At 35.7% G+C, this 60,948-nt stretch overlaps 3 protein-coding genes across 4 annotated transcripts in view; 2 read left to right on the top strand and 1 right to left on the bottom strand.

Annotated features, from left to right (window-relative positions):
* Positions 1-8,109: 8,109 nt before the first annotated feature.
* GCNT1_5 (Beta-1,3-galactosyl-O-glycosyl-glycoprotein beta-1,6-N-acetylglucosaminyltransferase) lies at positions 8,110-17,457 on the bottom strand. The gene is made up of 3 exons (XM_012941187.3): positions 17,353-17,457; positions 12,944-13,784; positions 8,110-9,129 (listed from the first exon to the last, which is right to left on the bottom strand). Exons 2-3 carry the CDS (start codon positions 13,739-13,741, stop codon positions 8,620-8,622), a joined length of 1,308 nt encoding a protein of 435 aa, XP_012796641.2. The 5' UTR covers positions 13,742-13,784; positions 17,353-17,457; the 3' UTR covers positions 8,110-8,619.
* A 9,020-nt stretch (positions 17,458-26,477) lies between these two features.
* Positions 26,478-29,021, top strand: GCNT1_4 (Beta-1,3-galactosyl-O-glycosyl-glycoprotein beta-1,6-N-acetylglucosaminyltransferase; the record flags this gene model as incomplete). The annotated part of the gene is made up of 2 exons (XM_012941188.3): positions 26,478-27,482; positions 28,509-29,021. The coding sequence occupies exons 1-2, from the start codon at positions 26,667-26,669 to the stop codon at positions 29,019-29,021; spliced, it is 1,329 nt and encodes a 442-aa protein (XP_012796642.1). The 5' UTR covers positions 26,478-26,666.
* Positions 29,022-51,547: 22,526 nt separating this feature from the next.
* MS3_00001754 (uncharacterized protein) overlaps positions 51,548-60,948 on the top strand; it is a 16,082-nt gene continuing 6,681 nt past the window's right edge. Inside the window, exons 1-4 of one of the 2 annotated variants that reach the window (XM_051209243.1) lie at positions 51,548-51,918; positions 51,947-52,371; positions 52,403-52,562; positions 54,351-54,536. In XM_051209243.1, the coding sequence (XP_051074679.1) occupies positions 51,735-51,918; positions 51,947-52,371; positions 52,403-52,562; positions 54,351-54,536 (955 nt within the window). In that variant the 5' untranslated portion in view covers positions 51,548-51,734. Of the gene's footprint in view, positions 51,919-51,946; positions 52,372-52,402; positions 52,563-54,350; positions 54,807-60,948 lie in introns of both variants that reach the window. The other variant, XM_051209244.1, reaches the window with a different exon arrangement.

The raw sequence follows: 60,948 nt of genomic DNA, 5'->3' as shown, positions 1-60,948 counted from the left end.
GAGCCCGGCGATGTATATAATCGCTTTTGAATATGAGCATTACCTTTGGAAATGGTAGACAAAGATAACTGATCATTAGGAACAGCCGAATTATTGGAATCTAAATTACAAGATTTAGTACTACTTCAGACAAAATGAACAGTAGCTTTGCATACTGACTTAATATGTCCTATCTTACCACATTTAAAACATTTAGCATTGCGAAACGAACATGTAGCGTAGTGTCGATTCCCAGTTGACTATGAACACCACCACAAAGAAACATGTGCCAGATAAATCAGAAGGCAAAGATTGACTGTAACCAGATTTATTCGTTGGCGATCTCGTGGTATCGAACGAATACCAAGACCGTGCCAAGAAAAGGTACAGGCGGAATCGGCGGGAGAAAGTACGTGCGAACGGGGTCAAGAACCGCGAAACAACAATGGAGTATAATGGCAGCACAAAATGTCTGTCATTAGCACGGTTAAACAAAAGCACATTAAAACAAGCACAGGTACAGTTGGTTATAATAATAATAATTGCTTCCATTAAACCAGTCGTGTTCTCGTGATAAAACGGAGTCACTACAGGAGCCACCCGCTAGAAAGAGTTTACACTTTCGATAAATAGCGGTTTAAATCGTGGGACTGATCGGCTGACGAGCGATTGTAGGACGGAATTGGCGGAACAGGAAAGCGATCGTTGATCGTCGAGTTGCCAACGGAGTTCGTTTTCGGAGAACGGTACCAGGGGCGGTGTGCTTTACTTGTTGCTTGAGTTGGCGTGCCATACCAGAGTGGTTTGTATCCAGAATCTGAAGATTGCGTTCATAAGGGATGCGGACCAGAAACGCTGCAGACGTAGGCCGAAACCGTGTTGAGCCGATGAACCAGAAGCGACCATAACGACCGAGTTCGAGACCAAACATATACCAAACATTCGAAACCGAAATATCGACTGAGCGCTTTGACAAGTGCGTGAGTGATCGGGCCAGTTTTCGCCAAAGTTGACTGAAGTCGACGGTACCAGACGGGGATGGTCGGAGGCGTGGGCTCAGGATAGGAAAAAATAAAAAAAAGAAGGGTGTAGCATGCATGTAGTATAGGAATAGTCCTACACCGTATCGGTTGTTAACTGTGCGGCTGGTGGCGGAGGCGTACCGGCAACCGTAATTGGCGACCGGAATGTGAGACAGTAGTCTTGTTCGTATCGCGTGAGCCTGCAATCTCATCCGCAGTCAAGGGCGGCGTGGTTTGCTGATCCGGACGTGGGGCTGTCGTCCCGTCCGTAGACGGTGCGGATGACGCATGCTGTTGACGGGGACGTGAGAATGAGGTCTCAGGTGTATCTAGCGTGGGACCTGAAGATGATTTGAGGATCCCGCTAGGTTTTGCACTAAGTATCGTTTTCGTGTGCTCGTAGAGCACTTTTAAGTTGGTAGTGAAACCGTTCAACCTAACCATTTGAAGCTGGGTGGTAGACGGTAATGCGTATTCGTTCCGCACCAAGCAGCCGGGTCAGCGAGGAGAATAGTTAATAGGGGAAATTTCTCGATTAAAGCGTGGAATTTATCGTCACGCGAATAAAAAGTGCCAAGGATTCGGTGCACGTACATGTTAGTCTATTATATTAATACTACTCTAGTCGCTGTCCGTCATGTCGAGTATATTATATATTAAAAAATAATATGAAAATATACGAAGGACGTGAATAGACAAACCATAGACTCACCAAATTGGCTTCTTTGGAAGATTCGACCAGAGGTTGTGACGTGTTCCAAAATTTGGGTTCACCCGTTGTAACATGGTGTCGAGTCGAAATTGACTATGAACACCACTACAAAGGAACGCGTGCCAGGATATCCATAAAATCCCCCGGAAGCCCAATATCAGAAGGCAGTTAATGGACCAAGTCGAGATATATTTGCTGGCGATCTCGTGGTATCGAAAGAATACCGAGATCGTGCCACGATACAAGCTTGGTTACTGAGCGTAACCGGATTCGCGCGAGGTCACAATCGGAGTAAGTATAATGAATGTTTTTAGCACAGTTAAACAAAGAGCACATTAAAACAAGCACAGGCACAATTGGTTATAGTAATATTAATTGTTTTCATTAAATCAATCGTGTTCTCGTGATAAAAGTAGGTCACTACAAACATGCATTACGAGAATGAAATTTTCCAGAGGATGAACGTTTACCAAACTTGATCTAACACTTGTGATTTGCTTTGTAATTCCCTGTTGAAACACCTTTCACGGGAATAGGAATCACTGTTAAACGAACGTAAGTTTGATTGACCCTGAGATTGTATTTCATCAAGACGATTAAGCAAAGTATTAGAAATCTTCATCGACTGGATATCAGGTTCATTCACTGCCTCGTAGTTAATACACACAGTTCTAGCATCTTGAAATGAACAGTTAGGCATTATTAACACCTCTCTTTCCGAACCCGGTATGTTAATTCCTGCACATGAAGTTGATCACCGAAATTACATTTGGCAGCTTGTTTCTGTAATTCAAGGATGAATTCCCTAGCCTTTCGATCATTTCGACGAACCATCTTATGAAATGTCGCCCTTTCACGGCATTCAAAACTAGTGCACTTTACATGATTTAATAATAGCTCCTTAAGAGTTGCATAAAGAAGTGAGATAGGTTCTTCTGGATATGCCAAAGTTTTTAATAATCTGTGGGCTTCTTTTCCGAGGAATGTCAGGGAATGTGCCACAATTTTATCACTTTTAACATCTTTCTTTGTCATGCTCCAGATTTCAAGCCTTTCAAATAATCCTCAAAAGCTTCGGAAGTTAAATGAATATCTAACTGTTCCATCGCAGGCTCCATCGCGAAGCCAATATGATAATTAGAAGTATTTGAATTATAGTATGAACTAAGAATCCCAGAAATAACGCTATTGGATCAAATCAGTATTAATAATGTAAATAATGAGCTAACTAGTAAATGTGTTCAGAAATTTTACTTTAAAACATATTTGTAGATCTTATGTATATGGTATGACCTGATAACTTCCAATAAATTGAACATTGAATTGATTATTTTTAATAAAAATAACATATTTGTAATATTGAAAAAAATTGCTTATGATAAACAAATTTTAGTTTATACGTTTCTGACGTTTTCGAAGTGGTATAAAGTGTACAATAGAGGTAGTTTGTGTCCGAATTGTGATAACCAGCATTTATAGCATACTAGGAGATGAAATAATTTATTGAAGTAATAATGTTTGATAAAGGCACATGACTAGTGTACTGGTGAACTTACGTTTGCATGTGGTATTCGTAAGCGTGTATTTCCAATTTAATTGGTGTAACGTCAGTGTTTGAGATGAAACATGTTTTTAAAAACTTGTCTTCATGTACCTAGAGAACTCATTGTGACCTGCTCAACAATCATAACATCCCCTAACTGTATAATATCAGTTTGACCAACACAAACATTTCAGATCACCCTTCAAGACCTATTCAAAATTCAGGGAGTTGGCGGAGTAATTTGATGTAGCTCAGTTTCCTGTGTTCTTTTTGTAGCTACTTAATTTAATTGTTTGTGAATAGAACAGCTATTATGTCATAGCTATTTGAATTAATTGACTCTAAGCTTATCATTAGTATGAACTATATTGAGTTTCATTTATGTATGAGTAAGCAATTCTGAAACCATTTAAAATGTATTCCAATATACAGTATATATAATTGAGGAATTCTTTCTGATTATATGTATTCACTTACATTTGTTATTTTAGTTTGGTCAATTAAATATTATCATTATCTCTAACTTATTCAGTATAACTCAGAACATGTGTTGGTTGCTAACTAATCAACTATTAAGCTTAGTGATTCTCACTGTATTTTGTAAGATACCTATACAAGTAATATTGTGCTTGCGCTATTGTTTTATTTGATTTATTTATTTGATTTCACTGTCCTGTATACTTTGTGACATCAGGTAAAGCATAAGATTAGGCTTTGAAGTAAGAAACTCCGTAGTCTAATTGTAATCAATATAATCTGTACTGATATACATTCAATTTATTAGCAATGTTCGGGTTAGTCATTGAATAACGATCGGATTCAGTCAAATGTCATTGGATTGTTCGGTTCAAGAACAAATTAATTGAAGGTAAGGAACCTAATTCATAACGTTTATCTTTGTAGGTGTACAAATCATTGTTTTGCTTAATTTCAACGATAAATGAATATATTTTGCTTGATATCATAGTAAAGCACAATTATATGAACGAAGAATATTCATTTCAATAATTTCTTATCAGGCCCTACAATTATATATCCAAATTAATAACCCATAAAATTGGTCAGATTTAGTGCAGAGTACACCATTTAAAATCATACCATGTGAATTAAGGATTGTTTGGAATAGAAAATAAAGTCAAATCGATAATGTTTAGGTAGCTAATATGAAGTGTTAGCTTGAATCAGTTTATAAGTGAAATGAAATTGTGAGTTAAGTGATCGGAATAAATATGGTGAACATGGGATGAGAGAGATAATCATGTAATTACAAAACAGAAATTGTGTAATATGTAGAATAATATGAAATAGGCACAAATTAGTGGATAGTGATGGATGCTGAATAAATTTCTCAAAATGAGTAGCAAGTATTTCGGGTAGAACTAACTAGATATAACTATGTCAAGACAACAATGCAGTGTTCCACCAATCGAATCACTCTTGACGGAGAAGATTTGGAGGATGTAAAAACCGTTACATATCTGTGCAGCATGATTGACGAAAACGGTGGATCTGATACAGATGTGAAGGTGCGGATCGGTAAAGCAAGAGCAGCATCTCTACATTTGAGGAACATGTGAAACTCGAAATAATAGTCAACTAACAACAAGGTCAGAATTTTCAATACAAGTGTCAAGACAGTTCTACTGTATGGGATGGAAACGTGGAGAACCATGGAAGCCGTCACCCACAAGATACAGGTGTTTATTAACAATTGTCTACGAAAAGTACTTCGGATCCGTTGGCCAAACACTATCAGCAACAACCTACTGTGGGAGAGCACAAACCGGATCTCAACGGAGTAGGAAATCAGAAAGAAGCGCTGGAAGTGGATAGGACACGCATTGAGGAAAGCACCCAATTGTGTTACAAGACAAGCCCCCACATGGAATCCTCAATGCCAAAGGAGGAGAGGAAGACCAAAGAACACATTACGCCGAGAAATGGAGATAGACATGAGAAGAATGAATAAAATTTGTATAGAACTTGGAATGTTGGCCCAGGACATAGTGGGTTGTAGAATGCTGGTCAGCGACCTATGCTCCATTGGGCGTAAGAGGCATGAGTAAGTAATGCGATGTTCACTCTCGTTTATTATAGTTGTAATACTTTAATCAGTGTTAGAATTTAGCTGATATGTAGAATACTATTTTGAAGTGTTCTTTATGAATATGTCACGTTTCTCTTTGAAATCAATCATTGACTGCTTAATTACTTTAAAATTTAAATGTCAACTACTATCCCTAACATTCATTGAAATTATATGTAAGCGTAAAACGGAAGAAGCTCAGTTCATTTTTTAGATTTTCTATCGTGACAACTTTAATATTGTGTGTTTCATAAAGTTCTAATGACTTGCCTGATGTGTGCAGTTGAAATCGTAGGCATCACATTTTATTCGATAAAATAAGATGCTTATCACTTCATTCTTGTAGTTCACCATCATTCAACTTTCTCTAGCTATTCCAAGAAGTTTGATTATATGAAGTATTCATAAAATGATCAGAGAAAACCACTGATTTATCAGTTACAAGTTCAAGGTACTGGAGTTCGAATCACAACTTTTTATGATGTTCAATGATATTATCCAGTTGCCTAAAGTGAAATGAACATATTCCAAGCTGTGACTTACTGATACCCAGTGACATTCTATAACTATAAAGGCATTACATTTGGTATGAAATAATTACTCTTCATAATTCTTTTGCTTTTAACCAAAACATTAAAATGATCAATAACATTTTCATATTTCTTAAAGATATTCGAATTATTTTATTGAAAAATACATGAATGTGTTAGTCCTTTAAAATGTCATCTATTTAGAATTAGTAATATTATTAGTTCAATTGTATACAGATCATACATATGGTTCACAGTTACTCTACACACATTGATTGACTTACCTAATAATAATCACATAACTAGGATGATTTAGAAATAAATTCTGTTTTGAAATATTCTCATGAATGTTTTAAACAAAAACAAAAAGAAGAAAAAAAGCGAACGACCAATAGTTGGCTTAAATTTAGTTTTATTGAAACGAACTAAATATTGTTTCTTTATTTATTTCATATTTAATTTCTTATTTATACAATCGATTAAATTACTCATTATAAAGTGAAAATGACAATATCAAGAGATAAATAACTGAAAAGAATATCGAATTTAGTTGGTGACTGTAGTCTTTCTACATAACTATCATGAGGAGTCTCAATATTCATTTAAATCAATGATTCAATTTTGTTTTAATTACTTTATTCATTGATTCTGTATAAAAGTAAGAGAAATTTTGTGATTTTAGTAGTACAGTTATAATCAGTAATTTTGATGAATAAATTAAAGCGATTAATGTATTGAATGATAGAATTGATCAACTGGAGAAATATCATCGTCAGAGTGGTTGCTAACAATCTTATTTTATGCATGTTTGGATTTTTGTTTCTCCTAAAGATAGATGAGAATGTATCACGTTTGAATTTAATATTAATGTAGTATTTTGTTTTTGTATGAATAGTCTAGACTCTATTGGAAATTTTCACCTTATATTTTTGTGAATAATCTCGGTACAAGTACATTTTAATTATCAGTTTAGGGGTTGTGGAGATTGTTAAGTTTTTAATTGAGATCAGGAACCGATTGATGTTAGAGCACCATTGAAAACCTGGAAGCACTGGACGGCCGTTTCGTCCTATTGTGAGACTTCTCAGCAGTGCGCATCCACGATCCCGCTTGCGGGATTCGAACTCAGGGCCTTCAGTCATTTCTTGAGTAAAATTATTTCCAGAGTGCAGATTCTTCAAGTTTACAGGGGGAGAAATACAATCAAATTCTGTTTTCGACTGATGAGAGCTTACATACAGAAGCCTATCAAATGACTGTTCCATTTAGGTTTTCTCTGTGAGGACAAAATTGTTAGAAAACGATTTCTTGGCTAAACGACACTCGTTCCTATGATTCGAAGAACACTTTTCATTCACTTTAAATGCGTATTGAAGTAGTGATTTGATCCATATCATACTTTCAGTGATTTCACTACGACAGTCAATAACTTATGGAGTTATACAATACAGTTATTTATATCTGCCAACTGAACACTTGTATTAATATCTTACGAATTATATCTACAATATGAATGAAAGATTTTGACATATATTCTCAATGTATTGGCTATTTGTGATACGGATTTTGTGTTGCAAGTATAGCATAAGGACGAGCAAGACATAATACAGACACAATTCTTTGGTTTTTGTGTAAAATTCAAAAATTACGTAAAACGAGTGGTAAAAGTACTTCTGTATGGTATTCAGAATGAAAAATTGCTTTCTATCATCAACGAGTAAAAATGATAGTGTTTAACATATCGAATACTTGATTGTCTTCGTGTAGATTTTACATAACAAGAAAATCAAAACCAATACTAAATCTTAATCTTAAATCCGGAAACAAACCTTAACATGATAACGCTAAAATTTATAGACGAACTATTCACATTTACGACGACTCCTATTAGATACTTTCTGGAGGTTCAACCATCTATATGTCTATAAAACATCTCTAAATTATAGCTCACTCAAACGAATTGTTCGTTAATCGAAATCTAATCCCAATCCTAAAGACCTAACCTTGATCAAGAATAGTGTGTGTCTCGTAAAATTCTATTTATGTGGTTACAAAGGTTTCGGAATACAAGTAGTTTATTTTCACATCGACGTATTTATACACCGTCACTTCTTCCATTTACAGACAGTGCAACATGTTGGAAGCCTTAGTAAATTTGTAATATTATTGTTTATTTTCATAACCTATCCAGCTACAGGAACTGTTTTGCTATTGGTCAAGAACTGGCTGGTAACCCTTCTTGATTGTTCTAAGTCCATCTCTATGCTATACTCTCAGCTGTTACCTAACTTGTAATATCTGCGGTGTGAGGTATTGGTGAGGTAACTTTATTGGAACTAATCGAAAGCAGAAGTTTTATCGGGTCTTCCTAGAAAAAACTTGCTAGTTATTTTGAATTCAATTTGTTAGTTTTAAAGATGAGCAAACAATTCGTCGATGACAACCTTAGGGTTAAGAAAATGTTATTCAGTCTGCTGGAAAAAGTATTCTAGTCACAGATTTGTTTTAGTAGATAACGGTGAAAAGTCTAAAACGGGAAAAGAAAACTGTAATATTTTTGCAACAGTTTTCAAGTAAAATTATCACTTACAATAATCATTTTATAAGATTGTAATTCTCTGTGGTGGTTTATACAATTAATAGCGTTTTCAAAAATAAGTAAAATTTGAACTATTAAAATGAATCAACATGAACAAATGAAAGTGAACATAAGTTGACTGTGATGATCAACTAAGCGTTTTGTGAAATTAGATATGATTTTGTGAACAATGCAATATAGAGTAATGTGTGAGATTAAAACTTGGATCTAATTGTTTACTTGTCATTTCGTTTAAAACTTTCTTCATGATATAATACTCTGTGCAGTCATATGCAATCGGTTCAAAATCATCATGAAACTTATTGGCGAAGAATTCAACTCGTGACGTTATGTACGGAAGGTTGTTTATGCCTATAATGCAAACAATACGGCGCACTCTTGGACTTTTGCAACCTTCATGATACCATGTTACATAACGAGCTATGAAAATTTTCCGTGGATCCGAATGATTAGTAACATGGATTTCATTACAAGCACCAGGGGCACCAAGTAGTGGATTATGAGTTAGTGTAGGAAAAAATAGTTCATCTGGATGTTTTCTTAAGTGTCTTTCTTCTTTCATCGCATTGAGAATTTCGTTTGCTTTTTGATCAGTTTGATAGAAGTGAACAAACTCGCGCTTTAATGCCATGTAAAAACTTCCCTTGGTCCAAATAATCTAGAAAAGACAAATGGTTCTAGAGATAATGTTATTGTGACAAAATACATGATTCCACTCACACACACACACACATGTATACTTATATACGAACAAAGCCGCACAACGATCTATTCATTACAAAAACTTTTCATGTGTTCAATAAGGAACGCCTTATCATCTTAAATGAATAAAATGTTTGTTTGAAGTGTAGCAATAACAAATTATATTTGTTATGAGTATTATATTAGCTTTTTCAATCGATAGTCATTAAATCTAATCGGCTTTTCATAACACTGATTCATTTTATTTGATTTCTTTTAAATACATCTCTTTAATAGATGTAATTGTTATTTGAAGTGTGCAAAATGTATGACCTAATCAAGCGAAACTTAGTTACATGTTAATCTCTATCTCTAGCGATTTACATCACTTCATTCAGGAATATAACCTCAAATAGATTATAGTGACTATATTAACTGGAGATCAAGGGACAAATTACACATCGAGTTCAATATTATAAAGATTAGTGGTATTCGTATGATACTGATGGTTTTCGCCAAATGCTCAGTAGATTACTGACTGCAACATTATGGATTGCATAATTAAAATGTTCACTCTTAAATAATGGGTTTGAAGTCATCATTAACTTGTAAGTTTTATATTTAGGAATTTCAGATTGATCCCCATAGTTTTAACCCGTGCTATAGACTGAAGTGAACATCCGTGAGACGAACGCTGTTTATCCCTTCAGATATGTACTTTCCAACTTCACGGAAGGAAGTTAAAAAGAAAATTATTAATTTTACGTCATAGCCTAGTTGCATTGTTCATACGTGGTTATTAATTAAGTTTCTTGGTTATATTCTTCGTGCTTTAATATAGATTGGTATCCAACTAAAAATCAACTAGTACTCACTATCTTTTTTTTCTATTTCGGAACCTTCCAAGTATTGTATGTGTATAGTGATAACGGGCAGTAGTGATCTATATTCGGCTGTTTTCGGAGCAAGATAGTTATATTTGATGGCATTGTGTAATTTTAACGCTATATTGCCAATTGATTGTAGTTGAGTATATAGACTATTGAGTTGTAATTTGGTGGCTTCAAGATTATGAGATAGCCATTAGACAAAACAGTCGCGACGTCTTTCCAAAGCAGAGTTATAAGTGTAGACTCTTAAGGATTTCCATACTTGTGATAAACAGCTATCTAGCTCTCCTTAGTTTCCAATGCTACCTTAATTAATGCTCGTTCTTAAGGAATACTATTTACACAGTTTAAATTGAATACTTAAGTTTGAAAGAATGAAACCGTTGTTTACAAATTAACGACCATAAACTGACTATTGATGAAACCTACACGATTTCATTCTCAAGTTTAAGGTAACTTTAATGTAAAATCAAAAACTTTTGAGAGTTGACTTCTACATAGGACGAGTGCATTAGTTGGATCTGAAGCGTTACCAAAATTTAAAAACCTAATCAAAAATTAGGTTGGACTTCTAAAGCACTGCTTAACTGAAATTAAATATTTCATACACATAGTTCCCTTTATTATCTTAGAGAGAGCAAGAACAAAGATTGGTGCAGAATAATATGAATTCATTTTATTTCGTTAGGTTCTCATCAGCTGCTTACAATCTAAAATATTTGAAAATCAAAGTTATTACAGACATTGACATATTTATACATAAGAATGTGATTAAGGATGAATACATGTGTATTATGATGTAGCGAAGATTCAGATAGAGTTAATGAGGTCATAAAATGTTTGATTCGAATAAATAAATAAAGTTTGAGAGCGAAAGTTCCAGAACATTGAAATAGTGATTAGAACTCATGAAAATAGATTAATGGTAATAAAGAAAATATGAATTGAAATCAGTCAGTTATGTATGATGTAAATTAAAAGAGTGGGAGTAATGACGCAATAAATAAATAGAGAAATAAATGAATAAAAGGGGTTGTTGTTACCAGGGTAAAGAAAGATTTATTACTGTCTCTTTTTGTGTACATAGATCTGGTTTTAAACGTTTGATTGCTATAGCTTCGGCAAACTTCAAAAGGTTGGAGCTTGATTGTTTGTTAATCATCTTGAAGAACTTCAGTATGCCAAGAAGAAAGGATGTTACAGTTCAACTTTCAGTTTATAAGAAAGACACATGGAATGGTAGTTATCTCAATTTCAATAGCTTTTGTCCAATCAGTTACAAAAAGGCACTGGTCAAAACACTGTTTCACAGAACAGAAAGAATATGTACTGCCGACACAATAGAACAGGAAGTTATGAATGTTAAAAAATGTTTAAAGAATAACAGATACCCACTGAAATTTATTGAGAAATATGGCAAAAGTGAAAATAAAAAACCCAAAGAAATTACAGCAACTAAAAAGACTATTTTTATTCAACTTCAATTCAAAGGTGACAATGTCACAGGATCAATCAATATGAGACTAAAAACTGCACTGACAAGAACTTATCCTGCAGCGAAATTGATTGTCCTGTCCAAAACAACACGTTCTTTGACACAATCAAAGATCGACAGGTATCCCTTTCATGTTACCACCAACTGTGTATACAAATTTACATGTATCTGCCAAAGCAGTTACATTGGTAGAACAGAAAGGAGAGCCTACGTCCGATTCAAAGAACATATTCCGAAAAGTTTAAGACTAAATGGATTAAAAGAAACCAGCAGTGCCATTACAAGACATCTCCTTGACACAGGACATGAAGTTGATATACGTAAGTCCTTCAAGATGGTTAACAAACAATCAAGCTCCAACCTTTTGAAGTTTGCCGAAGCTATAGCAATCAAACGTTTAAAACCAGATCTATGTACACAAAAAGAGACAGTAATAAATCTTTCTTTACCCTGGTAACAACAACCCCTTTTATTCATTTATTTCTCTATTTATTTATTGCGTCATTACTCCCACTCTTTTAATTTACATCATACATAACTGACTGATTTCAATTCATATTTTCTTTATTACCATTAATCTATTTTCATGAGTTCTAATCACTATTTCAATGTTCTGGAACTTTCGCTCTCAAACTTTATTTATTTATTCGAATCAAACATTTTATGACCTCATTAACTCTATCTGAATCTTCGCTACATCATAATACACATGTATTCATCCTTAATCACATTCTTATGTATAAATATGTCAATGTCTGTAATAACTTTGATTTTCAAATATTTTAGATTGTAAGCAGCTGATGAGAACCTAACGAAATAAAATGAATTCATATTATTCTGCACCAATCTTTGTTCTTGCTCTCTTTAAAATGAAATTTAATAAATTAACATTTAACTGTATAATCTATTCAGTTAATAAAATGATTTGAATGTGATGAATATTTTTTAATTCGTGTCTGTAGACTAATATATTATTTTTGTAAATGAAGTGTTGGAAAACCGGATGTTTCACTGATATGTATATGAATAGTGTATTCAATAATGGTTTTCAGTATGATGTGATGATGAGCACTCGAGTGAAAAAATTTCTAGTAATAATGGTATCTCAAAAAAAGATTTTAAATCTCCTATGGATACAATCATCACCTGAACAAAATTCAACAAGTGGATATAAATACAATAAATTAGACTAGAAACCTAGTCTGTAAATTTGGTTAACTACTCAGAAATACAAAACAATCAAATGCATTTATAAAAAATAACTTTGATTTAACATGATAAAGGCTTCTTCATGGTTGCCCCAACTAGACATGCAACGCATGGTTCATAACTGTATTTACTTTATTATTATATTAAGTTCCAATAGAGAAAATCATTATCAAGATCATAATAACTATAAAACTTACAGGAAATGAGAAATTCTTTTTAGGCCAACGTGAAGGGTTGAAATTTGGACCTAAGCCTTCAACGACATTTGATCCGTTTATTGCTTTCAATGCTGCAACCAACTCCCAGTTTGTCCTCAAAGGTAATTCTTGTCCATTCAAATTCAATAGATATTTCCACATATAGTCTGTGTTTTTTATTAATTTGTCCGCACATACAAGAAACGCTTCAAGTAAGGAATAATATCCCCACTGAATATTTATACTTTCTGTCCGGTTCAACACCATAACATTTAAACCAAAACATCGGGCCAACTCTAACACTTGATCATAAAATTCAATTGGGGATTTAGAATCTACATGAATACAATACAAATTATGTGGTCTGTATATCAGTCGAAGTAGACGTGATACTTGTTTAATGTTTTGATGAACAGATAAACTGAATGCTAAAGGAAATAGTTTTTCTTCAATTGAGGATTGAATGACATGACCATGGAACAATTTAAACTCTTCACATTTATGAGGATTTGATAAATACATAGAGCTTTGGTCCCGATTTGACTGAATACTTTCAAAAACTCCATTATTGGGATTCACACCTTTGGTTGTGAGCAAATATTCACAAATTTTTTTAACTTCACTGTATTTTTCTGTCTGAAACTGATTTAAATCATTGCTGACTCCAATGAACGAATACAGTAGACAAAACAGCATGAGGACTGACAAAATTAGCAAACAATTCAATATTAACCTTTTCATTTGAATATAATGATGAGATCGTATTGTGAACGTTTTTATTTCATGTGTAAACATCATTTATCCAGTTATTGAATATACACATTCAACTATCTGACTTTATCTGAAAGAGAAACCAGAATATGAGAATGACTCAAATTGAATGTTATTTAAATACGAGAAGAAAATATCCATAAATACTTCTGAAACCAACTATTAGACAATTGACAGGTATACCATAAACAAGTGGTATGATTACACACAAATTTTGAGTTTAAAAGAGAACACTCACAGACAGATTCATCTAAATGTTTGACCTCAATAAATCGTAGTATAATTGTGCTTATTTGACATTTACGGATTCACAATAATCTGTGCATGACTTAAAAATGTTACTCACTACACCTACTGACATATGTATATATAATTTAATTGGATGAATAAAGTACTGTTTAAAAGTGCTATCGTAGTGGACGGAAACTCAAATACGGCAAACCAGTTTATTATTTTATACAAAAGCACACAATGCCTTTGTAGAATATGAAGTACATACATTAAATACATCATTTGTACTCCATCATCCTCTCAATTCTGTTGTTATTCCGATAGCACTCTTCTTTCCATCCTCTTCTCTCTATTTCAGTCTTCTTCTGGTTAACATTTTAACTCCAATTCCTACCAAACACTACTTATATCTGTCCGCATAAGTAGCGTACAACACACTATATATATTCTCTAATTCATAGATTATTTATTAGTACACAATGTTAATACAATCCAAACGGAAACTGTTGGATTAGGCTTGTTAGTTATGCTTTTGGAAAGTGTGTATATTCATATATTTTAGTTTCCAGCAAATTTTAGAATAACATATCAGTTTGAATCCTAGACTTATTAAATTACGAACTTTCTTAGTGTATATGGTACATTTTCCCATTTATAAATAACAATTAACTAATTAACGACATATCTCTTACTATTTTGATAAACATGTTTCAGATGTTATGATTTGTAATGTTTTTCACACTGTTTTTCCATTATTTTCTTATAAGAATTGTGGAGGTCAGTATTCGTCCTGATAACCGCCCGACGGTGTATAAATCAGAGGACGAATATGAAGCATTCATTACGTTTATTGTTACACCACACACAGATCACCAAAACCACAGGCACACGAATCAAGAATGATATGCGAGTGCCGAAGAGCAAACGAACTAGTGAGCGAGTGAGTCAATGAACATTATTAAAATGTACACATATATTAACTGTTCTACACGATTCCTCCATTCTATGAAATGATTATTGTATGATAAATACTAATGAATAACAATCTCTTTACTGAATTAAATCTTTTGAACATGATAGTCGAATAGCATAGATCTTTTATGTTAATTTAGATATTAGACACAGGAACATTCTAGACTGTATTGGAATATTTTTCAGATACATCTATTATTTTCAAATTATAAAATGTAAGGTGGTTATGGTACATTTGTCAATAGTGTGTTTTATATTTTATTTGTAATTCAGAATAATCAGGAAGGGGGTTTTGTGGAGATTGTAGTAATTTAATAGTTGAACTCATGAGTCAATTAAAGCTAGACCACCACCATGGAAAACCTGGAAGTACTGGACGGCCGTTTCGTCATAGTATGGGACTCCTCAACATCACATTAGAGTTTGATCACTAACATACTGTCACCATTCTCAGTAATGTTCGTTTTAACTTTTATTACCCATCTTATTTGTAGCATAATCTATTTAAGTAATTTAGTAATCTAATATTATTTTTACATTTGTCTTACTAATTACTCATTATTATTTCTAAAAACAACGTCAAATGTTCATATTTCGATTTCAATCTTACTCAACTGCTATTCTTGTTCTTAAGTAATCACTTGTAATAAGTAAACGATTATGTAACGTTGTTTCGGCTTTAATTTTAAATTTGTTGAACTAATAGTATTGAGATACATTGGTAAATTGATTCTTCACTATTTATTTAGTATTGATTTTTCACTAGATCTTAAAACCTATATATCAGTGTAGAGCGATTAGAATGAACAAATTGAAGCGAAATATTTCTCCGCTCAACTTTTAACGATTCTCATTATGCTTATATCTCATTTTTGTACTAAATCTGCCGGTAGAAAAGTACAGTTAAGAAGGTAAATAAGTATCTTGTCTTTCAGATGTACACATACAATTTCAATTCATTGAATTTATAGAAAAAATGACGGCTTAGATCAGTTGAAATAAATGCAAAATAGCGCAACTAGCAGAAATTTAAAGAGAGAAATCTATATAATATCCACTAAACAGGAAAAATACTTATAGATGGTTAATATACTACTCAATAAAACAAAAGTAGTAATTATATGAATAAGACAATAATCTTCAAAAAATAGTAAGTATTTAGTGTTAACTACATACTTAAAATTACCGTAAGTTGACTCACCAAGCTCAGGTTGGTTTGTATTTAGTAGCTGGGGTTGTCGATTGACAACAGATAAACGCCTTCTATCAGGTGGAAACTCCAGATCACATAGTGACTGCACTACAGATAAATTCAACTCTGAATACTGACACTTCAAAGCACAGATATTCACGAACAATTAACTTGTTTTTCGGATAAATAAGTTATTGTCCATTTAAATTCCATTACTTAATGAATAGCTTGTTGCTGTTTGAAGCGTTATACACTCTACTTGATTTGAAAATTAACTTTGAGATGCAGGTGTATCCAGAGGAAAAGTCCTGAACAGGAGGAAACGAGTGTACTTGCTTACTTACGCCTGTTACTCCTCGTCAAGGAGCATAGGCCGCTCACCAGCATTCTCCATCCAACCCTGTCCTGGGCAATCCTTTCCAGCTCCTTCCAGTTGTTATACATCTTTTTCATATCTGCTTCTATTATCCGACGTAATGTGTTCTTAGGCCTTCCTCTTTTTCGCTTCCCTTCAGGATTCCAAGTTAGGGCTTGTCTCGTGATGCAGTTTGACGATTTGCGTAATGTATGTCCTATCCATTTCCATCGTCTTTTCCCAATTTCTTCTTCAGCTGGAAGTTGGTTTGTTCTCTCCCACAGAAGGATTTTGCTGATCGTATCTGGCCAATGGATGTTGAGTATCTTGCGTAGACAGCTATTTATAAATATCCGGTGTTGTCTATTCCATCTTTGGCATTTAGATCTCCCATCAGAATGGTGAGGTCGTTTCTTGGGCAATACTAGCCACGGTCCAAAAAACAATATGTTAGAGCGTATCCAAAAAATAGATTTTAATTTTAAGTAAGTAAGCTGCGAAGCACTAGATGGCTGTTTTATTCCTAGTATAGGACTTCTCAACAGTGTTCATCCACGATCCCACCATGTGGTATTCAAACCCAAGATCTACCATTCTCACACTCGAACGCTTATCCACTAGACCACTGATCAGGCATCTAAAGGTGTTAATGCCCGGGTTCGAATCCCGCTGGGCAGGGTCGTGGATGTGCAATGCTGAGAAGTCCCACAATAAGACGAAAGGAGACAAAACCTGACTCACACGTCTGCGTGGTGTCTCCTGGATAGCGGGACGGATGACCCATAAACTAACATTTCATACAATTACTTCTATATGATGTTAAATACTTAATTATTATCAGTTAAAATTACAGTTAGATAATATCAACTTTTCATCTGATAAACTAACCTGCGCTTCTCCATGGTAGTAATAAGAACAAAATATTAAAAGGCAAGTGCTACCTAATTTCTAACCAAATACTTGTTAAAATCTTAAGGAATGTTCACGAAAAATTAATCATAGTGTTGTAAATATATTTATTTTCACAAAATATTATTATACAATCAATGTGAAATCCAATTTACTTCAATCGTTTACTAAGTTTTTATGTATAAAGACCAATGTACAGCATAAAATAACTCAGTTTTTCTTTTTAAAAAAAAGTAGCAAACTAACAATCTGGTTACATTGTAATCATTTGCGTAATCACATTATGTAAAGTTTTGGTATGGCTATAATTCATGAATAACCTTTGTGCTAATCTAAAGTGATCTTGCGAATGTCCACCTACTAACTAGGATTAAATGAGGGTTATAAAGTGGTACGAAGAATAATGACTATGATTTACAGTTGATGATTACGGTTAGGAACTAGATTTAAGGTTTTCATCTTCAACTGATATTAGCGGAAATACCAAAACTTTATTTAGTTTATTAGATAAATGAATTTCACGTCAGAATTCAAACACCCGTTATCTTATGCCTGATTAGTTCATCTATAAATTCTAGTCTCACCAAAAATATTGTATGAAATAAATGGTTATCATAAGTAAATAATGTTCAAAAGAACCATTTAGAAAAAACGTCCAAGTGTATATCATTAATTTATGGACAATAATAGTTTGTGCAACATTTTTCTCATCAACTAAACTGGGTTTTTTTTTATTTAACTGTATTATTCATTCATGAAATTATTATTCATTATTTAATATACACTAATTTTGATTTTCAGTAAATTTTATATATTCAAAGATGGGTGATGGTTAGCAGTGGAATTCAGGACGCACGTTTCATCCTTATTTGGGACTCGTCAGCTGGATGTACCTGCATCTCAGAGTTAATGTCTACTCCGGGACTCGAACCCACTACCATTCGCTTCAAACACCATTGCATTATCTACATAGATACTGGGTTCTGATAGCCATCTACTTTTGTAAAAGAGTGTAGATTAAAAATTTTTTTGATGTTGCTTGCTTGTTATTTTGCCTCCTGCTAGCCACTATCTATCTTTGCTTATAAAGCTTGTGATTTAAGGCAATATTGAGGTAATGAGTACATTATGCACATATGCCAATAAGAAACTGATCAATTACACAGTTTTAAACATCAATGGGAAGATACAAGTAAAACAATACCAAACGAATTTAAATGTTATATATTGTTTGTTAATTTTTATAAGTAATTTTAAATGTATTAAAACTGTGTTAATCAAATGAATTCAGTCAAACGTTTATTTGCTAATTAAATAAGTCAATGTATTTTTTTTATTTTCTTTTTATTGTATATTTGTCAATCAATTTTATGTAGACAATTTACACAGAAAGAAAACAAGAAAATACTTTTCTGTAAAAACTAACAAATTGTTCAACATAGAAACGTATAATTTTGTTTGTTTTAATCAACGGAGATACAATTTTTAGCCTTTATTGAGTAATATAACAAGTCGTATTCTTATAATGGAGTTTTTTTGTTTTGCAAATCAACAAGCTTTCATCAGCCAGTTGGAATTATTATAAAATCTGAAGAAAATTATGTTATCAAACTATCATATCATATCAACCCAATAAGATTAAATGATAAGTAAAGAATTTGAAATAATTAGTAATGTTAATGTTGATACAATAGGGTTTCCTGTCGACTACCTCCAATCACCAACTAATCTCAATATATAGTGCACACAGTGTCAAGTCAACTAGACTGGTGGTCACATTGCAACATGGTCGATAGCATTCGATCTGCACTAAAAAACGACTTGACACACATGACATTTATCACCACCCAATGATCAATCAATTGTAATACAATAGACTTAAACACGATGGATATAGTTTAATAGTAATTTAAATAAAGCCAGAATGAATATGAATACAGCCTCCTTGTTCATATTTTCAAGTCACTCAATAATTTGATAACAATCCGTTGCAGGATATTGAGAGAAACAACATAATTGAAGTTTTTTGATCTTGTATCCATATTTATTCCGGCTTTATATAAATTCATAAAAGAAACTAATTACATGAAATTTAATAGTAATATTTATATTGGAACATGGAGTTCATGGTGAAATGAAAAGTTATTGCATTTTGGGTCAATCATTACATCTTCGTTAACTATAATTTGAAAGAAAATACCCCAGAGACGAAAGAATAGACAGATTTTAAAAAAAAACGAGATGTGTAATGTTTCTTCTAAACCATAAATACTGCATAAAAAAAATCACTATAAAACTTCAATTTGTCTAATTATTCACATGTACCTTTTCTTGAAAAAAATTCTCTGAAACTTTACAAGCTCCTGATATTTATAAAGTATTAACTGTCATTTTAGATCATTTTTAAAAGAGTATAACATTGATATTCAGTAAAGTACCTATTAACCTTTGCCGATTCAACTATTTAAACTGACATTAATCACATAGTAAATTTATTCATTATGAAATTTCAACAAGTAAATAGTGTTAGATATAGGAATTTTTGAAAGTACATTACTACCTTACTACTTACTTACGCCTGTTACTCCTCGTGAGGAACATAGGCCGCTCACCAGCATTCGCCATCCAACCCTGTCCTGGGCGATCCTTTCCGGCTCCTTCCAGTTGTTATTCATCCTTTTCATATCTGCTTTTATTTCCCGACGTAATGTGTTCTTTGACCTTTCTTTTTTCCATTCCCCTTCAGGATTCCAAGTTAGGGCTTGTCCTGTGATTCAGTTTGATGATTTGCGTAATGTATGTCCTATTGGTTTCGTTTGTCTTTTCTTAATTTTCTCTTCAGCTGGAAACTGATTTGTGAAAGTACATTATTGGATAAAAAATAAATTTGGATAATGGTTCATATTTTGATATTGAATTGTATTTCCTTAAAAAAACCTGATGTATCACATCATTTTTGTATAATAAAAAAATATTTTGGAACTGATTCTCGATTTATTGCTACATTTTTATACAAGAAGATGATTATAAGCAGTGATGATTTCAATGTGTGGATTATATTCAATTTACACTACAAATGACTGTATCAGCTTTAAAATTTGAAAAACTTAAAAACGAAACTTTCTGATAATTTTGTAGAAAATATTTGATGTTAGGTCAACTTTTACTCAGACAGTTTTTTGAAACTACCACAGAGAATGTTTATTCCATTAGTATTGTTAGATTAACAGTTGCTACTACTCTACTAGAATCATAGGTTCCTATTGTAGTTTCTACCGAAATCAAATTATTATTGATGACAACACCGGAGTTAATGCGAATAATTTAACCATTTATTTATATATTATGTACAGCTGAATTAGATATGTCCACAGAGCAAGATACAGTTTATTTCAGGTAAGGGCATATTATTTATGCTGCTTATGTCGACAGATATAAGTAGTATGTAACACCAATCAGAAGTGGAAAACCTGACAGCGGAAGGTTGAGATGACCGAATCGAAGAGAACGGTAACGGAGAATAATTGTTATAGCAATAAAGGGACGATGAAGTTTGAGACAGTTGATGGAGGATTTGCAAATGAGGTACTGAAAGTATGGTTTCCACATATGATGACAGTACTGCGTAATTTTGTATTAAGATCTCATCAGTTGTCCCATCTGTTTTCGTTCACAACATTAGTGCAATTACTAATTCGACCAAATGTTTAAAGGGAGACTATATTGCATATATGAAATGAATGGGAAATAATAAAGTAGGGTTAAGTAAATTTATTGAGAAGAATATTCATTAATCATTAATGACTATTCATTTTCGGTTTCTTAGATTTCAGAACACCAAATTAAGAATTATATTATCGAATTTTCAAACGATCTGTTAACGAACAAGACGATCTAGTACTACACTTCCTTCACTTGTATTTGAAATGAATCTGGGTAAAATGAGAAATCTTGTCCTAACATAGCAATGTCTAGTTCCACTGAATCAGAAAAATGCTGTTATCCGATTACATAAACGTTTATTCATTTTTGTAGATACACATGGATATCATTAAACCTTGGTTTTAGTGTGTACACAAGTCTAAGTTTGACACCAGAAGTGGCCATCGTTCCATTCTCACTAGTTATTACTGATTTTTGTTTGAAATAAAGCTGTGTCAGCAGTTAGTCGGATGTATTATTGGCTTACAATAGAGCCAAAGGGTTAGAAAGAAGAAATTGAAAATAGATATTTTCCGTTGATAGTTAGTCGAACCCATAGCATGTTTACAGCATGTAGATATTCCTGAGCACATGCATGTACGCATATCTTGACTGTTGACTTTACTTAAGTGCTTGTGGAATGTAATATGCGTAGTAGTAGTTCGGGATGTCGTAAAGTGTAGTTTGTGTGAATGGAGCTGTATTTCTGAATGCATGTGGTATGTTTACTAAGTAATCTGTTTTCATACTTGAACCAAACAAACAATAATAGTCTCCCACTGCTATGATTATCTGTAAAAACAATGTGAAACAACTAGGTATCCAGAACATGTTTATGCCAATTAATTTAAGTATACAGAGGGTTTGAATTGAAATCTTTTCTATAATACTCATTTGGCGTTGTATGAGAGTACTACTGTCCTCACTTTTGTGACCTTTTTAACGACTTATTTTTTTAGATACTTGAGTTTCCTTATTACAGTAGTTTTATTATGTCGTTTACAATTAAGGCAGTTTGAGTTCATCGTATTTGTTTGTGTTACTTAAATCACTACATATATTCATTATATACTAGATTGTTATGTCACCAGATAATACTGGATTTTTTTCTCAATTAACTAGTTTAGACATGCGAATATAATATGAACGTAAATTAGCTTATATAATATATCATCTCACCTACAATTGTCTGTTCATGTTTAATTTTGTTAAATCTTTCAATGAACTTAATTAACAATGTCATTAGAATAGCAACAATTTGTATATCTTAGTTCTATTATTATTATCATGTCTGTATGGACATATGTGCTTGATTACGTGTTACACCCATCACACGTATCTCTCTTACTAGCTTAAATGTTAATTGTTTAAATCGTTTGATAACTCATTCGTTTCTTATAAATGAGCTCGAATTTTATCAACTCATTTAACTCTTAATTAGCCTTTTTATTTGCTTGCTTGTTTGCATTAAAATTCCATTTGGTATGCTTGTGGCTTAGTGATCAGCTCTGTACAATAATAAGCCGTAGTCAATGATTTGTATTGTCTTCTGAAGTTTATAACGGTTGTTAGGACGAGCGATATACGAAGCCTTAGGAATTATCCCAAATATAATCCACCACGATAGACTCCGATGCATACATTACTATAAGACTTACCTATCCCAGCATCAAACAGTCGTTAACACGTAACTAACTAAACAAGACACTTCTTACTTACTTACGCCTGTTACTACCAATGGAGCATAGGCAGCCGACCAGCATTCTTCAACCTACTCTGTCCTAGGCCTTCCAATTGTTGTTCATTCTTTTCATGTCTATCTCCATTTCTCTGCGTAATGTGTTCTTTGGTCTTCTTCTCCTCCTTTGGCCTTGAGGATTCCAGATGAGGGATTGGCTTGTGACGTAGTTGGGTGCTTTCCTAGTTCTCCACTTTTCCGCCCCATACTGTAGAACCGTCTTGATATTCGTAGTGAAAATTCTGACTTTGGTGTTGGTTGACAATTGTTTTGAGTTTCAGACGTCCTTCATTTGTAAATATACTGCTCTTGCTTTGCCGATCCGCACCTTCACATTTGCATCAGATCCACAGTGTTCATCAATGATGCTGACCAGATCAAATCTTCTCCATCAAGTGTGATTCAATTGATGCATGCTGTGTTGTATCGTAGAATCACTATTTTCCCTTTGTGTATGTTGGGACCTAATGCTGCTGAGGCTGCTTCTACACTGGTCGTCTTCTGCAATTGTTGTTTCGTGTGAGATATAATAGCCAGATGATCTGCGAATTCTCGATCGTTCAGCTGCATCCTGGCTGTCCTCTGTATCCCATGCTTCCCCCAGATGTTGGCATCTTCATGATCCAGTCGATCACCAGGAGGAAGAGAAAGGGTGAGAGTAAGCAACCTTGCCTGACACCGGTCTTTACTTCGAACGAGTCTGTAAGCTATCCATCACACACGATTTTGCAGTTTAATCCATCATAGGAATTCCGTATGAAACAAGTCACTTCATCTAACTATAATCCAAAAACTTTCTTGCTGAAAACTTTACTGACAGGAAGATGAATTTTCTTGTCATCTACCATATAACCACTACCATTTTCATAAATTAGTCGAGCCAGATCATCTAGATAATAAAAAAAGAATTCATTACACACTGATACGAAGTTGTATATTCTTCTTCCAATACAGCTTATTAATTTCTGATCAACATCGTCAACTTGAATAATACTGAGTCGTACAGCCAATATGTAGTTAATTTAGCTGGATTTAGAAGATAGATGACAGCCAAATGCTTATGTAAAAGCGAATAATTTTTCGACTGGGTGTAGTTATGCTTTGGTAAATAACACATAAGTTAGGTTGTTTTGCGACAATGTGCGTAGACAGTTAACCATAGATAAGTTTTACTATACTGTACTTGATTTAAAGAAGTGAAATCTGAATTACGAAATCATTATTAGAAACATTTATTCAAATAGTAGTAAATCAATTCACATCTTCTATATGTTCTTGTTGAGCTACTTCATATAATTCATTAATTCATCTAAGAAATAAAAGAAATATAAATGAGTAATAGAGTATAACGTTACAGAAGGAAAATTAAAATAAACGCATCAGTATTTAACGTACTGCTATCACAGTCTATGATGTACTACTGAATGGAATATAATCCTTCAGGGCATAATGCAAGACCTACCATAATTACCATACTTTTTAGCAGCATTAGGCATGACGAATACTATAGTGTTAGCTTAAAAGTTATGGTACACATTTATGACATGAATATTAGAAGTATAAAATGTGATTCGCATCATCTTATATCAGTAGTTTAGGTGTAAATACGTTTTAACTACAGGAAAATAGGTCTACTTCCTAACCCTTTCATTAAAACCACAATTGCATGATAAAATGCTACAAAATTTGTTATGTCTATGTAGTGTAGCGTGGCGTCGAGTTGAGAATAACTATGAACACCGCTACAGAGAAACACGTGCCAAGTAAATCAGATGGCGAAGGTTGAACGTAACCAAATAAATCCATAAAATCCCCGAGAAGCCAAATATCAGAAGGCAGTTAATGGACCAAGTCGAGATATATTTGCTGGCGATCTCGTGGTATCGAAAGGATACCGAGATCGTGCCAGGATACAAGCTTGGTTACAGAACGTAACCGAATTCGCGCGAAGTCACAATCAAAGTGTAAGAATAAGAATGGAAGCACAATATAGCTGTCATTAGCACAGTCAAACAAAAGCACATTAAAACAAACACTGGTACAGTTGGTTATAATAATAATTGTTTTTATTAAACCAGTCGTGTTCTCGTGATAAATGTGAGTCACTACAGTAGGTTGGTTCTTACTTGGCAGTGTGCAATCTTTTAACCATATAAAAAACGGTTTTTTGTTTGTAATCACTTACACTACACAAATTCAAGCAAATCTTACCAAATATCTTTCGTAATTGGTCAATATACCCTAAAGTGAGGACAATACTCGTCAATGTAAGTTAATTAATCACAAGGCGTAATGTGATATAGAGTTGTAGAGGTTAGTGTTATGTCAAGCCCAAATGGGTTATTCTAGTTTCCGTACTGATCAATTCATTTATAATCTATAAGATAAATAGCTAGCTGAATGCTTCACTGAAAATTTGCTTTTTATGAACTGAAAGAACAATTATATATTTAAACAATATTTTATTTGCAAATATATTTAGTTTACTTTACGTTGAAGTTAGAGTATGAATTCATCGTACTCCTCAAGAGTCCCATATAACAGTCAATCAGTCATTCCAGCGGAAAGTGTAAATATAAGATTGATTATTAACTAGTTGGCCAGGGTAAAAGGAGTGGCTGAACATACTTCTTTTGGATACAAAGCTCTGGCTTTTTCATCTTATAATGTGGTGACGTAATCTGATTAATGTTCATTTTATTCCCAAACTTATTATTATTATTACTGTTATTATTATTATTATTGTCTTTACACTTGATAACCCCTTTTTGAAGAATTTATTCAATATCCACCCCTGAATCTTCTATATTTGACCTAATTATTTTACGTATTACGCAATTTCCGATTTGTAATCACAATATCCTCTCTCTCTCTCTGTTACCCCATGTTGACCATATTTATCCTGATCATTTATCGCACAATTTCATTTCGCTTATAAACTGATTCAAGTTAACACTTCATATTAGTCAGCCCCAACATTAACGATTTTATTTTATATAACAAACAATTCCTGATTCACATATTACAATTTCCAAATGATGAATTTTGCCTTAAATTTGGCCAATTTTATGGATTATTAATCTGGATTTATAATTGTAGAACCTGATGAGAAATTATTGAAAAGAATATTCTTCGTTCATACAATTGTGTTTTAATATCAAATGTAATCGACTCCGATTTTTTTGTTTACATAGCTTCACAAAGTCTATTACATATAGTAGAATGTATTATTGATTTAAAAAAGAACTTTGAAACGAAGAGCAATGTGATCTTAGTTGTTGTGACGTGTGACTGCAGATTAGATGTGCAGCGTTTTATCGATCGATTGAGTGGCACGTAAAACACATACGAACGACCTAGGGTCCCGATTGGACCTGCTTCGCTGTCTTTCCCAGCCAGTTGAGTCCAGAACACAAGTCTCAGCCTCTGAGTTATGAATCATTTATATACCAAACAAACAAACCACATCGTACCATAAAATAGAAAACAATATTTGTACAATATTTAACAAGTGAAACAAATATCGACCAATAGGGAATGCCAATTTAAAGTCCAAGGACACTATTAGACTTAACATGATAATGATTGGTATATTTTTCTGCACATCCTAACATCAGTAAACTTTGTGTTAGAGCACGTTTTAACTAGCACAGAAACATGATTCAAATGGAAAATGTAAACAGATATAAAGTGTGAAAGCTTAAACAATAACTTATAAATTTAAAAGTAATGAAAAGGTGATCCAGTTCGTTTTGATTTCTTCAACATTCATAGTCAAACTATAAACTCATTTTATCAACCAGTCAATGTAATCGACCACAAAGAGAACAAGCTGAATCACCTTGAAACTAACATGAAATACTGTTCCTTAAATAACTCACTTAGAAATAAAGTATGCTTAATTAATATTGCAAACAACCACACAAACAGTCTGAGACGTAAACTATTTCGGATCAGTTCCATTTCATTACTCATCACATCGCTTACAGTTACATATTACATATCATGTGCAGCTTATTACGAATTTATGTTGAAGGAATTCAGTTTAGTAAATAATCGCATATGTCAATACTTATTCTCAAAGAACTTGAGTTGGCTGGAGTACATGGTGGTGAGAAGTATTCACTCACCATCAAACGGGGACTACTCAAATTTGACGAACTCTCATGCATGCAGTGAATTCAAGTTATTTCGTGGTGAAGTTGTTCAGTCGACAGTGGAAGAAAAACAATTCCCTCTTGCATTCAGTTTAGCTATTCATCAGAATATTAAACAGGCAGCTCGTCTCCTTCGTCTAATTTACAGATCACATAATTTGTACTGTATTCATGTGGATTCTAAATCACCACAAGTTTTTTATAATGAGGTGATGGAGTTGGCTAGATGTTTCGGTTCGAATGTGATGGTGGTGAATCGATCGGAAAGTGTGGATGTTCGGTGGGGATATTATTCCATACTGGAAGTGTTCCTTCTATGTGCAAAGAAGTTGATAAACAACAGTGAGATTAATTGGAGGTATATTCTGAATGTGAGTGGTCAAGAACTACCACTTCGCACCAATTGGGAATTGGTTGCCTTGTTGAAAGCGATAAATGGGTCGAATATAGTTGAAAATTTGGGACCTGGACATAATCCAGAACGTTGGCCAAATAAGAATCTCACGTTCCCGGTAAATTTCGTTGTCTTTGCTATGTACATCATAATTTATTATAGTATTTATGAACTGCCTAGTCATGATTAATCGTGACGTCGTAATTCCAATGAAATTTACTGTAAGAGACCAGTTTACCGCTTCGGACATGCAAAGAAAAATGAAATCGGATGAAATGTTTTGTAGTGGCATTTAGTGAGTTAAATGAATCACAGTATTTAAACATTAGGAGATTTGTCTGAACGCTTTAACCGAAACACTTTGTGGGAGCATACATTAGTCGAGGATAGATGATGAGGTTCGAAATAAGTTCACTGAGACTAAACAGTGACCAGTTTATATCATATAAAGCCTAATAAGTAGCTCAGAAATAATGTATAAAGAAAGACCAATGTCAACGTTTGGAAAGTGAACCAATATTCTAGATCTTGCTTCAAATAAGACTACATTTGTGATAGAGTGAGTTAACATGTTATAATTGAAAATGCAATGCTTAGTTTGATTGCGTAACCAGCTTTCCTTTTGTCAAATAACACATTCCACTAAATAGTATCTGCATCTGTATAAAAAATCAGTTTATTTTATTTCTTACCAATATAAAAGGAAAGAAGAGTATTTTAAGAAATCTACTTTTACATGCCTTAGTGAATTGTCGGAAGGTCCACATATAGTATGAAGTCAGTGTTTCATTGTTGGCGTCAGCACAGTGCACTCTATCAGATAATAAATGGAATGTGTAAATAATTTGACGATACCATTAAAACGGTTATTAATATTTTCATTCTTTCTACTGTGTGAATCAGTAGTCAGGATTTCCAATGCTAACAATGTCGAGCTGATTTAGACATTTAGTGATTCAGTTAAATATTAATGAGGAATGTCCACTAAAATGTTAGTTGTAATACCGAAATTTTTTACAATTTAGTGTCCTGCTACAATTGAATGGATAAGATGTAACATTAGATGGCTTTTTCTTCAGTTTAATTGTCTCTGAATAAATGAAGTTATTCATCAGGTTTCATTGATATATCTTATAATTTTAAGATCATTTGGAGTAAAGGAAGCTTTTACATGGCGTTAAGGCGTGATTTTGTTGATTTCTATCAGAATGATCCAAAAGCAAACGAATTACTTGACGCAATGAAAGCAGAAGAACATTTACCGAAGCATCCGGATGAGCTATTTTTCTCTACATTGAATTACAATCCATTACTTGGAGCTCCTGGTGCTTGCAAAGAAGAATATCTTACAAGTGACTTTGATATACGAGCGATGTACATAGGGCGTTTTGTAAGGTGGGCCTATAGATCCTGTAGACGTGGAAAAATTAGAAATGGTATATGTCTTATCGGTATTTCCATGCTTCCGAGTATTCCAAAGCGAATGGAACTTTTCGCCAACAAATTTAGTGAAAATTTTGAACCGATCGCTTATGACTGTACAGAGAATTACATCATGGAAAAGGTTCTAGCAGAAATGAGAACTAATCAACTCAGTTCAAATTTCAATGTGAGCTTTTACTCACAACTCTATTGTTCACAGGACCATATACACTGAAGATTTACTAAATGAGTCTATGAGTTACTGGCTCACAATATTTGAAATATTTTTGTTGGAACACTGTATGACTAATCATTCATATTTGATTTCCCCTATGTAAATTCGTTTTCATTTCGTTCACAATACTATTGTCTATATTGTTCTGCTCATGTGATTTATTGTATATATGTATAGTTATATATGGAAAATATTTGTCTATAGGAGTACAGAAAAGATTGCATCACAAACATGGATTCGAGGATAAATAACAAATGAGGTTACGTACTAATCCATATATTTTCCATATATAACTACATATACGAATGTACAGCTCAAGTAGATGATTTCGTCGAAAAGAAAATTTTCTTTGCTGAATTCTCTTTTTCTTATTCAATGACACTATGGGCTATTTTAATTACTGTATATAATGAAGCTCAAAACGGATGATGGTTTGGATAGTGAGACTAGCCACTGCTCATGGTCGATTTGTAGTGTACATTTTGATTTACATATGGATAACGTTATGTATCTGTCAATTTCTCAATTCATGCCTTATTTTATGACAACATTGTATGAGGTCGGAAATGCGAGCCAATGAATTTTACCTAATCTATTCTGATGGTATCATTTAAGCTGCTTAACTTGAATACTGTGAATTCTTGCTTGCTTTTGGGTTGTATCAGCCAACCAATGAATGGTTCAAAATAATAATTAACCCGATGTTTAGTTGTCTTTGGTTTGTTTTTCGATAACGATACTAATATTAGAAAACATGTGTAAATTGAATTACGAAAATTCTCGAGATTTAGCTGTTTGACGAAACATTCTTCAAAAAGACCTGTTACATTAATAACATACAGTATAAATAGGTCTTTACGTAAATACATTTCATGTTAAGATCAAAGATATGAAGTGTCATTCTGTAATGATATTTTGCAATTTTCGAAAAGTTAAGATAATACAGGGAAACTGATGTATAATAGTCAACGGTCTTCATTTTCAAACAGTAGAATTTAACAAAACTTGAAAGGTATAGTGGATGGAACTTTGGAACTATGCAAGTGATCAGTTATTTTGCTTATTTACTGACATATATGTATAGCATTCAGCACTTTAATAATAAAATTTACTTGAGTCACTTAAGGATTAGTAGATTTTGCTGCACAAAACAATGAATGTAATCTTGAAATTATCATCAGCTTGATTTTGTTATATCTAGAGCTTAGATTTTTAATACATCTCGTATAACTTGAACAACTCGGACGGTAAAACCCACTAAGTCGCAGATGAGAAGACAGAAGACAAGTGAAAGGAATGCTATTCCAAACAGTGTCATTTATGGTACATACAAGGGGTTATTAGCACTTGTTCAATAGGGAAGCTACATGTAGAGATTCTGGAATAGTCTTCCAAAAGATAATTGTATGGAATATCTTCGGCTCTTTCTGAGATTCTTAGAGCTTTCTTGAGTTTACCCGTGGACCATCCTCACAGATTGATTAAATCATATTAATGACATTAACTGCTAACACATTATAGATAATAGTTTGGAACATAAACCTTATTATTATGTTTATTTACTCAGTTGTTAATATCTTATATCCATGAAATTTATGTTTTATGTTAAACAAATTGGTAATTCGTGAAATTTTCAGTTTCTGGTTACTAACGTCTTTAAAACTATTTCGTGAGTCAAATGAAGGGAAAGTGATACAATTACTCTAGAGTTTATTGATATCATAATGAAGTAATCACTTTATACTTTACTGGTGAACGTAAATCTAAACATTTAAAATGGTCATTCAATGTTAAGATGTATATAAACGTTTCCTCAATCTTTATGGTTTGTATTTAGAATCTACTTTTGAAACTTAATAGTCCTTTATAAGATGTATAAGAAAAACCTAATAAATTGACAAAGGTAAAAATGCAAATTAACTAGTATTTTATGAATGAATATAATCACTTTGCAATAATGCTGAATAAACTTAAAAAACATAATAGAACCTCCAGTGAAGACTTGTTTAAATCTTTGAAAACACAACTTATTAGGTACCTAATCGCAGAAAAATTCGATCATTTTTATAATTTTAATAAAACTTCCACCATTTTTCGTTTCTTTGACATTATATATATTCTGGTATTCAATCAACTTTACTGCTTTACTTACTTACTTACGCCTGTTACTCCTCGTCAAGGAGCATAGGCCGCTCACCAGCATTCTCCATCCAACCCTGTCCTGGGCAATCCTTTCCAGCTCCTTCCAGTTCCTATACATCCTTTTCATATCTGCTTCTATTATCCGACGTAATGTGTTCTTAGGCCTTCCTCTTTTCCGCTTCCCTTCAGGATTCCAGGTTAGGGCTTGTCTCGTGACGCTGTTTGATGATTTGCGTAATGTATGTCCTATTGATTTCCATCGTCTTTTCCTAATTTCTTCTTCAGCTGAAAGCTAGTTTGTTCTCTCCCACAAAAGGATGTTGCTGATGGTATCCGGCCAATGGATGTTGAGTATCTTGCGTAGACAGCTATTTATACATACTTGTACTTTCTTGATTGTGGTTATTGTAGTTCTCCAAGTTTCAGCTCCATACAGTAGAACTGCCTTGACGTTCGTATTGAAGATTCTGATTTTGATATTAGTTGAAAGTTGTTTTGAGTTCCATATGTTCTTCAATTGTAGGAATGCGACCCTTGCTTTGCCAATCCTCGCCTTTACGTCTGCATCTGGTCCTCCTTGTTCATCGATGATGCTTCCTAGGTATGTGAAGGACTCTACATCTTCCAGAGTTTCGTCATCAAGAGTGATTGGATTGCTGTTTTCCGCCTTGAATTTGAGGACCTTGGTTTTCCCTTTGTGTATGCTGAGGCCTACTGATGCAGAGACTGCTGCTACACTGGCTGTCTTTGTCTGCATCTTTTCGTGTGTATGTGATAGGAGGGCTAGGTCATCTGCGAAGTCCGAATCGTCTAATTGATTCTGAGCTGTCCATTGTATTCCGTGTTTTCGTTCAGATGTCGAGGTCTTCATAATCCAGTCGACCAGCAGAAGAAAGAGGAAGGGAGAGAGTAAACAGCCTTGTCTGACTCCGGTCCTTACTTGGAATGCATCTGTCAGCTGTCCTCCATGCACTACTTTGCACTGTAGTCCATCGTATGAGTTCCGGATAATATTGACAATCTTCTCAGGAACTCCGTAGTGTCGAAGAAGTTTCCATAATGTCCTCCTATCTACACTGTCGAATGCCTTTTCATAATCAATGAAGTTGATGTATAGTGACGATTTTCACTCAACTGATTGTTCGACGATGATCTGTAGTGTTGCAATTTGGTCTGTGCACGATCGATCCTTACGGAAACCAGCTTGTTGATCTCGAAGTTGGGCGTCTACTGCATCTTTCATCCGGTTCAGCAAAACTCTGTTGAAGACCTTCCCTGGTATTGACAGTAGTGTAATGCCTCTGTAGTTTTCACATTTGCTCAGATCTCCTTTCTTTGGAATCTTGACGAGGTGCCCTTCTTTCCAGTCCATCGGCACTTGTTCCTCCTCCCAAATCTTTTTGAATAGAAGATAAAGCATGTTTGTAGTTACTTCGATGTCTGACTTCAGTGCTTCAGCTGGTATGTTGTCGGGTTCCGCTGCTTTCCCGTTCTTGATTTGTCTGACGGCCATTCTGATTTCTTCCGTCGTTGGTGGGTTGACGTCTATGGGAAGATCTGTGTGTGCCGCTTCGATGTCCGGTGGATTCTACCCATCTGTTCCGCTGTTGTTGAATTTCAGTGATTGACTTGCCTTCTTTGTCTTTGATCGGTCTCTCTGGTTTACTGTATTTCCCTGCTAGTTTCTTCGTTGTATCGTAAAGTTGTTTCATATTTCCTTCTCTAGCAGCTTTTTCCGCCGTCGTTGCTAGTTCTTCCACGTATTTCTTCCTGTCGGCTCTAATGCTCCTCTTCACTAGCTTGTTTGCTTCTGTGTATTCAGCTTGTGCTTGGACTTTCTCTGCTCGTGTTCGGCTGTTGTTAATTGCTGCCTTCTTGTTCTTCCTTTCTTTGATCTTGTCCAGAGTTTCTATAGAGATCCACTCCTTATGATGATGCTTCTTGAGGCCCAGAACCTCTTGACACGTTGAAGTCAATGTTTCTTTGATGCCTTTCCAGTTGTCCTCCATAGTATTTTTTTATTCCTTCAGTAGATCTTGTAAGGCTTGGAACCTGTTGTTGAGAGCTATCTTGAATTCATTGAGTTTGACAGTATCTCGAAGGAAGGCTGTATTGAACCTTTGTAGTGCTGTTTGTCCACTTGTCCAGTACTTTTTTAGCTTCAGTTTTAAATTGGCTACAACTAGATGGTGATCTGAAGCCATTTCAGCTCCTCTCCTGGTTCTCACATCTTCCATTGTCCTTCGGAATTTTTTGTTGATGCAAATATGATCTATTTGGTTCTCTGTAGTGTGGTCCGGTGAGATCCATGTAGCCTTGTGTATACGCTTGTGTGGAAATATTGTGCCTCCTATGACCAATTTGTTGAGTGCACATAGATTTGCAAGTCTTTCTCCATTTTCGTTTCTCTGTCCCAGTCCATGTCGTCCCATAATATCTTCATATCCAGTGTTGTCTATTCCGACTTTGGCATTTAGATCTCCCATTAGAATGGTGAGGTCCTTTCTTGGGCATTTCTCTATGATTGACTGCAGCCGCTCGTAGAATTGATCTTCAATGTCGTCGTTGCTATCATTGGTGGGTGCATAACATTGGATAATATACATTAAAATCCCCTCCTTCTTTGTTTTGAATGATGCTTTGATGATTCTGGATCCGTGAGATTCCCATCCTACAAGTGCATTTCGTGCTACTTTGGACAGCATTAGAGCGACTCCCTGAGTGTGTGGAGCATTTTCCTCTTCGTGACCGGAGTATAGCAGCATCTCTCCCGTAGCTAGCCTTTTCTGTCCAGCTTGGGTCCAGTGGGTTTCGCTGATTCCCAGTATTGCCAAATTGTATATCCTCATTTCCGTTGCTATTTGACTAGTCTTCCTGGTCTCCCACATTGTTCGGACGTTCCATGTACCTATAAAAATTTTGCTCTTGTTGTTAGAAGGGGCATCGGCCTCGTGGCTTCCGAAGGAACTCGGCTTTCACCATGAAGCGTCATAATTCTTCTAAATGAAGACCTTCTAACTCTCAGGGCAGAGTTAAAATGGTTTGAATTATTTTTTCTGGTTAGCGTTTTTTTAGCGAGTTAGTTTTCTACGGGATGGGGACGCTAACCCCATGCCCAACCCTCCTCCTTTACCTGGGCTTGGGACTGGCAGTAACTCTAGAAGAGCTACAGGCGTAATTCAATCAAATTTAGCTATATATATTAATTGTATGATTCATTACTTATCATATTCATTATCTAAAGTAAATTATAACTAGTGTTTGTAAATACATCGTTCTTCGGTGTTAGTGTTCTGTTTTATTGGAAAGGGCACAGGCCATATAATAACTACACATATTAGATCAGTCTTGTTCATTTTTGATTTGTGAACTCCATGAACACAAGTGACAATATTATACTAGCAATACGGATCAATTATGTAATTGTTTATAAGAAATTTATAATTGCATACATACTCGGCAGTAGTGCAATGACATATGATTCTTTAAACTTGAGTGTTATAAATATTGTTAATGTTGTACATTTTCATGTCCTCTCACTTTTCGAAAGAGATCACCATTCCTGAGTTACTGTAGCCCTGACTGATATAATTACCGCATCACTGACAGTGTTATTTGCATGTGTCAGTGAAATAGAAGAGACTTCCGAAAGATCTGATTTTGATCTGATTAGTCTGGTTTATGAAACTGGCAATTAACATGTCATAAATCACCATCTTTTAGTTAGACTGATTATAGTTATTAAATTAATCAAGATTATTGCACTCGATATATAGTTGGGGAACAACCTAGTTTTAGGAAAGTATATTGACATTTTCATTAAATCAGAAAATCGAACTGCATTAACAGATAGAAATTTTCGGTTGATGTCATATATAGTGGTAAATAACGTAGGAAAATAAATAGCTTCGTAAATATTCGACTATGGTGTTGATCATATTGGTTTCCATATACATCACAAGCTGAAGGTACTCAATCAGACATTATCATCAAATCAGAACACCAACATATGTGAAGTGATTTTTCCCTTAGATAGGTATTTTAGAAAATATTCACTTTCCTTTCACTGTCTGCAATGAAATATACTTTCCTCCAAATCGTTATAGTCTTTTTATATATCTTTGCATTAACTTTGATGAGGTATCTGAAAAGCAACATTTTCCGATTGTTCTTGTTTTTATCGATCGACCGGCTACCTGACGTTCTAAAAACCGTCCATCGAATTTGTTCTCGGCTCCAGTCTCTATATTTTCGTATACACTGTATTTTTGTTGACAGATATTGTACACATATTTTATAGCTCATTGTGGAACGAACCTTGAATCTAATTTGACTTGAAATATCCCGTGTCCCTGATGTTTGGACTAACTAATGATTTCTTTGTACATTATTCTACTCCTGATTTAAACTGCTAAATACGATACCATTAAGTGTGTTCACTGTTACTAGTTAGTATACAAAATTTTTATTAGCCCTGGAATATCTGACTTCAATTAGATCGTATGATTGATTGTCATTGAAATATTCATGTCGGCTATCCTCGCCTATAATTATCGACTTAATCCGCGTTAGTGAATAACGGAATTAAATAAGCCAAATATGTGAATGAATTTCGAATACGTGTATTTCATACAATCGTTGATCTAGACAAACGAGCAAAGAAACGAAGAGAAGAGAGAGAAGTGAAATGACATGCAGTGAAGACGTGTGAGCTAACTTGGTTTAATTAAACGTAAATCAACATTTATAGTCTGACGAAAATAAGTTACAGACATGTGATGAGTAAGATAGGAAATGCATATATATTCGCTCACATACGAACAGTCAAGGTTGATAATCGAATGATTACCAAGATCAAAACGTGACTTAAAAAAGAATGAATAAACTGATCTGTCTGAAAGCTATGAAAAGCTTTGAGGACTTAGCATTGCAACCAAAAATAAAAGAGCTAATTAATAATAAAAAAACACTTTATGAAAGTCTTTTTCGATAAAGTTTCGTTTCCAAATTTTCACAAGTTCAGACTATTCTCATTTCACTTCAGAGCATTGCATTGAGCAAGTCAGCGTTTTACGCTGATCGGATACAAATCATCAGAGATCTCATGGAGGTCTTCTATCAAAACGTTGGTTTGGTTTTCATGTGACGATGACTGTAATGACGTTTTGTCATTTATCTGAACTTTGCTTAACGGCTTATCAGTAGTCTGGCGATTTGAAACGTATTTGGCTTCAAATACAACCTGCTTTAAGGAGTCATAAAGAATGCTGTGGAACAGATTAAATACAACAAGACTAACTTGCTCAACACGTCACGTACGGTCATTAACTTATAACAAGGTTTTATATATAGGCTGCTCCCCCTAGAGGGTAATTTAAAAAATTACATCAATAAATCAGGAAAATTGTATGATGAAAAGTTTACGGAGATAAATCAGCTAAGTATTAAATAAATTTGAGTAATGGGACTATTTAATGTGTTGAAATTTTCGGCAAGAATACAATTTGTGGACGAACCAATCACATATAAGATAACAGGCCTTGGATTTTGGTGAGTAATTCACTCATCCATTTGGCTAAATAGAGTTTTGGCATTGTAGCTGATGTCAGTTCGTGATGAAAATCTTAAATCTTATTTATTACCCTAACCATCAACTGCAAATCATAATTATAATTCCTCACACAGGTTTATAATCCACATTTAGTACTAGTTATTAAGTGGACACTCTCAAGGTCAGTCTAGTGTCGCTCAGAGGTCGTCTATAAATTATAGTTTCACCAAATTTTCTGTGAAGTAACAAGAAGAAAGCACTTATTACAAACTGAAACCTTGACGAATACTTACTTTAGGAATATGGTTCAGGTTCAGGTGAATGCTCCGTAGCTGGATGTTGCAAATGTGGTGCTGAAAAAAAAGAAAAATAAGGAACAGCAGGACGAATCAATATAAATCATTGACAGCGCCTGAACGTTTGCAGTGGGACAAACAAAGGTGTGTGCGAAATCTACGGAAGCGTCCAATTGCACAATTGATATATGCGCGAAACCAAAGTTCATAAAACAGAAAATTGTCTAAAATGCGGTTCTTTATTGAGGAATTTCAACAGAAATCAGCAACAAGTTTCGACTCACCAGGTATCTGTGGCGCTTAGCGCGTCTGAATGAAAAAAGGCTTTTAGAAATCATAACCTAAAGAATAATTATGATATACAACAATGCAAATGATAGTTGAGAGCTGTGTCTAATCTTCATAACAGTGTATCAACAAGAAGAAAATAACCAAAAACAAACAAATATGGGAGTCTTTGCGTCTAAACAAAGATCAGACGACTATATAAAACTATTATTAACTGCTACAGAGATTGGGAGAAGGTAATTATAGTGGTATGTACAATAAATGTTATAAGTATATGCAAATATTTTAGGATATTACACGACCAACCTGAGTTACAACATACGCGCAGAAATTGCTAGGAATACAACTATTTACTGAATATTGATAAGTAGCATAAACCAATAAACAAAATGGGGTTGATGAGAAGAGAATGTAAATCAACTGAACAGTACATTTATTCAGTGATATTTAGAAGTATTTGACTTATTGTACGAATTAGGAATCCCAGAAATGACGCAATTTAGACCAAGAAGAACTGGGTGAGCACGAACGTACGTATTGTATTTGCAGTTCGAAATCAGTCAGTCATCAAGTACGAAGGAATAATTAGTTCATTCAAACACCAGATCCGCCACAGCTTAAATTGGAGTCTCAGTGTCTGTAACCGATTGGACGTCTTCTCCTTAAGTTCATCATATATCTGTCCGACAGTGTGCTGGATGTATACTCTGTATTATCCAGATTGTTCTCGTTAGTATTAAAATTAACAACAGAAATTGAAACAGACTCGCACAGTTCCTGGAATTGTATTTGATCTACATGTCGGTTGTGTGTATTGAAATCATTAATATCGAGAATTCACACAGTAGATTTCCCGACATTCTTCAGCACAATCCCCGTCGCTGGTCGAAGATCATTTCCACGATAATGTGTACCTTCTGCAGACTCTTAACACTTCATATTCAAATGAAGAGTGTTTCCTCTTAACAGCCTTGATGAAGTCTTATTCGTCGGAGGATGTTTAGCATTTCTGTGCTGCAGTAGAAATGCATCTACCTCCCTCTCCAGTTCATTAAATGTTGAGGTGGCAATAAAATCAATATCAGCTTTCAATGTCCTGACAAACTTTTCTGCCTGACCATTAGAATAAGGGTGACTAGGAGCAGTAAACAGATGTCTGCACCCTATGCAATTCAATCATGTAGTGACTGCATCTGCAGCAAAACGAGAGTCATTATCAACCACTAACACCATGGGAACCCCTCCTCGACTAATCACCTTTCATAATCCTCAGATTGTGAAGTCAGAATTCGGTGAAGTTGTGAAAAAACTTCAGGCGATTTCGAACAAGAATCAATGACTGTAAGTGCATAATATTTGCAAAGAAATGAACTGCAATGGTCTGCATGAATTCTCTGTCAGGCCTCGAACAATACTGGCCATGGAGTACACTTTGATAAATGACCTTTCAACTTATGATATTTCACACAATCGTTTGTTGTACGACATATGTCTGCGGTTATCACCAGTTCTCAGCATGTGAGCCTTGTCAAGGACTTGATATTCGCGACACCCAAATGGCCACTCTGAAGATCTTCAAGGACAGATTCACTTAATGAATCATGAATAACAACATGATCACTCAAAAAAAATCAGGAATAGTGGATAGAACATCCCTCTTTGCAAAATAGACAGGAAATCTATGCTTAAGATTGACATTCCAACATTCCCGTATGGCACTGAATATATATCCAAAGTATTACCGAGTTTCTCCAATGAGATCTGGACGTCATACCGGAAAGGGTTGCACTAAACAACAGTCTGAAGTATTGAAACGTCTGTCATGTAGTGCTCGTCGAGATATACAGTCAATATGTTGGATTTATTTGGCACTTCTCTGCCGAATCGTTTGGTGATTGACGCTTACAGCACTGCATCATCGTTGAACCATCCCGGCTGAGGAACGTGCTAAGGATTTTTCATGATAGTAAATAAACTCTAAAGCCTCTTGTTCCTTAGGAATAGCGAATTTCTTTAAAAATAAATATTTGTGAAGTCTTTTAACGCCTCAAAATACATCTCGTTGAGTTTGTGAATAACCTTGTTCAGTAATAGTATGTTTGAGTGAAACACAGATAACTAATTTACCCTTCTGCTCAAAAACTGTACTAATACTCACAGGTGATGCATCAGTAATAAGTACATGATTTAAACTATGTGATGAGTAAGTTTGAAGGACAGCATCACTTTGGATGGAAGTCAAATGATGAACTTATCGATTAAATATCTGAATGCCTGTCGATTGATGAACTTAATGAGTCATGTTTAAAAAACATTTTACTATGACAAAATCGATTATATATATTTGTATATATACGTTTCAAATTGTTTTTGTGTGCTCGCTCGTTTCTGGCTGTTTGCAGAATATATTTTCCATACCAAGCTTGGACTTCTCCTTCTAGATAGCGAGGCTGGGACGCATCAATAGCTAGATTACTAGTCTTTGGTCACTGAGTCTTGTTCGCGTTCGCAGATTAAGTGAACTCGTGAAGCTTCAAACCTAACAGAAGAAACGTTACTAGACTTCGCAAGCATGACTCTTGTTCCTCACCCCATTTAAATGAATTCGATGTCAAAATATTAAATAAACAATTGACACGACAAGAAATATCAGGAATAAAACGGGAATAGTATTGAAGAGTACCCACTAGTGAACGTAGTTTTGTAAGATTGTTTGGAAACGGTGCATTTGTCAGTGGAGCTAGATGTTTCGTATCTGGTTTAAAACCATTACCATCAACTAGGTATCCAAGACTTTTGGAACTAAACACACAAAATGAACACTTATTTGTATTCACCGTAACATTCTTCTCAATTAAAGGACGCAATAAATCAACAGGTCTCTAGTCATGAACTACCTCATCAGAACCATGAACAATGAGATCATCTTGATGACCTTCAACACCTTCAAGAGCACTAACTACCTTATTCATAACTTCCTGAAATATGGCTGGAGAACCACTTAACCCAAATGGAAGGAAATTGTATTTGAGCAGGCCAGAAGGAGTGTTAATTGTCGTCAAAATAGATGAAGGTTGATCTAGAGGGATCTGAAGATAAGCATCTTTCAAGTCAACTTTCGGGAACACTTTCGAACAATGAAGTCGATTTAGAATATCGTCAGCCTCTACCGTCGTGCACGTTTGCTTCAACAAACAGGAGTTCAATGTTTATCTATAGTCACCACATATTCTAGGGGTTTTGCCATCCGACTTCAGTGGCGTAACAATAGGAGTATCCCAATGTTGAAGCCTGAATCGGTTCAATTATACCTTTCGCACACAAATCGTTTAAAGTCTTATGTACTGCTTCTAGAAGACCATAAGGAATTATTCGTGTTTTATGAAAAACTGGATCACTCCGTACTTGAAGTTTTATAGGGTGAATTTTCACACCTCAACTACAATAGCAACAAGACAAGTGCTCACAAAATCAGTTGCGCATAAACTGCAACACAGCTGCAGCACGAAAAAGTGAAGAAAAATATCTGAAGACAGTTTTTCAAAAGGACGGCTACCCAACGAACTTCATCAAAACGTAGCAGCCTCACGCATCATCAGAAACAAAATCAAGTACACAAATCAACCAAAAGATCACCCTACCATACCTAGAGGGCATATCAAAAGCTAAAACAAGACTGTCTAAACCCTTCAGAATAGGTGTTGCACACAAACCAACAAAATCACTACAATCAAACCGAACGATGAAGTGAAAAATGATGACAAACCAAACATCATCCACAAAATAAACCGCCAACTGCGAAAACCACTATATCGAACGAAGCGGATGCCTCCTTCATCTTCGCCTTCATGAATACCAATTAGCAGTCTAAAGCCACGTCATTTCCTCACTTATATCAATGCACGTGGGTAACTGCGGGCACACATTCGACTGGAAAATTGTGGAAATTTTTGATAGAAGCAACCACGAAAACACTAGATAATTTTCATAAGCTTGGCATTGAGGCCAACCAGCAATCAACAAACCCTTCGAAGTTGACCCAATTTATCCACCAATCAGGAAAATCATGGACTAACATGGGACCAAAAATCAAACCAATGGGAGATACTGTAACAGCTTAGGTTGATTTGTTAAGCGTTCACCTCAAACAACTAAGCATATGTCAAAACAGTATAGTTCAAGTATCTATTCAGTTCCTTATTTTGTATAGACGTTACATTTCTTATTATTTTATATTGAATGTTGAAAGGCTTTGTTTGTCTGAACAGATAACCCCACGCTCCACCGTGACTGCACGAAGATCTAAATAAAGACCTATTCACTACTTTTCTGATTTCTATCAATAGCACGAGGATTACCTACAGGCATGAATATACAACGTAATCAAAAAAGCGAACAATGACAGGGTTAAGGTCAGCAAGAACCAATTAATATCGAGGTCTACAGGAAAAGTTGTGAACCACATGTGGAGAAATTCAAACACTCCGCTTTTACTTAAAGTTTGCGCTGATGATGTCGTTCAGAAGAAAAATGAAAATTTTACTACCAAACCGTTATATCCTAGTGAAGATTAAGTTACGAGTATCTCCTGAGACCAGTTAATTGACTAACATTATCTACGTATTCTTATGGTATAACTATTCAGTAGTTCGATTGACTATATCTATATTCCGCTTATTATAAGCTTTACTTTGACCTATAATTTATTATTATACGATCTACTGTTCTTAAATTATGCTCAGTTTATTAATTACAGTCTACCGCGTTCACAGACACATTTTGGCTTTATTGTGTATGAATGTTATTTCTCATTTTATGGTGCGTCGCGGTCTGTTTGTTTGGTATATAAACTCAGTATGTCTGAAATGAATGATTCGCATGGCGGAGGCTGTTGTTGGTATTCTGGGCTCAGCTGGAAGGGCTAGGCGAGCAACGGACCAATAAGACACTAGGCTGATCAGACCGATCGGACGTCGTTGGTTTAATACAGTATAAGAGCGAGTAATTCATATTTTGATTGGCGACTAGATTACGTGATAACTAGCAGGCCGTAAATTCACAACAATTCGTTTTAATGAACTCACCTAGCTGAAGGTGCTCGGTCAAGCATCCGCACCAGATCACGGGTGGGAACGTCGTGCTCAACATCCCCTGCAATCGCTAGCCAGATTAGATCAGTCGATCCTCGATATATTGATAGCCTACCAAATATATCTTCGAACCTCCTCGCTTCTGTCTTTTGATTTCACTTGGTGGGTACGATCCATATTAGAAGGTGTTACTGGTTAAAGCGCTGTCGAATTCCGAATACCTGTGGCATCTTCAGTATAGAGGTTAGCTCTTAGATGGAAGAAAACAGGGTGGAGAACCAGTTTTTTCCAATGGAATCAAACTAGTGCAGTGTAACATTAGTGAAACAAACTGAAGTGATGTTCATTTTGAGAGAATGACATCTAGTCGTAAATGTTGGTTAAAAAAGCAAAAGAGGTCTGGAATGGCAAGATCGATACACTTTATTGTTTCGCAAAACACCGCGAACACCCTAAGTTAAGGTAAATTTAGACAGCACGGTGACCGTGGCAGACAGTGTTTATTAAAGTTTCAGGGTACACGGACCATGTTCATCCAAAATTGCGTGAGCCACATTAGAGTTTAGCTGTGATGTGACGTTTAATATTGCTACCCTAGCGAGGCGACTGCGTAATAAAGGCAAAATGAAGAGTATCTCAGTTAACTCTGTCAATTCGGCAGATAGTTGATTATGTACGCTAGTAGTACACTCGTCTAGCAGTGGTGCCTCGATTTATTTTACAACTGCCTATTCAACTCCCCAATGAAGATTAACAGGTAAGGCGAGACCAGATAGAAGTTCACTCATGGAGATGTGTCACTTATCTGATCTACCTGCGACTGAATTGCAAAATAAGGAAGTTAAGCCATTATTTAATTAAAATGCTGCGGAAACAGAGTGATAGGACAAAGATTTGAAGATGTTTATCAGCCATTTGCTATCAGAACGCCCTTCGGATGATCGGTTTGTGGTCCCGGATCATCGACCAATAGTGAAGCGTTTTTTTATGTTAGGGCCCAAAGGAGACACAGGAGACGTATTGGGAAGTGAAAATGATGAAGGGTTTAGTTGACTAGACATACTAGAATAGGCAGATATAGTAGGCAAGCACCTCTATATCAAAAATTGTCATCCATCCCGTGGGAGTATCGGTATAGCATGACACTTCCCAACGAATATTGTAGGAGTGTTGCTAAGCGGCATATTTCAGCTGACAACATTTGTGTCTAACCGTAAAGAAGCTCTGAGAAAAATCTCACCCCAACTGCATGATTTGTCCATAGATCCGTCACACATACATTCGTTTCCATTTAATGAGTAGGCTTCAAAGGCTTTTGCTGTCGATTCCACCATTTTTTTACGTTTACTGTTTTGATGGTAATCGACGCACTCTCTGAAGATAATCCTGAAAGTCGTACGGTACTTGACATGATTAGGGTTGCAACTGAGCCATTGTCTAAAAAGACATAACGACAAACTTCCTAATCCCCAGCTCTAAGGCGTAGTGATTAAACCAAGAAAAACACCCTCTTTTAGTGACTCTGTGTACCCACAATGGCTTTCTTTTATTCGCTCACTCGAACCACCCTGAAATGGAATGGGTTTATGCATCAATTGGTGATGCCGACCCCGGCAACCTTCGATAGTACACAAAACACGATCTTTACGATCCACTAATCTTTGGCCCCTCCTAAGACAACAAAAACACATACCTTCTTCTCTCGCATTCTCCAACCTATCGTTAACTGCTAATGTGGCGAATCGGGAACATTTATTAATCTTGTGACTTTCGCCGCATATAACACAAGATGACTTGCTAACGGCTTGATCAAACAACAACCATTGTGCGGAACAGGCTACCTTGCTTACAACCCGTTTACTAGTTGTTGCAATCTGCCCGAATCTGCTGAGTATCATTTCCCTTCTAGAAGATACAAATTTTATTAACTCGGCAAAAATAGGCTCTCTTCCATGTGTTGTTACTTTTCCGACTGTTTCATCTCTAACGCTGTGAGCAACTTCTTTACTATGCTTACTATAGTTCCGACAGAGTTGAGATCCTCTGAAGAAATTTAAGTAGAAAGTAAACCAAGAAAATTCGAACAATACTTTTTACGATAAGTACGTTCACAGATTATGACAAAAACTTGGTCCAACCAAAATGTCACCGTAAAAGGTATATTCCTGTCAGTTAAGAAACCAAACGTACCAAGAGAAAAATGGTAGACAAATTCAGTTTGCTCTAAAAGTGAGCACTCGTTTACAAAATAGGGGTTATGCAGTGAATTTAGGAACTATATAACTAATTGCAGGTACTCGACAGCAAACATATCTATCCGATAGGGAAAGCATTTCAATCTTAGTTAGATAGAATAAAAGCAATCACTCAACAAGGGAACAACCAAAGCACAGTAATCCAATTTAGCAATTACATAAAAAATATAATAAGCAAAACAATGGTGAGACAATTACCAAATAACTTAACGACATGAAAAATTCATTCATTTGCAGAATCTGTAGACAACATGAGGACATAATAAATGTAAACGGACTGAAAAGTGTGAACGTGATATATTTAAATACATAGAGGAGTGAAAGAAGTATCGTATACAAAGAGAGTCGGATGAATGTTGTCAAACAGAATGCATACACGAGGATCTTAACAGATATATGAGGAAATCAAGACAGGACAACTCTCACGCCCATCCTGTGTACATTCGCATTGCAAAGCAACGGACGTAGGAACTCATTTTTAATAAGTTAATTTGATAAAAACCCAGTGTTCCGACTGACGAGAACGAATTTGCAGCGAAACGCAAGTGATAGCCTCGGACGTTTTGGGACCGGGATGCTAGGCCATATAAACAACGGAGCAAGCCCTTCATCAGATAAATATTTGATTCACACAAGCTGTTGATATAATGGAGTACGACGTTGAGACGTGTGAGTTGAGAAGTGTTGGTTGGGTTTTTAAAAATAAGACATCGGAGTAGTTGCAGTGTATCGTATCCCTGACAGTAAAAACGATGATTACCTCCTGGTCAAACAGGTATAGGCACCCTATAGTCGGCGACATTTCCTATAAAATAAGTAAACGCCATCAGGCACTGCGAACTGCAACAGACCTCTACAAGTCAGTTCGGAATAAGTGTCACTGAAATCCGTGCTTCTCAGACAAAATCAGTAAAACACTTGCAAGATGAGCTAAAGTACGCAAGGAAGGCAGAATTCAGCCCGCTGAATTTGTAGAGAGTAGATTTTCGCGTTTGAATGTGTGTACTTTATCAAGCATTTTCAGGCATATTTCAGTTTATCTAACGGATAAATGTCTCATGTAATGACGCGACGTCTAAAGACTTCATTTCATACTCTGACCATGGTTTGTTTAACTTCCAGCATCTGGCAAGTTGAGATGGGCTACAGCGTTGGGTACATAGGAGATATCCATGGATAGCCGTGAATGATCTAAGAGAAGTCCTCAGTGAGGATAATGCTCTTATATGCGGCACTCACCAAATAAAAGGACATAAATATGCTCAAAACTGGTTGATATTGCACTTTTGTCGGACAATGAGGGAAGAGTAAGTACCACACACTTCGGACGGATGAGAGAGAGTAGGACAAAGCAGATGTAGTAGTAAATTACTCCAGCAAGACGTCTCCTCCTGAACCTTCAACTGACAAAGGGATTAGGCTGTATGGATGCGTAAAAATCGTCTTGACTGCATTCCCTACCGCTCTACATACTGAAGTAGTTTGGTGTTTCTATGAATTAATGATTTCTTTGTACAGGACGACTGTCTGATTTCGAACCTTAAATACAATACGTTCGTTCGTGCTCATCTAATACCTATTGGTTAAATTGTGTTATTTCTGGGATTCTTGGTTCATATAATAATGCAATTAGATCTTGCCTGTAAACTGGCATGCCTCTTGTAACATGCTGTTGTTTGAGAATAAATTGTTATTATTATCATTATTATTAAACACTTCAAACTATTACAAGCAGCTTCAGGGCATCATCAGTTCGCAAATGTTCTATTACTCCGATTAGTGGAAACATGAAAGGTGGTGATGTATAAAGTCTCCAAACCAGCCTTAACTTTGTGCTAAGTTGGCTCAAGTTTTGAGTAGTTTCCTCTGAGCACAAACCTAAGTGGTCTGTGTCTAATGATTCGAGAACCACTTGAGCTAAAGAGAAATGGCGGGTCAACCAGCTAACTCCGAAGTCACACCTCATGGTTAGTACCCAAAGTGGACTACCCTCCCGTCGTGTTCAGGCACTATGACTATTGTGATGACCGTAAAACGCATACACCGTCGTTACATATATTAGTCAGAGTAAGTACAAGGGATAAGTTGTGACTACAGCCACATAGGTCAGTCCATGACGTGCGATTAGTTGGTGCGCGTCGGTCATTTCGACCTTAATGATAATCGGTAAACCGTCCAATATTCAGTGACCAGGCTGACAGACGATTCGGAAAGGGCCGTGACAATTCATTGGCCCTACATGTGTACTGGTACGGTTAAGCATACTTACATGGATACTGAACATATTGATGCCATTAGCCGTATCATAGGAGAATCATCAGCACTATTCGTCTTGACTCATAGCAATTTAATTGTCATGGTAATTCGAAATCTGATGACTATTTTTCACTGCCATCTGACTGAGGTTAGGGAGCTTGGTATCTCATGGCTGTCAAGGCAGATATTCACCAATTCTAGAACGAACATATTAATCACGGTGTAAATTACTCTACTAAGATCCAAACTGAAAAACTGCGTACAAGCCGCGTTTTCATGTCTAAAGCTTGGCTTGGATACGGAGAAGAGAGTGCACAGAACAACTATATGTACAGTACTGGAACTTTGAGACTTTTCAGTCTTCAGTCTTCAGTAATAAGGATAGTAGGTTGATGAACCTGTGTTAATCCTGACACATTGCTTTCCAGTGAAGGTCCAGTTTCTTTTTGAAAATATTCACTGACGGGGCCGATACCACTTGTTCGGGTGAGACGTTCCAATCATTGACTACTCGATGAGAAAAACGGAACCCCATTTTAAGTTTATTAGATCGCGCTTTATGAACCTTCTTGCCATGACCTCGGAGATTATTAGTGCTGGAGGGGGCAAAGAGATAAGACATATTAACACCCGAATCATAATTAAAGATACGAAATGTCAGCATAAGGTCACCTCGTGTCCTACGGTGCGACAAGGGGAAAAGATTTAGGCGTTTTAAAAGCTCATCGTAAGGGAGTCTAGAAAGACCCTTCACTAATTTCGTTCCCACACGCTGGACGCGCTCAAGTGAATTAGTATTCTTTACCAGACGTGGGCTAACTGCTTGGATACAGTACTCTAAATGTGGTCTTACATAGGTAGGATATAAAATTCAAAACATTTCCTCGTCAAAAGATTTGAACGCTCGGCGACGTGACCATAACGCACGAAAACCTTCGACAGCGGCTGCGTTGCAATGCGTGGTTGTTTTCAAGTCATGACTTATTATTACTCCCAAGTCTTTATGCTCTTGAACGCATGGAAGAGATTTACCGTCAATAGTATAATGGCAACTATTACCGTGACCGATGTACATTAGCACACTCTTCCTACAATTGATTCCTAAGCCCGAACCTCGAGCCCATCTAACTAAATCGTCTAAGTCAGCTTGAAGATCCAGCTGATCAGCCTCACTTTTTATTGTTCTCCAGATTTTTACGTCATCCGCAAACAATAATGTCGACGACCTATCCAACAGCGGTAACTCACTGACGTAGAAAAGGAAGAGCAGAGGGCCTCAGATAGTGCCTTGGGGTACAACACTATTGACCGGCTTCCAATCGGAAAACGTCCCATTGATCCTCACTCTGTCTGCGGTCACATAAGAAAATGCCTATCCACTCCTGTACAGTACCTATTATTCCGAAGCTCGTGAGCTCCTGCATAAGACCTAAGTGTGAAACCTCGCCAAATGCTTTGTTAAAATCTATGAATATCACATCGACAGACAGACCTTTATCTAAGGCTGCTCTCCAATCCTCTCTCGCAATAAGCGAGTTAGTCAAGCATGAACGCCTGTTATGAAATCCACCTTGCTCAGGAGCTAACCGAATGTGTGAATCTGCGGCTTCGCAACCTAACCCGAATTATCTTTTCAAGTAACGTAACGACAATGCTAGTTAGACTGACAGGCCTGTAGTTAGATACTATCTGTCGCTGACCGTCCTTAAATATAGGACTGACTATAGCGTCCTTTCAATCTCTAGGGAGTTGAGCGAGTGAAAGGGACATGTTGAAGAGTGTCGCAAGCGGTTTTGAAATAATGTCCGCAAGAGATGACAGCAACCGTGGATGTAACCCGTCAGGGCCCGGTATCTTAACAGGTTTGAATTCAGGTATCAACGGAAGGACAGTTTCCTCAGTCACCTGTACAGATTCAATGGTTGGTATCTCAGTGTGAGTGGGACAAGTATTTGTTACAATAAACGTAGAGAAGACTTCGCTAAAATAGTTTGAAAAAGTCTCAGCTTTTGCTCGATCTGATTCAGGTAGTAATTCTGAATTTTCGTGTAACAGTAACGGGGGAATACCATCACTACGTTTCATTTGCCGTTTAACATACGAAAACAATCGTTTCGGACAAGTACGGCTATCATATACTAACTGTCGTTCGTAAGTGGTACGGGATTTGGCTATGGTTTTCTTACAGATATCACGGTATTTTTGGTACTCACGCTTAAATGGTGCATGACCTGTCAACAAGAATAAGTCCCAGAAGTGTTTCCTACGCTTTAACAGCTTCCGGGTTTCTTTATTAATCCATGGAGGGCAATGTGATAGCTAACGTGCTGACCATGGGATAAACGGCGACGTTACGGACTCGAATGTAGCCTTAAACTTATTCCATTCACCTTCAATCAATCCATCCGCGTCGACCGACCAATCAGTCGAGATAGCACAGTTTCTGATTTCCGGAATATTAGCTCGCCAGGTATTGGGACGGGGTGGAGCAGATACGAATTGTATACCATGTGTCCTAAACTTAAAGTGAATTACAACGTGATCACTGTTCACTAGTGGAGGAAGGTGCTGGATATCAAAGACATCCTCAGAGTGGTGGGTGAGGGTGAGGTCACGCAGTGACGGATCATGTTGCAAATCAATATGTGTCGGTTTCGTGATACATTGTAGATAAAAGGTCGCTATCGAAACCACTACCTGGAGCTGTAAGCTCTATCCAGTTGATATGCGGTGCGTTGAAGTCTCCAATGATGAGACAACATTCTGCCATACTCCAAGAACAGATGTGTCTCAGGATAAAGTCGTCAGCAAGACAAGACGGACTACGGTATATTCCCCCTATAGTCACTAACCCATTTCTAGATTTAACCTTACGACATGCAACCTCACATGTGCCACTGATATGAGCCTCCGATATGGTTGATTGCATACGAAAGTGATCCCTAACGTATAATATTATACCTCCCCCTTTGCGACTTGAAACTCTATCACTTCTAATACAGATATAGCCTGCAATGAACGGAGAACAGCCTATATGTACTGTGAACCAAGTTTCTGTAACAACGATTATATCGGGGCATAATTCTTCCACCATCAGACTTAGCTCGGACATTTTATTTCTAAGGCTACGAGCGTTCGTGTAGCACACACTTAAAGTGTTTTGGCAATCAATCGTTCTACCCATACAGGCCTCGGAAGCATTGGCTTCCAAGACCTGACTACCCAAAAACCCTTAATGGCAAGGTTATTTTCGCCATTTAACTTGCGAGTCCTCAACTCCGTAAGAGCATTCTTCCACTTGATTCGATCTTCAAGCGACCAATCTGGTCGAATACGGATATTTGAGGCACGAGTTTTTAGTGCGCTTCTCAATAATATGTCTCTTTCTTCAAAACTCCCGAGAACCAGCTTCAGGATTCTTCTTGGTTGGGTCTCGCCTCCAACCCATTTACCAAGTCGTATTACTTTTGTAATATGTACCCCTGAAGCCTCTTCAGGTAGTACATTCCTTACCACGGACTCCACTAACTGCAGGTCATGTGCATGTCTTCTAGCAGGGTCGTTGTCTTTCGACTCCTCTAGATTCCAAATAACTAAACTAGGGAGGGGTTTAGCTTCTTTTGAAACTGTGTTCACAGCTTTCGACCGTGACGTTAGATCCTGTATTTTAACTACTGGTATCTTACGATTAGTTTTTATTTTAACAGAGTCCTGGGAGTCAAGCGAATGACTCACAACAATGTGCACATCTTATGGAACCACTTATTACACTCATCACATTGCATCCCTTCATCCACGGGAAACAAGCAGTATGGTTGTCCACATTTATGAGTAGACCTAGCCATCTTGAAAATCAACTAGAACGGTGACAAAAACAGGATATGTAGAAGGATTTTCAAACCTTAACTAAATAAACCAAGTAAAAGTCGACCAAGTATGCTTCGATGCAATAAATACACAAAAGCAAAATCGAAAAACTCAATACAATATCACTTTAACTGGGGTGGATGAAATTAAGGTGTAAACAGTAGTTTCGATGCGTAATTTACGATCAAAACAGTTAATTAACTCAACGAGAAAGAATACCACTGTCCTTCTAAATAGAGCGCGTGTCTTACACGGTTCAGCATGACAATTTAGGCCTCTTTACGCTGTCCCACAATAGGTTAATAAGCGCCATGGTTTTGACGAGCAGGTTACTTGGAGATAATTTTCGGCCTAGTATTATCCCTCTTATTCAATGAGTGGCCAAGAACAACACATAGACTATAACCGGTTAGTTTGCAATCCAATAATGAACAGAACTTTCATGGCAACAGGTTTTTTTACAGATCGATCAACCCTAGTAACCCAATATTTCATAAAGTGGTGTCCACAACTTCAGTTAAATCATTCAGGCACCCACAGTAGCATACCGGACAAAGCTTAGGGTAAACGTTTCGGGCTATTGTCTTCAACGCACCATCCTAAATTCGGGTCTGAAAAATAGCATCATCAAGCTTTTACTAATACATTTAAAAGCAGATTGGATCGCGTGGTATAACTAATCTCGAATATAAGTAATGGATGAGTGGCTTTTTATCTTTTTCATCAAAAACAAGTTGCGGATAATGTGATGTGTTTTAATGCACTAATATCTTTTAAATTTACCTAGGATAATAGCAACCAATTGATTATAAGTTGTCGGGCAATTATGACTTATCGCTTCTACTGACTCGTTGACTCAGTAGAAGCAGACTTTAGAGGCTTAAGATTTTCGTATTCACCTTAGATTTATTGTTAAACATCAGTTGATATCTACTTATAAGTCTTAGAATACATCTCCAGTTCTAGAGATGGACAAAACAATCTGGAAAGTTATTTTCACACTGTATGTCTTGGCTCCAGTGTCAGGGTACAGTTCAATGTCGGAAAAATTAGAAGGACTGTTGTTGTCGTTGGATAAACTTATTTATTACTATGAACAACATAGCAGTGAATTTAATTTTGATGGTATATTTGGCCTAATACCTTTACAAGGTAAGGAATCTTTTTATAAATCTTTCAGGAGCCCTTGAAAGTATTACTGATGAATCCCTGTATGAAAACTATGAAGAGGTCAGATTTGCATTGTTACCAATGATGAGGAAACTTAAGATTCAAATTTCGAGGATAAACGTGATCATTAGGAAAAGTGTAAAACTCTTTGAAAAGAAAAGAGACCCCTACTTTATGAAAATGGGTCAACTTTTGGCACTGAAATGGACTTTTCCCAATCGGAACATCCTGTATTCTTTTTCATTGAATTCATTATTCATACCAAGCGTGCAAAATATTTCTAGTGATGATTGTATTATTCAGCTACTAAATGCCAAGCATTATGGGACCCTTGATTGTCATCTTTCAATGAAATGTATCCTAAAGCTCATGAACTTTCATTCTCGTGGTTATGAACTGGCTCACCAAGTTCTATACATTCTAATTTCACATCAAGTAATTCCGCATTATATAATCTTATCTATAGGTCAATTGTACCGATTCCCTGGATGGTATGTTGTCAAATCTCTCGACCAGCGTGGAAGCCTTACAAAATAAACTGTGTTCAATTTTGTTTCGAGACTTTGTTAAATTGTTTCTGCGTGTGGAAATGATCCCTCAAAATCGAGATATTTTACTTGAAAAAAGTACGTTTTCGACCCTGATTTCATGCAAAACCTAATTGTATTATTTCTACAATCTTAGCAGTTAATCCTAGTAATCTTACCTTATCATGATGTCTGAGAAACAGTGAAATGCTGACGGTACTACTTGAGTTGGGCATTTTTTTAAAATTTTTGTCTGTTATAGGTTTTCCAGAAGTAGATCCTATAGCATGGTAGTAATGCAGTAGCTCTCAAACTTGGTGAGCCTTGAATGCAATAAGAATAATAAAAATAAATGAATCTCTTAATGAGTGTGTATATTACACACTTTTTAACATGAGACACTGATTATGGCTGATAGACACATTTCTTCTGAAGGTTTTTCTGTAAGTGGTATTTGAAGCACACTTCCTATCAAATAGGAATCCTATTCCTTATACTAATAATACATTTACTACTTGTCCAAAAATAATATTCTGCAACGGGTTTTTGAAGAGTTTATAAAGATAACAAAAGTAAACGTTTTAACATGTACAGGAGAACTTTTTCATTTCCGGTCTTAAAACATCAAGATACTGCTTACTAAGTTTTATGAAAGTAGTTTGTACTAGTGGTCATCTCAATAAAGTTTATAGTGTACGTAGGTTTGAATTGGTAGCCGTCTGAACATAACACCAGGTTTTATTTCCACTTATGAATCAGTTGATTCACACTGTTGTGCAGTTTTAGAGTTATTACACAACTATACAAACAAAGGTAACTAGAGCAAAGTTTGAATCCGCTATTCAACATCTGTGGATTTCTTATCCATGTCACTAGCCCACGGAGATATTTTATCAGTTAAAACCGTCATTAATCGGTTGCAGATGGAATTTTCATTCTTTCTTAATCCAGTTAACTATATTTTTCGCCTCATTTTTTATTAGTTTGATAAATTAAACCAATTAGACGTTCATTTAGAGAAATGGTTTCAACATGTAGGTCGAACAGAAATAGTAAGAATAAGAAAGCAGAAAAGTAAAACAACGTAAGAAATATGGAATTCATACGTAGTTAAGATTTTTTATAAAATGAAGCGTTACCATCAGTATTACTAACGTTACTTTCAAACTGCGTCAATCAAAGTTTCAGTCTTTTGTTACCCCAGACGATATAGAAAAAGCACTCGCAGTTATCCACACCATTTGTGGATTTAAGGATGATGTTCATATTTTGACCATATACATTTTACCCACGAAACACTTTTAAATCTGATACTAAAGTGGTTGGCGGTTGGACACAATTGATGTGCAAATATAATTCAATCGCATTTCTTGGAAGCATCAATTAACTCATTCTCATTTTCTAATAACGTGTCTTCTGACTTCTGAATAACTAACCTGATGGTCCTACAATATTTAAGTAGTAAAAAGCAATAACTCATCGGATGTATAAACCCTTATTCCAAACTTCATCTTCAACAGACACGTTTCATATTCAGGTTGTACACCTTTTGGATGAATAAACCTATTTCCTGGTAATAAATTAAGTGGATCTATCAGTGAAGGTTGATCAAATCTTCCACGTCCGAAGAACATTTTCATGTAAATTGCCTTCAATAACTGTAATATGAATAGTCCGCAATCTTAGGATACTCTGTTTACTAAAATTTTATGTAAATATATTTAATAAGTTGCATGTAACTGTTACTTTAGCGGAAAACTATGGATGATTGTAGTTGAGATATTGTGTTTAAACAAGTTTTGGCTGGAAACTTCAAATACTACTTATACTTAATCTTTCAAAATTTTAAATTATTAATGGATGTTTTATGTTTAATTGTACTTCTAGTGTTTGTGTGCGGAGGTCTTGGTTACGAAAATTTTATTCAGTTTTCTATTCTGAGCAGAATTTTGTCGTGGCAACAGCCTTCTGGATGTTTTATTTCTTCAGGTCCAGTAGGTGAAAAAAGCAAGCATAGAAATACTAAAATCATGTTTCACGAACGTCATCCCCTTGTTGAACGCAGACATGCAGGTGAAGTTGTAAAGTTTCGTATTTTCAGCATATAGTATTTGTTCGCAGACACCTATTTTAAATTACTATTTTTAGGCTCTGTTCTTACCATTGGCTTTCGTTGGTTCCGCTTTTTCGAGTCCAGTTTTTGAAAAATTTACATCAACATCCCAAACCGTTTAATTCCACCGTAAAATCAACATTTTCCCAAGTGTTAATTTTGAGCTCCCTAAAAGTTCACTTTGTGTACTTATGATTGTATTTTGAATGTTTCACTGTTATGCAAAACATGTAAGTATGATTCACTTTCTACCACTTAGGCCAATGTTATATATCTTGTTAAAGTGTTTATTGGGTTAAAGGTGATGGCATCTTTAAGTTTTTAAATAATTGCTTAATCCATTCTCCATATATTGTGTTTAAGCAGATGCGTAAAATCATACTTAGGTCAGTGTCCGGACCTGTATGTCGTTGTTTAGTTGCTCTGTTTTAATTTTAATGGATTGAAAGTGGTGAATAACTTTATATTATTACTGTACTTATTTACAAAAATGGTTACGGTTTATGATTTTTTTACTAACACATCAAGCATCACAGCCAAATAGGTGGGTGAATTAAGATGGAATTATTATTGATAGTCCCTGAAGGGAGTTATTGATTACTTCTCAGATTATGAATTTACTCTCCTTTTCAGGCTAACTTCAGCGTTCGTTTGCAAATACTCATACGGAGGAAATAGCTACTTGTCTACTTCAGGCTTCATTTGAAAGCGTTTTTGTAAGGGCAATGTCTGGTTAACCGGATTCGAGAATAAGTAATTTCTTGATGATCGATCTTTATCTTACATTATTTGATGGTTTAATTATACTACATCGATACCCAGAAAAAATCCGTATCTAAATAGTACAAACTTACTCATATCACCTGTCTTCTCGAGCCATATTTCAGGTCAAATCACAGAAGAGTACACTTGTTTCCTAAATGACAGATAGTGAACTCGCCTGCGTTGCAGGTGGGTGGTAAAACATTTAAGACTATTAAGGTAACTAACACAATCAAATACTTTACTTCTCATTGCTAAACTGATTACTGATACCAATTAGTCCAGGATAGACGTTTTAAACTTGCATAGAGATGAGTCAGTCAGTCAATCAGTCACAACGTAGAAGTTCGTACGTACGTACATCAGTTTGAGTTGCCACATCACATTAGCGCAGAAATGCAGTTGTCGATTCAAATCCCGTATTGGTAGAAGTAGTAAAAGTACAAGCAGTAATCGGAAAGATTAGGGTTTGACGATGTTAGTCAAGGAGTATAATCCAGTGAAATAAATTCGGAAAGAGGAAAAAAGGGACATGAAGAATTCATAAGATTAGAATTTGGGAGAACACGAAAAGTGGATTCACCTGCGCCATTGCAAACGATTTTGATCCATGTCATTCAGTGTCTCTAACCATCGGTTACTATCATCTCGCGGTCCCAAACCTGGTAGTCTACACCTACCAACATGGCTCAGTCCAGTTGTAAGTGACTTCATGGACTAGTGCCGTGTTTTGGTCTGGCCGCCCCTAGCTTTCTTCCAACCTACTCCTACACCATGAAACATTGCTCGTCAAGGCAGTCGGTTGTTGAGCATACGTAACACATGTCCCAGCCATCTCAACTGATGAAGTTTCACTACTTCATCAATTGATTTGCCATCCTTACCTAGTACCCGTTTCCTAACAACTGTGTTACTTACTCGGTAGTCTCAGGATATACGAGCAATATTTCGAAGACACCTATAATCGAATACTAGCAACCTACGAATATCACTGCCATAAAGTAGGGCGGAACGAACTGCTGCGCAGTAAACACGTCCTTTGGTTGATAGACGGATATCTCGCCTACACCAGAAATGACGCAAGTTGGTAAAAGCTAGTCGAGCCTTCTGTATCCATGCTGAGATTTCGTCACACACCAGACCACAAGGGCTGATGAGACTTCCAAGATAAGTGAAGCGGTCGACACAATCAACTACTTCACTCCCTATCATTAGTTCGGGTGTCGATGTAACCCAATCCTGAAGCAACATTTTGCATTTCGATGGGGGAGAATCGCATCCCGAACATGCTTGCATTGTTGCTTAGAGTGGCCAGAAGACTCTGCATTTTGTCAGTGTCTTCACCAAATAAAACGATGTCATCAGCATATTCTAAGTCAACAAGTGAACCTCCTGGTAGAAGTTCAACCCCTGTATATTTAGATGAGGAGAGTGTTATCTCTAAAAGTACGTCAATGACAAAGTTGAACAAGAATGGGGAGAGTGGACAGCCCTGACGAACACCACTTGAGGTGATCAATTCTGATGACAGTTCGCCATAAGCTCTCACTCTACCAGTTGTGTTCGAGTAGAGAGCCTTTATAAGGTTAATGTACTTCTTTGGTACTCCTTTCAGTGACAAACACTGCCATAGAACCTTACGATCAACAGAGTCGAATGCCGCCTCAAGGTCGAGAAATACTACCATTGTGGGGCGTCTGAATGTGTGTCTGTGTTCTAGAACCTGACGTAGTGTGAATATCTGGTCTATACAACCACGTCCAGGTCGAAAACCAGCCTGATTTTCTCTAGTCTGCTCTTCACGAGCTTTAGTTAGGCGTCGAAGTATTATTGAAGCTAATATTTTAGACACTATATTAGTCAAACTGATTCCTCTGTGATTGTCACAAGAGGACTTTTGTCCTTTCTTATAGACTGGCACAATCAGTGATTGAGACCAGTCAGATGGGATTACGTCCAGTTCCCAAATTCTACCTAAGACCTCAGTTAATCTCACTGCTGATACTGGACCACCATCCTTAAAAATCTCAGGAGTAAACCTGTCAGGACCTGCTGCTCTCCCTCGCTTCAGATTTCTTATGGCTTTTTCAACTTCTTAAAGAGTGGGAGGACCTACATTAACTTGTCATTCAGGTTGACGAGAGATCGTGGGAAGCCGAAGTGTGGCTGAAGGCCAGTTGAACTGATCCCTGAAATTTTCTGCCCATCGATCCAATCTCCTGGATTGAGAATGTATAATATGTCCATCATTCTCTGAGATTGTTTCGCTAACAGTCGGTTTCCTAATACCGGTTTCCTTAACAAGTCTGAACAATTGTCTGCTATTACCTATTGCCGCTGCCTTTTCCATCTCTCTTGCTTTCGCTACCCACCACTGTTCACGATCATTGCGTAGACTTATTGTCAGCTTGCGCTTAAGCTGACTCCGCTCTTCGTTATGTTCAGAGACAGATGGAATGAATTCTCTGAAATGTGCTTACACTGGGTTTTCAAATGTAGTTACACCAGTGACATTTAAAACATTTACATGATACGCCTCAAATAAGTCATATAATCTGAAGAGAGCTGATACACTGAAAGAGTATCTTCAATGATTTTAAAAATAGAGTCTGTCCTTGACATTAAAAATACATGTAATTTAGTTCGAAACTTTCTAAGTAACATTCAGTATGTCTTATCTCCTCATACTTCAAACAAAGCACATCGTGTTTACCATGCACTTTTAAAAAAGATGGTCTTATCATAAGATTAAGTCAAATATTTGTGGTACTGATAAAAGTCGAGTATCTACTGTTATTGCCTATTTTGATAACTATCTCTTATCAAGGAAAAGTAAAACTAATTAAAACACTCTATACTGACCATTACTGGAATAAAGTGTGTCCGACAAGTACATTTCGTCATTCTCTTCTTATTTAATAAGTCATTTACTATTAAGACTACTATTTAATCTAAATATTTTATTCCAATTATTGGTACTGCGAAAAATGGTACCCGTCAAGTACATGTAATTTTCTTCTAAATATCTATTTTAACAATTAGCATTAGACTGAAGATAACAAAATTTATGCAAATACTAAATAGGAATAATTCTAGAATAGTATCTAGCTTTTCCTTCTTTCTTTTTTTTTTACCTAAAACTGACTTCAGTTTCAAATATTTCGATCTAGTATAGGGGTTGTGGAGATTATTAAGTTTTTGATTGAGATCATGAACCGATTGATGTTTAAACGGTCATCTTTTTAGTTAAAAAGAATGTGTCATCGGTAGACTAATTAGATAAAAATAATATAGAATCAATAAATTTGAAGCGATAAGTTATTAGCAACAATTGAAAATGACTTTACAACAATATATTCACTTGATCTCACATAGTAGCATAATGATGGTGACATTGTGCTTCAGTATTTGTCAACCCAACGTAATCTATAAAAAAAACAGTTTAGATTTATCATATTTATGTGGAAAATATATTTCCCCAGTGCATTACTAAGTATTATTGTATTAAATCCCAAGAATAATAACAGTTGATCAATCACTATTTTTTTAATAAACGGAATACACCAATTAAGACATTAAATAAGAAAGATTGGTTCAGTGAATTCATTTTCAAAGCTGCACAATTGCAAATATATATACTTATTTTTACAGGATGATAGTAATACTGATAATATAAAGTTTCCTTTTCCATATCGGAATACCGGATGTTTGTTTGAAGGAACTATTACTACGTTGCACTTGCAATGTACAGTTCACATTCAACAACGTAATTTATAGACAGAAGGATGGCATAGCAGTGGGATCCCCACTTGGTCCATTACTAACAGATTGCTTCATGGCCAGTTTAGAAAACAACCAACTCAAAACGAGTTTAAGAAACCTCCATTTGTATAAAAGGTACGTAGATGATATCTTCATCATTTGTGACAATAAATATGACTTTAGGCATTTCCTAAAGACGTTTAATAACTGCTACCCAGTAATAAAATTCGCACTAGAAGTTGAAAGCAAACAAAATATTCACCTTCTTGATGTAGAAATGACAAAAAAGCAAGATGGTACTCTAGGAAGATTTATCTACAGGAAACCAATGTGGAATGGCAAACTACCAAGTTTCCACAGCTGGGTTCCCGTCAGTAGAAAAAGGAACTTAATAATAATACGCCACAAGAATATGAAGAATCTGTAATCCCGAAGTCATAGATGAAGAATTGAGCCTCTTAAAGGAGATACTTATCAAAAACGGGTATCCTTCGATATTCATTGATAAGAACATAAAACCGAAAACAAATAATTACAGTGAAGAAGAAAACTTTATATTATCAGTATTATTATCATCCTGTAAAAATAAGTATATATATTTGCAATTGTACAGCTTTGAAAATGAATTCACCGAACCAATCTTTCTTGTTTAATCACTAATTGTTTTTTTTCGTGGGTTAATTTCAATATAGTTTTATAAAGTAATCTAAGACAAACATCTGACATGTATGACCTCTGATTGGGGTCCTAGAGATGGTCCAACAGTTGTTTGAGACGTTCTCAGAAATAACTCAGAAGCCGGTGGCGTCCCCTCTCAGACCTTCTTTCACTTTCTTCATAAAAGTGAACGTAACTTCTTTAAATAAAAGAATTATTCAAGGTTGTATTTTTCACAACTAAACTGCTTCTCCCATTATGGCTATTATTATTTCACTCTCACACACTAATTTCTGTTCCTTGTTGCTGTTCTTTTTACCATACTGTTGTAACGTGTGTGACTGCAGGGTTTGATACGCAGCGTTTATTTATCGACCGATTCGGTGACAGTGGACACGTAAACATGTAAGGACGACCTAGTGCCCTGATTGGTCTCGCTTCCCTGTCTAGCCCCAGCCAGTTGAGTCAAGAACGCAAGTCACAGCCTCTGAGTCATGAATCATTGTATTTCAAACATACTCTATTTATATACCAAACAAACAAACCACATCGTACCATAAAATAGGAAACAACATTTTGTACAATACTCAACAAGTGAACAGATATCGACCAATAGGAAATGTCCATTTAAGGTCCAAGGACACCATTGGACTTAACATGATAATTATTGGTCTATTCCTCCGCATCCACAACACATACTCACCCTCCATTCTCCGTCTTCTCACAACCTGATTTGTAATGTTTGATGCATACGTATTTGGTGCCGCCTTGTACCACTGTTTATATATTAAAATGATAAATAATAGTAATTGAACAGTTCGAAGCATATGCTAATATTGGTTACTAGTTAAGTAATATGATGGTTTTTGTACTTTGCAGTGTATTTTTAATAAATATCAAGCTAGTCTCTCTACTTAGGAAACCCAGCTTGTTAACACTAGATAGATATATTCCAAGTCTGACTAAGATGCATGATGGTGAACCTTCACTGATAATGATGTCTAAGGGAAAAGAATAAAATGCTAAACTCTATACTCAAGGGAACTTATCTTACAGCTAAAGCTACCCTCTTTTTAAGATGAACATATCCGTTGATATAGTGAAAGGTTCACAGGTGTACATCTCACGTATCGATTTACATGTATATAACACAGCAGTTGTGCTAATAGAACAAGAATAAGGGTTTACTTT

This window comes from Schistosoma haematobium, chromosome 1 (genome assembly GCF_000699445.3).
Source record: "Schistosoma haematobium chromosome 1, whole genome shotgun sequence".
In the NCBI taxonomy this organism is placed as follows: domain Eukaryota; kingdom Metazoa; phylum Platyhelminthes; class Trematoda; order Strigeidida; family Schistosomatidae; genus Schistosoma; species Schistosoma haematobium.
Note: the sequence above shows the minus strand (reverse complement) of the source record. Positions and strands in the feature narration are given on the sequence as shown.

Excerpts from the sequence above, each read along its gene's own strand:
- GCNT1_5 (XM_012941187.3), bottom strand. The coding sequence starts at position 13,741 with ATGATGTTTACACATGAAATAAAAACGTTCACAATACGATCTCATCAT. Across the intron at positions 9,130-12,943 it reads AAAAGAATTTCTCATTTCCT|ATTATTTGGACCAAGGGAAG; the intron begins GTAAGTTTTATA and ends TGTCTTTTCTAG.